This window comes from Pinus tabuliformis, chromosome 7 (assembly GCF_031772625.1).
Source record: "Pinus tabuliformis cultivar Carrire ecotype Pingquan chromosome 7, CPIR1, whole genome shotgun sequence".
NCBI lineage: Eukaryota > Viridiplantae > Streptophyta > Pinopsida > Pinales > Pinaceae > Pinus > Pinus tabuliformis.
In genome coordinates, this window is record NC_142293.1 from 1,995,017,334 (window position 1) to 1,995,089,422 (window position 72,089).

Consider the following 72,089-nt stretch of genomic DNA (forward strand, 5'->3'; position numbering starts at 1 on the left):
ACATTCATTTTGAGTGCTTGCCTCAAGCTTGTATAGTGTTTTGATGCAAACTCTTGCCAACACCATTGCTCCTCAAACCATTTTGTGGCTATCTTTTTCAAATGCAACCTACATCTCACATCGCTCATGATACTTCCATCTATAAAATTTGTAGCCAAATTTTCAATATGTATAACTCTATGGTGGGTTTTAGCACTTCCATCTTTAAGCATCAACTTGACCCTTACGTGCCCTATGATATTAGTTGTAAAGTCATCACTTAGGAAGAGTTCATGTTCGTTATACTTCTCATATTTTCAAAATCACTCCCTATGAGGAGTTATACTAAAAGAAGCACCCAAGTTGATCAACCATGGATCTTGATTTGCATGTGTATTTGAAGATGGAAAGTATACATCCCCTCCTATGGAGGTGTTTGTTTCTGTGGAAGGGGCATCCTCATATGCCTTACATTTGACGACATTTTTAATTTGTAATCTTTCTTGAAATATCCAATGTTATTGCATTTGCAACATTTCCTTACAAACTTTTAGAGCTTTGGATCTACCTCTAGACTTCGACTATTTGTCCCTTGACTTATTTTTGCTTTTGTATTGGGGAGGTCCTCTTACAAAGAAGGCATCTTTGGTAATACCCCCATTGATTTCCATGACATTGCTTTTGATAATGATCCAGGTGGATCCCTAATGGCCCAAAAATCAAAGTCCTCAGATCGCAGCAAATCCAGGACCAGATTGAAAGCGTGTCACAAGGAATCCAACATTGCAAACAACACCTGCGTTTGAGTTCGTATGTAGAAGTTATACTCAGTCAAAGTTATGGTCAAACTTGGAAAAATGACATGAATTAGTTGTTGCTAGATAAGTTAGGGGTAGCGCCAAATTGGCGATCCTGCCAAACCAAGCGATTAAATTTGGTAGACTTCTGCTAAAATTAGTAGGATGCCAGATAAATGTGGTGATACTGCTACAGTGGGCGGAAATCGCCGAATTCGGCGACACCTTGCCAAACTTGGTGGCAATTAGATGACCTAATAGGATGGGGCCACATGGCCCAATCAGATGGTGCCACTTGGCACCTAATTGGTAGCCAAATGGGCCCCAACCGACCAAGTTGGCGACAAAATTCAAAGTTCAACGGTCAAAATTTGATTTGGCAAAAAGGTTATGTATCTGTTTAAAACCATGATATAAATATATATTATTTCAAAATGTTAACGATTTGTTTAAATCAATGGTCAACAGTAATAATGACAAACAATTTATTTATGCGACAGGTTTGTTAAACAACAATGTTGACATGTTTCGGTATATGGTCACGTGCGCATGCCAAAAGGGGAGGCCCGCGGGCTTGACCCCAAGACCTCCCCCCATTCCAACAGACTTATTATAGTTCCGCCAACTAGCGGCTTGGGTATATCTTCCCACAATATTTTATATAAGCCATTTGTCATTCGACCACTAGAGGAGGAGGGTCGAGGGCGAAGTTCAGAGATGTGCTAGAACTGTGACAGGCGTAGGAACTAGGAGGGAAACACCTTATCGTGGGCATGATTTTTGAGAAAGATTATTCCATGGGAATATTCCTTCAGGTAATCTACTATGGAATCTAAAAGATTCTCTAAGGGGCTAGAATTGCAAGTGAAAAAATGTAGTCAAGTTTATACTCAAATTACTTCGAAGTTCAAGAGGATTTCACTGGTGCAGTTAGTTTCTGGATCTGAGTAACCCATTTTCAGGTCACTCCCAAGATTGGAGGTATAATGATATATTTTTCCATATATGCATTTTCATTTTTTCTGAGATGAATGAAATGACCTCCCCACTATTGAAGCTGGGCCCAGAGACGTAGTCCACACTAGACGAACTGCGTTATCAAAATTTTGTGTGCATTGCCTTTATGGTTTCCTTTATGTTGCTTCTTCCTTAAGTATTTGCATACATGGTTTTTACGTGCTCTTTCATGTAATTCTGCTAACATCAACTGGAGAAAAGATCTTCGATCATGTTGGTATTAGAGACATACTGGATCAGATAACAAGGACGAAACTACATCCTTGAACTTTCATGTAGATTTAGTAATACTACATACGGTAAATAACATAACATAACACAATACAACATTTATCTTCTTTAGGCATTTTAATATCAACAAAAGCTAATTGACTTACCATAGTATAAAAGGCATTGAGATGTTCTATGATGAGGTCACCATCATTCATCCAAAGTACAACATTTTTTTTTAAGAAACAATTTGTTTTTTAGCGACTTTAGTGATAAGAGCCCCTTATACCATAATACTTAATTGGTGTTGACTTCATTTAAGATATACACCAACATTAAATCTGAAACATTGAGTTAGATTGCACTCCTCACCTCCCTATCCATCTCCTAATGTTCTTTTTCCATACCCAAAAAACATTTTCTTGACACAACAGTCCATTGAACTATTTGCATAGGAAGATCTTCCATATTATGTTTCCATAATTCGAAGTTTTGGGCACATTAATTTCTTCTCTCTATCCTTGAAGTGTTATTTAGCATAGAGCCAAGATTCCTTTGTTCTTCAAGTAACAAGCCAAACCCTAGCAACAAAGGTATCCCCTTTAAGCCAATAACGTCACTTTGAGATTGAAAGTAGAAAATAGTGTATGATAAACATGTGCAAGGGAAGCAATGTGAACAAATAATTAAAAAAAAGTAGAAAATAAATAATGACATAAAAACAAAATGCATAAGTTACCCTAGTAAACTTTAATTGGGAAACCAAAGAACTTAGAGTCACACCTCTTTCTTATTGTATTAATAATGTCGGTCACAATATTTAGACATATATAAAACTCGTAGCTTTACTAATATACCAAGTGATATTAGATTATAATGGATCAAAAACCACCCAAAACCCATTTAGGACATTTAAAGAAAATAAATTTAGGGTTCGTATCTCCCAGTCCCCATAAGTGGCTTTGTGACCCCAAGCTTTGCAATCATACTTGTTGGGATGGTGTTTCTGCATGCAAAGAATACAACACATCCAACAATTAAGGGGTGGAGCTATTATGTTGTGTTGCAACATGTATTTACTCAAGTGAAAACTTCTTTTAGAATTCCTAAAAGCTTTCTTAAGGAAAATCCTTGTGATTTATTAATTTTTTTTTCAAAGAAACAATTATGAGGATTTTATTAAAAAATAATGTGAGGGTCCGACCTAGAATCGTTAAATTTCTTCAGAATTACCAACAAACCATGATGGATTGAGCACAAAGGCTCAATCCAATCTCTCAAACAATTGCCCCATGTGTTATAAACATTTTTGGGCCCTACAACCCCAAGCATGAAATGTCCATAAACCAAGGGCTCCTAAGTCCCTAAAAGTGTTGTTCTAACCCCTAAAGGAACAAGGTCAACAGATTACAGCTTCTCCCAGAAGTTTTCCATGAGAAAGTGCTCAGAATTGGTCAAAACAGGATCATTGCAGCTGCTCCACTGGCTAAGTGCGTTGCATCTCACCCAAATACACTGTGAGGGTGCGTTGCATTTCAAAAGTCCCTTCTGTGGGGTGCGATGGGCGAGAAATGACAAATGGCAGTGTCATTCCGCGAGGTGGAGAGGCAATGGAAGCTTCCAGAATCTTCTCCTGTGACACTTGCCTCACTGAATTCGACCAAGGATGAGTAAGAGACCATCAGTCTCCAAGTGGAAGCAAGAACTATCAGAGAGAAGACACTAATCAAATCACAAGCTGACTCATCCCCCTTACAGATATCTATATATGGATCCCTCATCCCAAAGGTTGGAGGCTGGAATTTTGCATATTGTAAGGAATTGCTGTTGGTTTCTTGAGACAAACATCAGATTGTTGGGTGATCTAAACTTTGTTTGAGGTGAAGAGGGGCTTCTTTGCTGGGAGGTTGATGCTGGGTCGGAACGACTGGTTGTAACTCCTCCTGGCTCTTTTCTTGTTTATCAATAAAAGCTATTTGAGTTTTCCTCCATGCTTTTGTATCATTGATGCTTGTTACATTTGTATGGTCAATTTACATATGATGCTAGATTGTTTATGATTATAGATCCATATCTTTGTGTAGTGCTATGCTTCTGTGATCTTACAGGTACTTTGTGAAGCTGGGCGTGCAAGGGAGCACGTAGCTGAGGACTATCAAAGAAGAGAGGGATCGAATCAAGAGATTAGCGCAAGACAGAGGTTGGTCTTTCTGTTCCTCTCTATCTATAATTCATAAAGGAAAAACAAAAGTAGCTTTTCTCTGTTTGTTTCTAAGGCAGCTGTCACACCTTAGTGGGATAGAGCAGTTCTATATAGACACTTTTCCCTGTAACACCATGATAAAAAAATTTCATTCCCGTTCTAACGAATTTTTTCTCCAGAAAACTCCTAAGATCAAAATGCATTTACACTCCATTTTCATTATTTGATATCTACTAGAGGGCTTTAGAATGCATTAACTAGAGGATATCGTCAATTTGAGATTGAATTCCCAATTTTTTGTTTAATTATGCTTATGCTTCTCTGATTTCCTTCTTAGAGTATCTCCCTTGTCCTCTTTTGAAATTTCCCATTTCTTGACTATTTTTTTCGTCTCCCCAATTCATCATTTTCTTTTTTCTTGTTTAGTCAATACTTTCCTAGTGCCTACCTCTGATTCCTTTGGTATTGTGGGTGTACTTCCCATGTTTCTGCCTCTCACTTCTTGTAATGACTTTCCTTGATCTTGCCTCTAAGACTTGATTGTCCATGATAATGCCTTTTGTCCCCTGCTCCAGATTTTCAATTTCTGGTGGGTCCTGATTGTTTTGTTGGATCTGGGGTTGTTCCATATTTGTTGGGTTTGCATCTCTTGTGGGGACTGCATCCCAAATTTCACCCTCTTCTTCCTCAACCTTTTCTTCTTCATTGCTCGGTGCTTCTTCCCCTTTCTTTGGGTCTTCTTTCTCTGTTTCTTTGTGTATTTGGAGGACCTCATAGGGATGAATTGAAGATAAGGTTGCATTGTTGTTTTGCCCCTTAGGGTTTTAATTTGAGACTCCTTTTCCTATGTTTTCTACCCTTCGTTGAGTCTATCATTGATCATCCTGGGTTGTGGTTGCTTCGTCCCCTTTGCCAGATTGAGATTTCTTGTAATCCCTTGCAAAATGTTCGTACTCATGGCATATTCTCCACTTGAATGACAATTGCTCATAGTCAAGGACCCGTTGATGGCTCCATTCCCCTTGAGTCAAGTTGATCTCCGAGGGTGATCCTTTCTCTAGGTCAACTTCTAAACATATTTTTACGTAGGTGAACAATTGACCTTTTAGTTCAACACGATCCAAAAAATGACCTAGCCCATTTCCAATTTCCTTCAGACAATCATCGCTCCAACATGCGAGCGATAGTCTCAGAAGTTTAACCCACATAGGAACTGCATTTGGGATGTCTTCATCTAGGTCGAAATCTAATGACCATGCATTCAAGTACATTCCTATGGATCCAAAAGAATATGGGTCATTTCTGAAGATAACATCTTTGTCCTCTTTATATTCAAAGAGGAATGCAAAAAATTCATTACTCACAACCTAAATACCGAGGTTTCCTTTTATCATTGATTTCGAGGCATTTTCAGACCATTTCTCTTTGGCCTTCGGGGATGGCCATATTCCCAAAACTTTATGCACAAGGGCTGTATGAGAGAATGATAATGAGGTCTTTGAAACTCTATGAGGAGAGTGATAGAGGGGATATTTTCCAACCTTTTAACAAAGCGAGATTGAGGATTAGCAAGCGGTCTTTATATTAATGAAGCCACAAACACTTGGAAGGCCTCCGCTTCATCGCGAGGAAGGGGGAGGCCCCTCTGGGCTGACTGCCATGGGATCTCAACATAAAAGCATCGATAGTAGCTGCAGAGTTAAGGTTTTCCCACTTAAAAAATAGAGTGAAGGAACATCAACAATGGATCCGTGAGATCTTGGACGACTGTGACAAAGTGACAACCACACACTCGTCCAATAATTCACTCAAAGGAAACCTTGTTCCATATCTACGGCGTCACCTCTGAATTTTCACTAGATTTGCAATTTTTTTTTTACTATAGCTAGGGAAACCGTAGCCACTAAAGGCCATATGCTGCACAACTCTACTCCATTCTCTTCAAAATGATTGTTGTGATTTATTAAATATTCAATAATATAACATAGAAAAATATTTTTTATTCGCATCCCATTTGTGTAACTAAATAAATTAAAATTGTGTAAACATATTCAATGATATAACATAGAAAAATATTTTTTTATTCGCATCCCATTTGTGTAACTAAATGAAATAAAATTGTGTAAACATTCCCATGGTCTTCGAATTATAATAATGTAAACATCCTTTGCATTTTTCAAATTGAGTACTTTAAAATTCATGTAGATGGTAATCCCCATCAGGCTTGTGTGTATGTTGTTTATAACTCCCAAAAGTTTACTAATTGTTGCTCGTTCAATTTTAGATAATCCTCTTACTTTAAGGGTATCAGTTAATTTGGAAATGGTATTGTTGGATCAGTAATCCCTTTACTTCAATGGTATTGTTGGAGCAGTATAAATCTAAGTTGGAGTATTTTTGGATCAGTAATCCCTTTACTTCAATGGTATTGTTGGAGCAGTCTAAATCTAAGTTGGAGTTGTCGAGTTTAGCAAAACATTCTTTTCAAATGGATTAAGATTGTGTAAACATTCCCATAATCTTCCTGATAAAATAATGTAAACATCCTTTGCATTTATCAAATTGAATGCTTTAAAATTTATTTAATATGAATAGAGGATTGTGATAACAAAGATTATCATATTCATATAATTGTGGTACCAATGTAAATTTGGTCCCTTTTAGAGCTTTGCATTAAGGTTGTTGCACAATATACAATTTATGTAGGTGCTCTATATCTTCATGCAGATGACCATGACACATATGTATTCCTTTTAATTGTCTGCACTAACAATAACAATAATGTGCACTAACAATAACAATAATGTGTATGCGATTCAAAATATGAATGGAGTAGTTTATTTTCAATTGAGTGTTAACATGTTAGAAATGTAGATGCCCTTCCCAAATGCAAAATCGTTTTTATTTTTGTTTTATAAATATATAATAAACTTTATTTACGAATCTTTTTCTTATACACCTATTAGTGCATTTATTTAACATGCAATTCGAGTTGACTTTTTCAATTTTTTTCGATTCTAAAATATTTAGTGATCATGGGTCCCTAGTTATTTTGTTTGAAATGCTTCATAGGTTTGAGGATTGTATACCCCAAGCCCCACGACCTGAAATGAACCACTTGTTGTAATGGGTTCACTGTCAACTAGATGCTACAATTGTGGGGTATTTATTTCGTTAAATTCACTTAGGAATTTCATCCACCTTTGCTTCTTAAGATAGTGTGCTCATAAGTTAATTAGTTGTCAAGAATTTTTTCAAATAATAAATATGTTAAAGTTCTATTACCATAGTTAATATATTTTTGATAGATTTCGAATTTGTATTTGGACACTAAAAGTGATTTGATTTAACCATTTGACTACAAACAAAGTGATTTGATTTAACCATTTGACTTCAATTTGTTTGTAAGAATATTCATGGAATGAGTGTGTAACATTATGATTTTTTTTAGGGAATTCAGCTATGTTGATTTAACCGTTTGGCCATACTGTACTTAATTGAAATATGCACGAAGGGATGGTGCAACATTTGATTTTTTTGAATATTATCTATTTCAGTATTACTTGAGCCTAAGTGCATTTAATTATAAAGTTATTTTGGGATCCAATGCCTTTTAACACTAGTATTATTATGCTAATTTTATTTGGTGACTCTACTTCCATTTTGATTATTTAGGCTAATTTGATTATCTTGATTTCTCCCTTGTACTGACCACATCAATTTTTAAGAGTGATGATGTGGTATTGTAGCAACTTATTGATTAATGGATTGATGAAAAATCTTCTTCTACCATATTTTAAAAGGGTGCTATCTAATAACGTGATAAATGTTGATGTCTTCTAGAATTTCGTTAAACCCCTAAACAAATTTTATTATCCAAATTTAGATAACTAGATGTTTTTTAATTGTCTATGTCAAAAACAAAATGCAAAAAATGTTGCTTGATTTTTGTATGCAAAAAATAATTGTTTGATTTTTTTTTTCAATTGTTCATCTATCAATGCCAATATTGACTCTCATAAATCAAGGGAATCACTCTCTCAAAACCCTCAATTTAGGGTCATCAACCATTATTGGTGAATCTTCTAGTTTACTATACTAATTACTTGATTTATTTTAGTTTATTTGATTTTTATGTCATACTAGGGAAATGAGCAAAGTGGAAAAACTCAAATCTTTTTCTCCTAGGAAAATATCTCATGGAAATCACTTTTAGTACTTATCATGATCCATGAATAGTAAACAAGGTAAATCATTTTCTCTAATTGTGAAGTCTAACTCCAAGGAGCTTAAAAAAGTTGACCCTATGACCTCCCCAACTTTGAGGGGGAGATCTCATGCTTGATCTAATCCTTAAAGGCTTAAAAAAAAAGAAATAAAAATCCTAAATTAAAGAATGAAATAGTATTAGGTTGGAAACATAAACTCAAATGTGCAGTAAGTTAAAAAAACAAGCCCACACAATAAAGTTTAAACCATTTTCATATTTGAACAAAGGAAATTAGAAACAATAAGATCACTATAATTTTTTTTAATTTAATTCAAATTTAATTTATGGATCTACAAATTAAGATATGTGAACATATAATTACTAAAAAAAATTGTGTGTGGTTTTAAAATAAAATATTGCAAGTGTTTATAGGAAAATATATATGTAAGCACAATATTCCATAAGCGATGTCAAATATAATGGAAAATAGCTCCATTATATAATGCAATAAGGAAAGATTATGCCTAGTCATTCAAACCCCAAGTATATGGTAGTAGTGGGAATAATAATAATATAAATATTGTTATTAATACATTTATGATAATTAGCCCCAAGTAAATGTTATACACTAACATTAACTCTTAAGATTTATTTATGGGTAAGTAAGAGACTTATGATAATCCCTCTTTAATGACAACTTTCTTTATCTGACATAACCAAAGGTGATGTACACGGAAGGGAAATGGTCACACATATCATACCAAATTAAGAGAATCCACAAATTGCTTGATGTAAAAAAGGTTCTACAAAAAGAACAACTTTCAATTTGTTGAGGGCTCTATTCGTTGATTCCATTTTGACCTTTGTCCAATGAGGGTACAATTTTATCCTCTTGTCAAGGAGATTAATAACCTACGATTTTTCGGCTAGGATTTTAGTTGGGACCATTTTGACCATTTTCCACCAAGGTGATAACTTTATTCTCTTTGGTAGGGAGATTAGTAGCATTCAATTTATTGCCTAAGCTATTAATTGGTACTATTTTGACCTTTTTTCCTTTTGTTAGGGAGATTGATCTTCACCTACTGAAGAGTAGGTGGTAAAAATTCACCAATGACCTTGATAATGAAGTAAATTATGGTGGCTTCAACTAGGAAAGAGTTGGTGGTAAAACTTCAATTTTTGTCTTGTCCTCCAATGCCCTTGATGTTGGCACAAATTTCGGTGAACTAAGTGATTTGTGAACTGTCGTGGATATTCCATTGGAGTAATTTGTCACAATAAATATTGCAATGTTTTGAAATGTTCTATTATAAAATTTATTTCCTTAGATCTTAGTTATCACTAGCTTAGTGCTCAAATTTATGAAATAATTGAAATCACAAAACGAATGCAAATCAAATGAACTCACCATCCACACAAATGAACATAATATATGACCTTTGAAATTCTATATGGGAGAAAATCTAGCTAGAAGGCGAGGCCTATCCTTTATTCTCTTTTTGCAGTTATGAAATGCAAGTACAAATAAAAGAGTGCTCATTATGGAGTTGCTTTTGACACAATGACTTGAGTGAATACTACATAACCTTATACCTCCTCCGTTATGCTATAAAATCCCACCCTTATATGCTTCACTCAACTATGGAACAAGTACAATGTTAAAATAATGCAACCTCTTTTCTTCCTAGTGGCCAAGTATTTAAAATAACCTTGTATCCATTTAGGGTTAGGGTTTCTACATGCTTGAGCCCTCAATTAATGTTAGGTTTTCGACCCTCTATAATCTTATTAAAATATACACATGACTATCCCCACATGTGTGAGCAATGGGGATTGCCATGGCATTCACTTAGTACCATGGTCATCAACCATGTCAATTTATGGGAGGCATAACTTCCACATACAAACTCCAATTGAGGTGATTTTTGAACCATTGGAAAGCTCTTAGTGTGTAGAATAATTATGAGGGTTTGAGAGCTATTATCACAAATTTTTGACCCTAAAAGTGCCATTTTATGCGTCAAATTAGCTCTATAAGGTTTAGGATGCCAAATCTTCAACTAGGACCTACCACTAAAATGGGACTTAGAAGTCAATTCCTCCAATTTTCCCACCTAGAAAGTACTAAGATAGATGAAAAAATATATAATGATACATTTTAGATAGGCTTTTGGTCCCCAAAAGCTTTTACTGAATCATATGAGGAAAATTTCCTCTACCTTCTCCTTAGAATACCATTTTACCCTACTTGGAAGTTGTCATGTTAACCCTATCTACTAGAGGTCATGTTGCCGATGTCCAAAATTCTTCTTCAAAACTGTGTGTTTTTCCAACTGTGCATGAAACTTTTAGTGTTAATTCCATTGTGTTAGGGAAGATTTGCTACTTAGTTTCTTAATCCAACATGGAAGGTTAATAGGGTTTCAAATTTCGTGCATTCACAATGGAGTAAATGTGCATACATGGGGTTAGATTGGGTTTATAGGTGTTATCACTTATATTATCTAATACTTCAAAATGATCATACCGCAAATCCTTGATCTTCTTACTCGGATCTTGTAGCCCTTCTTCATTTATATGGAATCAAACTGTTTCCCACCTTGAATGTTTTTTTAATTTTGCATTGACCATGTCAATCCTTGTAACTTTCCTATGACTTCTTCAATGTCTCCTATACTTGCAAATGGATTTGTGTAATATTTTCAACAATTTTTTTCACTTTCAATGCTTCTCTTATGATGTCTTCCTTCACTCCCCCTTGTTGTCCATATACAACATCTAAGGGTGAAGGTGGCAAATGCCTAAAGCAAGTTTCAAAAGGGGATTTATTGGTAGAAGTGTTAACAACTCTATTATGAGTGTTGAATATCTTTTATTGAATTCTTTTGATTGCGATGACCCCTCAAAAGTTGAATCAATGTCTCATGGACTGCATTTATCTACCGAATTTGAATAAACTAGAGGAGGAGCCTAACTCTGAAGACAAGGATGAAATTCAACCTCTTGATTTCTCATTGAATGTTTATGATGAAGATTATGGTTCTGTTTGTGCATATACCCGAAGAAAAGCATTAACTGAAAGCCAAACCCAACCTGCATCTTATAAAAACACAGATAAACAACCACCTAGTATCTAGAAGACCATAGTGCCAGAATTTGAATATGATCCAATATATGATCTTAACAATATCAAGGCTAATATCTCCTTGTATGAGCTTTGGAAGATTCCTATAATTTAGAAAGAAATTTAGCAACACATTTCTAACTTGAAGACTCCTCCAAGAAAGGATGTAGTCGCCTTTGATAAATCTGTTTTGGAAAATGTTCAAATTCTAAAATGTCATGCAAACAATCCTTGTACGCAGAAAAATAAGCCCCCAACAAAACTGGTAGATAATATTGTCTTGCTTATTGTCAACAATGTTAGATTCATACCTGGAATTTCTTACCTTCTTGAATGGTTGTCCTCTTCCTTTATTTCCAGCACTCCTTTTACCTCGGCCATTTGACCTGCCATTTCTTTTATTGCCTTGAGAGGGATTTTGATCATCATCCCGGTGTGAGTTCCTTTTATCAAGACATTCCCTTGCATAATGACCTGGTTTATTGCAATGGTAACATCGTCCTTTTCCACCCTTTGGTCCAGCCTTCCTTTTGGATTTAGCCTTGGAATTGTTTCTTCTTTTAGCATGAGAAGAAAAGGCAGCGGGATGACCTTTAAGTGTGGGCATTTCTTGTTCTTCCATTCTTGCTTCTTCTTGAATGCATCTAACCATTAATTCCTCAAATCCAGGAACTACATTATTATTGAGGAGAGTAGTCCTGGATATATACATTTCAGATGGTTGTCCTCCAAGAGTTGTGAGTGCCATTTCCCTGTCAGGAATTACTTCCCCAATAGATAGGAGATCGTTCTTGATCTCGGTGATCCTTAAGAAATATGCTTGCATATTTTCATCTTTTCCCTTCTTAATTTCCTTCAGCTTATTTCTAAGAAACAGAACTTGATTTGCATCATTAACTTTAAATAAACTCACCAGTCTATCGTAGATTTCCTTGGAGGTGTTCAGCTCAGAAACATAGGCCACCAAGCGCTTGTCGATAGAGTCCCGGATGATCTTCTTTGCTTTGACTTCTCCCTTGGTCCATTTGTTCCTGGCAGCAGTGGATGCATTTGATGGAGGCTCGACAACTCCGCCTCTCACATGGTCCAGCACTTCTTGTTCTTCTAATGTTAGATCGAGAGACATCTTCCATCCGTGGTAGTCAGACTTCTCACGGAGTTTGTCTTCAGCAGGGAAGTGTGTTGAGGACCCCATAGTTCTTTTTAGATAGCCTTGTCTTCGGTGATTGCTCTTGCTCTTGCTTGGGCTTTGTCTTCACCTCAGCTTTGATACCATGTTAAATTATGGTATGTTCTATGCTTAGAGCAGTTTACTTATCTTTCTTATTATTATCCACAGATTAGCAATCACATGTACATTAAGTAAAGTGCAGATAGAAAATTAAACGATTGACAGAAAACAAGCCAAGACAAGAGACACAAGATGTGGCGGCTAGCCAGGGACAAACCCCAATATGGGGAAACCCTTTGATCAAATCTTCTTTTATCTTCAATAATTTAGCAGAGAGAAATAGTACAAAAGTCTGATTTATATCAGCAGCATCAGCGGCATCAGCCCTAAACTAGGGCAGTCAATATCTGTCAAACCGGAGGTCGGATCACCTTGATTCCTGTGCCAAAAAATGTGGCCTTCCAAGGAGAGTCAACTTCACCTACTGCGCAGTCAGAGAGAGAGAATGCTGGTCAACGCTGGTCAAAGTTTCAATCTGCAACTTGTAAACCCTAGAAAACTGTGTCCTTCCTTCCCATGTGTGAGAGAGACCTTTCTGCATAGGAGAGAGAAGAGACTCTTTTTCTGCGCAGGAGAGAGAGATGTGTGATGAGAAGTGAAGTGTGCAAATGAGGAGAATGCTCCTTGTATTTATATGCAAAACGTTGATGATGAATAGATGCGTTTGTTGGGCTTCTGAGCCTACATAAGTTGCTGGCCGACTTTGACAATTAGTCCATAATCTAAATAAATTCATATCTCCATAAATACTTATTGGAATCGGATAATCTTTAGATCAATCTTACACCTCTCGATGAGAGGAATCCAAGAAAATTATAACTAGCCATGAATAAAGTGACCCACATGAAGTTTGGCCCTAGTTGCCAATTTTAACAAAAACCACCGAACTCTTTTCTAATAAATTCTTTAATCTTTAGCCCCAACTGAAATGAAAGCAACAACTTCCTAGAATTTAGAAAATCATTCTTCTCTAGCTCCCATTGGAAGTACGCCCCAATGCCCTCGTTTCTTCAGTAATCAACTGAATAGATGCCCCAACACCCTAGCGAGCCACAACTCGCCCTAGCACCACCCTACCACCCTGAAGTGTTTATAGGCCCCAACCTGTAGGTGACTTCATTCACTTTCCTAGCACCACCCTACCACCTTATAAAGACAAAAACTAAATACAAAAGTGTGGACTCCTGTACCAGGGACAATGATCCACGATACAATATGATTTACAATGATTTTAACCGAACACCCAATCACACTATGACCTGTAACCCAACCATGACATCATCCCAACAGAGACTCCTATACCTCCCAATAATGCCTTTTCGACTCTAAGCAAATTGACTCTTTTACAATAATGACTCTTCCAATGATGACACTTTTACAAATGACTCTTTTACAACTTTACAATGATGACTATTGGCCTTGACACTTCTTCACAATATACAGATGGCTATCATGTCTTCAAAGGATGTCCTGCTGCAATGCTTCCTTTGATTTGATACTTCTGCTCTTGAATTCTTGCTTGAAGTTGTACTTGAATCTTCTTCTACCTGAAGTGCGCTTGTCACTTTTGTTGTTGACTTGTTCCAACAATAGACAAAGACTCCCACTCTTAATATAGGTCTGGAATCTATGCAAGACTATATCCAAAATTGACCTAAAGATTTATACAATAAAAAGTGATGATAGACCCTTGACTTGTGATGGACCAAGTTATAAGTACACCAACAGAGACCATTCTATCAAATATGACAAGACAAGTAACATGAATTTACAACATCATATACATTTAGCAGACTTGGTGTAGGATCAAGAATATGTAGCATCAAATGTGTAGCATTAAGAATAGGACATCCATAAAACTAACTGTGACATATCGAGACATAGAGATATAACTGAGACCCTGTATATACTTACGTTGTCCCGCAAAAACATATGTCAGAGATGATACTCAAAATTAAAATGTAAACACTAATCATACATACCTTGCTATAGGAGACTTACCCTCGACTGTTGATGTGTGGTCCTTACTGTAGTGATCCTTGAATGCATGCTTTTTCTTGCCTTCTAGGAGCTCGATTTTGAATATGTTGTATCGATGTAACTTCAGTTCTTTAGGGTCTGAAATTTTGTTCTGTGGCAGCCCTTTGAGTCCTCTTTCCAACCCACAAGTCTGATCAAGATAGGATTCTTCAAGAAAGATTTATGCCCAATCTCTCACGATGACCTGATTATAGATTGATTCAGTAGAGCGAACTTGTATGAAGTGCCACGTATCACTGTTAGGACCTTCAGCCCTGAAAACAATACTCAACAAACTATATTCCATAATCTTTCTGCGACTATTTACAAAATTTGAATCCAATGCTCAAAGAGAAAGTTATGACGATTCTCCCAATGTCACATGTTTGACATGGAATTCGGGAGCCTGCAAAAACCCTAACTTCCTCAGACCATATCTCTAAAAATATAGCTAACCAAGATTTGAAATCTAGTCATGAGGTTCATTAAGATTTCCGCTGAAATGGGTTTAATTTCAGCTTCTGAAGCTTCGTAGAAAAAAATTATAGTGAAAATTCTACGATGACCTGTTTTAAGCAACAAAATCCCTACTAGAGGAGGATATGAGGGTCATTATTTATATGAATGTCTTGAGTTGAGAGGGTCCTTAACAAGTGAACATTGGAGGGATTTTAGGAGCAAAAAAAAACATTATTAATTATTGACTATTCAATGACCACAACTAATTATGAGTGCCATGCCACAACGCCCTAGGGATTTAGCCCACTGAATTAGGTTACTAACTTCAAACGCAAATAACTCTCAAACCGTGAAGAAATGGGAGACGTATCCTACATCAACGGAAACATCTCGATGAGTAGAATCCATCGAGAAGATCTTTGACACAAAATAATATGAGTTGTCAAGTCAAAATGGCCTTGCAAGATCGGGGTAGCCCCTGATGTTTCTTGGGTTGACATCAATGACAACCACTGATCAACAATTACCATCTTTCACACCCTTTTTGTTTGATCACTAGATCACTCCCCCTTTGACATAAATGTCAAAAGACACCATCATGCTCCCCTTGTCACCATACTCTATCTTTCAACATTCTTTCTCTATCATGTTGATCCTGTGGACCTAGCAGATTCACCTCGATATGTTAAAAATTATTGCAGCTGCCTTGCTTCCTCTTAGAGGAGGAGCTAGTGAAGGGAGACAAAAGGAATGGCCCCCAATATTTTCCTCAAGTATTCAAACTGTTCTCTAAGGAGTGGCTTTGTAAAGATATTAGCAACTTGTTCTTTTGTGGGAACATATTTGCGCTTCACAATCTGGGCTGCAACTTGCTCCCTCAAGAATTGATACTTGATGGGGATATGCTTGGTCTTAGAGTGAAAGACTGGATTATTTGTCATGATGATTGCACTTGTGTTGTCACAAATAATGGGGATCGACTGATCATAAAAAACATGTGCATCTTGCAAAGTTTGCTTCATCCACAAAAGTTGAGTACAACAGGATGCTACTGCAATATATTCCGCTTCAACTATAGATAAGGAAATAGAATCTTGATTCTTGCTCAACCCTGAGACTAAACAATCTCCAAGAAAGAAAGCACCACTGTTATAGAAATTTTTGTGCCCTACAACCCCAAGCATGAAATGTCCATAAACCAAGGGCTCCTAAGTCCCTAAAAGTGTTGTTCTAACCCCTAAAGGAACAAGGTCAACAGATTACAGCTTCTCCTAGAAGTTCTCCATGAGAAACTACTCAGAATTAGTCAAAACAGGATCATTGCAGCTGCTCCACTGGCTAAGTGCGTTGCATCTCACCTAAATACATTGTGAGGGTGCGTTGCATTTCAAAAGTCCCTTCTGTGGGGTGCGATGGGCGAGAAATGACAAATGGCAGTGTCATTCCGCGAGGTGGAGAGGCAATGGAAGCTTCTAGAATCTTCTCCTGTGACACTTGCCTCACTGAATTCGACCAAGGATGAGTAAGAGGCCCTCAGTCTCCAAGTGGAAGCAAGAAATATCAGAGAGAAGACACTAATCAAATCACAAGCTGACTCATCCCCCTTACAAATATCTATATATGGATCCCTCATCCCAGAGATCCAGAGGCTGGAATTTTGCATATTGTAAGGAATTGTTGTTGGTTTCTTGAGACAAACATCAGATTGTTGGGTGATCTAAGCTTTGTTTGAGGTGAAGAGGGGCTTCTTTGCTGGGAGGTTGATGCTGGGTCGGAACAACTGGTTGTAACTCCTCCTGGATCTTTTATTGTGTATCAATAAAAACTATTTGAGTTTTCCTCCATGCTTTTGTATCATTGATGCTTGTTACATTTGTATGGTCAATTTACATCTGATCCTAGATTGTTTATGATTATAGATCCATGTCTTTGTATAGTGCTATGCTTCTGTGATCTTACAGGTACTGTGTGAAGCTGGGCGTGCAAGGGAGCAGGTAGCTGAGGACTATCAAAGAAGAGAGGGATCGAATTGAAGGATTAGCGCAAGACAGAGGTTGGTCTTTCTGTTCCTCTCTATCTATAATTCATAAAGGAAAAACAAAAGTAGTTTTTCTCTGTTTGTTTCTAAGGCAGCTGTCACACCTTAGTGGGATAGAGCAGTTCTAAATAGACACTTTTCCCTGTAACAACCACCACTTGCGCTCTTTCGATCATCGACATCCCCTGCCAAATCAACATCAATATTAGTAGTAAATGAAAAATATTTACCTCTTGGGTACCACAGTCCATAGTCCATTGTTCTGATATATCTGAGAGTTATTTTGGTTGCAAGTAGATGGCTTTGTCTAGGAGATTCTTGAAATATTCCAACTATTGCAACAACTTGCATGATGTTTGGCCTTGAAGCTATCCAATAAAAAAGGTTGCCAATGATGGATCTATATAAGTTTTGGTCCACTTCCAGAGATTCATCCATCTTACTAAGCTTGCAACCTGTCACCATTGGAGTGCTCACTAAAGAGCATTCTTCCATGCCAAATTTATTTAGGACTTCCTTGAGATACTTGCCTTGAGAAATAAAAATGCCTTTAAGGGTTTGCGCTATCTGCAATCTAAGGAAATATGATAGCTCTCCAAGCATGGACATATCGAATTTTGCCTTCATATCAGCTGCAAATTCATTGTTCAACAAATCTGAATTACTTGCAAAGATGATATCATCAACATATACCACCACCACAATGAGTTTTCCATCCTTTTCTTTGACATAAAGATTGTTGTCAACTTCTCCTCTTTTAAATCCACACTTGAGCAGGTAGTTATCTAGCTTTGAATACCAAGCCTTAGGGGCTTGCTTGAGGCCATACAATGCCTTCTTAAGTATGCAAACATAGTATGGTTTCTCTGTCAACTGAAAACCTTTTTGATGCTCTATATAAACTTCCTCTTGTATCTCTCCATTGAGGAAAGCAGATTTGACATCCATTTGATAAATTTTATTTTTTTTAAAACAAGCAAATGCAAAAAACATTATGATTGCTTCTAATATGGCAACATAAGTAAAAGTCTCATCATAGTCTAATCCCTCTTTTTTAGAATAGCCTTTGCAGATCAACTTGACCTTGTTTCTTATCACTTCTCCACGATCATTCAACTTATTCCCGAATACCCTCTTTGTGCTAATGGCATTCTTGTTTGTAGGTCTTGGAACAAGTTCCCAAGTCTGATTTTTCTCTAACTGGTCTAATTCTTCATTCATGGCCTCTAACCAATGTTGATATTGATTGGATTAAACAATATTCTTTGGTTCCTCCATTGACAATAGTGCAACATGTGCCTGTGTGAGGGAATCCTGAAACCTCCTTCTTGTCTGCACCCTAGAATTTAATTCACCAACAATCTGATCAACTGGATGATGTTTTTTTACATACTTGGGGGATCTCTGGCTTGAGGATTATATGGATCTTCCTCTCTTTCTTATGCAACTGCCTCATCATTCTCATCACCAATTCTTACTAGTTCATCAACGCTGGCTTTGTCGAGCTATTTCACTTCTTGATCATCGTGCTCATCTACCTTTACATTGATGCAATCAATGATTCTCTTACTGACTTTATTGTAACATCTGTAACCCTTTTATTATGTGAATAACCCAAAAAAATGGCTTCATCCACTCTGGCATCAAATTTCCCAAGTTTCTCATCATTTCTTTTGATGTAGCATTGATGGGTCCCATCAATAGGTATATTTTGAGGCCCATTGTGCTATCCTCTAGCCCTTGAATTCTCTTTTTCTCACATCAATTTACATTTCTTAGCCATAATGTGCTTAGTAGGAATACTAAAGGGCGCCTGTCAAATTTCATGGCCTAATGTGGTTAATATGCATGCAAAAGAAGTATTTTTGGATACATTTACTATGCAGGAGCACATTGGAGGCATCTAGAGATAATATAGGAGGGTTGTCCACTACAGTAACTCTCCAATTCAGCTTGAGTCCCAAGATTCCTCACCAAAAAATCGAACTCCACTAGCAGCCGATGAACTCAATTGCATGCAAGGACCTAAGGGGACTATATCCACTAATTTCAAAGTTTTGGAGGAAAGTAGCCCTCCTTTCAAGGGAGTTGCCCTCAATCATATTTTGTATAAGTAAACGAGCCCAAGAGCTCATTAGGATTCAAACTTTGGAGAGCTAGGAAGATCTATTGAGAGTCAAGTGCTCAACATTGTTATTTCCATTTTGATGTGATGTATCTGAACTCTATTTTCTGTTAATGAAAGGTTTATTGTTGGTCTATAACTTAGTTAACTTTAGAGGGCTGAGACCCTTGGGTTAGGGCCCAACCCAAAGGCTCTAGTCTCTCTCATGTATTTTATTTTATCACTTGGATAGTAGTATTTTTTGTTTTTGTTTTAGCAGAAGTTAAATTACAAAATTTGTGGTTGCAGGCTTGAGTACCACCTCTCCTTTTGGAAGTGTGGTTGCAAAACCTACAACAACAAGCCAAAAATACATGTTTGCTTTACTTTGAAAGTTGTTAGGATTTGGTTCATGGTTTCTTGTATACTTTGTTTCTACATTCTAGAAGATACAACCATGTCCTTGCATACATATTAGATGCATGTTGTAGGTTAGAATAGTTCTTATAAAAATCAACTCATCCTTTCCATCTTGATTTGTTTTTGCTACAACTTGACCACTAGGTTGATTTTCTTTCCAAGAATAAATAGGGGTTGATTGTTGGGCCGTGGGAATTGTTAGTGATTTTTAGTGACTGATACATTCATCCTACATCCACTTTGTCATTTCCCTTCTCCCCCTTGATCCCTCATACTATTCCTAAACTTTGCCACTGAGATCATCTTTTCAAGGTCATTGGAGGACACCGTGGGCATGTACTTTTGTGCAATATGGGCCTTTGAGGGGTGATAATCTTGGAAAAAGGCTTCACATATCCTCCATACACCTTCATCCACCTTTTCCCACCTCTAGCACACCTTTTCTGGCCTCAAGATGCTGTCAGATCTAATCCTGTAGCAAAACAGGGCAATCTTGTAGCAATCCTGAGTATCCCGTAGCACTGGCTAAACAAGATCACCTCAAAACGTTGATCCCTGCATTTTGGGATTGAATAATAACCTCCAGTTCTTGAATCCATGGTTGGGGAGGATCAAAGACCACTCCACACCCATTCCTCCTTTACTGCAAACACAAATTAAATTTTAGTAAAGTTATGATTTACATGTTGCAAATAGAATGTTGATTTGATTCTTGCAAGTAGAATAACACGGTTGGTTTCTGCAATTAGCATAGATCTTTACTTCCTGCAATTGTAATTAGTCATTACATCTAATGTTTGATTTCTACAATTTGTGTAGTCCTTTCCTTCTTGCAATGATAGCTAGTCTTTGCATTTGATGAATGATACTTTCCCTTTAATAAATAGGATAATTTATTTAGAGTAGATTCTTATCTCTTCATGCAAGTTTTCTTTGTAGCTAGTTGAAGGAGTGGTATCTGTATGCCTTGATATGATTCAATGGATGAAGGTGATGTTGCACAATTTTTGTCAAAGTTCCAAGGAAGCGGAAGTACCAATATTTTCAACAGGATCGAATCATCTATAAGTAGTTTATGTGTCATTGTAAATCCATTCTGCAACTTATGTAATGTAAATGATGCTAGTAAGACCATAAATGTATGTAACAATAGGTAAGCCTATTATTTTGGCAAGAGTTTTATCTTATGAGGTTTTTCGTCTCACTGACTAATATGTGTTTTTAAACACAGATGGTCGGCAGAGTTTTTCTCTCCAACTTCACCCCAAAGCTAGGGTGGAATTCTTCGTCAAAGTCTTAGGTGATTCCTAGCATTTTAGTCGAGTATAATGTAGAAGTGATTTGAGAATAATTTAAGTTAGTTGGCTATATTATTTTATTACAAATCACTTGGTCTATTATATCATATTCTGTCGCAAATTGGGTATATAATTTGAGGGTTTAAGCCGAATGGGTATTCCTCCTTTGAGGGTTGAATTGTTAAAAATATTATGTAAAAAATATTTTAATGTATGGTCCCTCATACTTAGACACCATGGATAAAATATTAAAGGGTGGAAAAACAATTAATCCACTTAAGTATCAATTAATTAATTTTTCTCACAAAAATAATTAAATCCAAAGCCAAAAAATTAATTAATTAAAGTCAAATTAAAATGTCTTAGGAAAATTAAATTCTCCAAGTAAAAAATTCGTGGGTCTGAAAAGAATTAGATATGGGAGGTCCTCCACCAAGGGAATACTGGATATTTCAAGAAAAAAAGGACCCTTGGACCTTGGTGGCTAAATCAAAGTAATTTTTTTGAGGAAATTAGCTCAAAATAATTAATTTTAAGTTAATAAAAATGGAATTAAATGATAAATTCGAAATTTCTTCAAAAATAAAAATTCAACAGCTAAGTTAAAAAATGATCAAGTAATTTTCGACGGCTAAGATTATTTTGACAAAGATTAAACAAACTATCCATTATATTTTACTTGGAGGATTTATCTATAAATTAGAGAGTCATTTGAGTCTCTAACCATCTGATTTCTGGCTAAGAAATTGTTGTTGAAACTTTTATATAATACTATTGTCCCGCTGGGAAATTTTATTTCTATCATAATAAAGACTTTGGGGTGCAACTCAAGGTGTTTCATATTCATTGATTTGTGGTATGCATTGACTACGAGCTTTCCTATGTTGTGCTGATAAATGATAAGTTCTATTTTTTTTCATTAGATGGCGATAAAATCATTCTACTGATAGTTTTGGGCTAACTGAGGTGATTTGATTCACCATATGATTAACATATTTTCTTGAGATAAATACATAGTGTTTGCAGCTACTTCAGTCCTTTGTCTCCAAGTTCACAAACTGCGGGCATATATTATTAAAAATAGCAACAAGAAATCCTAATTTAATTTGTCATTGAATTAAATTAGGAATTAAACCGAAATTCTATTCTCATAGCAACTTGTAATAGTTAACTAAGTTAATTTGACTTAGTTGGCTCTATAAATTCGAGTTGGAAGTCTATCTAGAGTCATGTAGAGTGATTCCTAAATTATAGGGGTCCAAGTCGAGTTCTTTTTAGTTTTAATTAATAAACTCAGTCTAATCGAGTTAAAGTCAGTTAAACTAGTTGAATCAATTGGAAAAACTAGTAGGAGGTCTAGTAGTGGGGATAAACTTCAGTGTGACTTCACTGCTCCACCAGTTAACTGAAGATTCACTCATAGATAACTCATGCATGTCAGTTCAGAGGGATACCCAATTGAGATTTGAGGGACATTGTACTATCAGTTGTATAATTTTCTGAGTTGTACATATGGTGCATGAAATCAGTAGAAGGCTTATGGATGGATTGCACAATTATGAGCGAGGAATTTCCCAATTAAATATGGGATAGTTCTCTCAAGAGTTGCGCAAGGAAGTAGGGGCTTGACAAGCAGTAGAATTGGCTAAGTGTTGGCTTGAGTTGGTTTGTGAAGCAGAGAGATAGATTGTACTTGTACAGGAATTGTTTGGGTTGAACAAACATTGTATTTTCTTCTCAAATATTCTAGTTAATGCAATATAGATAGTCAAGGTTTTGAGCAGTTGCTTTCCCCAAAAAAATCTTGTGTTATGTGCGATTGAAATTCTTCCTTTTTTGCTTAGTGTTTTCATTGATCAAGTTTTGTTTCCGCTGATGAGTAGAGTAGATTCTTGTCTTATGTTTTAGCATATCACATAAGCTATTGAATCTACAAGTAAAAATATACATGGTATCAGAGCTGAAAACATTATAGAAGAGGAGAATTCAAATTTGTTGTGCATGTGAAATTGAATTTGCAGGTTCATACTTTAGAGTCAACAGTATGTCAATCTATAGTTTGAAACTTGAGTATTCATTGGAGGGAAGCTCAAATTACATATCTTGGAAGGACAGGATGGAGGAAATGTTGGAAGACAACGGGCTGAAGGAATTCATAGATCATGATATTTTGAAGCCTCCAACATCTGATGCTAAAGATCTGGCTGAATGGAGAAAGTGTGTGGAAAAAGCGAGAAGGATTATCCTATAAGTAGTTCGAGATCATATTGTATTGAATCTCCATGGTAAGGAAATTCCATTTGCAATGTGGAAGGAATTGACATACCTGTTTCAAAATAGTAGTGACCACAGGAAGCTGGCACTGAAGGACAAACTCAGAAAGATCAAGATGGAGAAGGGCGACTCTATTCCGAAGTACTTGACCAAGTTCACCCAATGTCGAGATGAGCTTGGAAGTGTCATGATTACTGTTTTTGAAGAGAATATGGTGAGCTTAGCACTTCTAGCACTTCCCAAGAGTTGGCATAGTTACCAGGACTCAGTTAATGGGAGGGAGAAGCTACCAGAGTGGGAGCGATTGTGGTCCGACTTGGTACAGGAAGAGATTCGGTAGAACACCAGAGACGGATCCTCATCAAAGCATGATGATGAGGAGAATTGTGCCTTAGTGGGTAAGGAAAAGAAAGGGAAGGGGAAGTCATCCCATTCCAAATCAGATTCTTGTCAGGGCGAAAAGAATAAGGACATGTCGAAAATCAAGTGTTTTCATTGTCATGAGCTGGGACACTTTGCCACAAAGTGTCTGCACAAGAAGGCCAGTAAGAAGCCCTTAGGAGGAGTGGTAGGTGAAGCTCTTGCTTCATAGTTCGAACTGGATTTTACCCTCATCGCTTGTATGGTGTCATCGATGATGGGTAGTGTGTGGTACCTGGACAATGGAGCTTCATTCCATATGACCAGTAACAAAGAGCTCTTCAGTAACTTGGAGGAGAAGGATCTCCAGATGCATATCAAGATGGGTGATGATGGGAGGTATAATGCAACCGAGATCGGTATAGTTACCTTTCAAAGGGAGTTTGGTTCTCCCCTCACTTTGTGAGATGTTTTGCATGTTCCGGGTTTTAAGAAGAACTTGGTTTCTATAGCCATGTTTGAGGATAGAGGCTATGATGTGATATTTAGTAAGGGAAAGGCATTCCTTCGTCACATAGCCACTGGATAGGTGAAAATGATAGGGGTTCGAGTGAAGAACCTCTACAAATTGGAGGTGGAAGACTGTGCTTCTTTGAGCACTAAAGCAGAGAATGTGTAGAGCTGAGACATCAGTGAGTTGTGGCACAAGAGATTGGGTCACTTGCATCATGGCGCTTTGAATATATTGTAGCAAATTTCTACATGGCTTCCCAAGGGTACACTAGAGCAGAGAGACACATGCAAAGGGTGTACATTGGGGAAGTACGCCAAATATTCCTTTCATGACAAAGGCAATCGAGCACAGATGATCCTTGATCGAGTTCACTTAGATGTGTGTCGACCATTCTCAACATCATCCATGACCAATCATAGGTATTATGTTATATTTGTTGATGATTTTTCTCGTAAGTGTTGGATTTTCTTCATGCAGAAGAAAGATCAGACATTCACAAAATTTTGTGAATTTAAAGCACTTGTCGAGAAAGATATTGGTAGGAAAGTTAAAGCTCTCAGAAGCGATAACGATGGAGAGTATGTGTCGAAAGAGTTCACAAAATTCTGTGCATTAGAAGGCATTAGATAGGAGTTGATAACACCTCATAACCCATAGCAGAATGGGGTGGCTAAAAGGAAGAATAGGGGTATTGTGGGAGAGGCACATGCAATGTTGTATGATCAGGGCCTACCATTACACTTGTGGGCTGAAGCATGCAACACAACTATTTATTTGCAGAATAGAAGCCCTCATCGAATTCTTGGGATGAGTACATCGGAAGATGCTTTTTTAGGGAGGAAACTAGATGTGGCACACTTCAGGATCTTTAGTTCATCAGTATATTGTCATGTTACCAAATATGCATGGAAAGAGCTAGAGCCAAAGACAAAGTTGGGCATATTTTTGGGATACACTGATACACCTCACAACTATCGGGTGTACCTACCAACCAACAGGATGACAATGGTTCACAGAGATGTAAAATTCAATGAAGAGAAGGCCATGAAATGTTCCCTTGAGAGGGAGCTTCAACTACATGCAGATGAGGAGCTTTTAGTCCAAAGGAAGAAGCTCAGGATGATGTGGAGCAACCACATGCATAGGAGCAGGGAGTGGAAATTGTTATCACTCAGGTTGTTCCCCAGGAAAATTCTAAAGAGGGAATACGGCCGAGGTAACCACTAACCAGTCTTTTAGCTGCAGATTCTAGCCAATCTGCAACCAGAGAGGGCTCTCTCTTTATGATTTAGATTTGTTTTGCTATATGTTAGGCTAGTTATGAAGCACAAGTATTTGTTTGGTGTTTGGAAGGTGACATTCAATAGAACAGGGCTGCAAAATAAGAGAAGTTCAGACCATTGGGTTAATGGAGTCAGTGAAAATGAATTTCTGGGTATGGTTTCTTAGGCAAAAGGAGGAACTACAGAGCAAGATAATTAAACATAGAACAATTTTCAAGCTGGAATGAGATGAAATGAAGTCAGGGAATGAAAGGAAATTAAGAATCTTTCATTATGCTAACAGAGGGAAAATGAATAAATATTACCAAGGAGCAGTTAAGAATTCCTTAATTATATTTAGAGTGTGAGAACCAGGGAGACAGGAGCAGTCAAGAATTCCTGCCTATGCTAGTCCTGAAGAAAACATAAAAATTGACAGGAATTGAACACAGAGTACAGTCAAGTAAATTCTGGGTTATTCTTTTTTCCTGCAATTAGAACATGATATATAGATGATATATAAACACAGGAACAATAAAACAAGAGTTAAAAGACTTATTGATCCATGAGGTAACACGAGAATTCTGCAACATATTCTTTTGCCATTAATTCCACAACCAGCAAGTTCATCAGCAAAGCATTCCAACAGTCTTTATTCTGAAGAGTTCTCAAAATTTACAGCGTAGGTCCAGAATGATATTCATCAACCAACCCCCAATACATCTCTAGGGGAGGTATTTATACAAAAGAGTTACAAAATATCTCATAGAGAAAATATCAAGTAATAAATTCATCCATCTACTTCTTCAAAGGCAGTAAATGACATTGAAAACAGAGCGCAATGAATGTAGGAGTAACTCCGCTGTACTGGCTGCCTTAGGTGGTCTGCTATACTTGAATTTTTGACTCAACAAGTCGGCTGGTAGCTGTCTCTTCAATTTGTGTTCCTGCGTTGCTGTCACGGCCCTGTCATCTGTGCCTGATTTTGCTTTAATGCGTTTTGGCGTGAATTCCTTCCTTTGTTATTTTCATTTTCTGATAGGTGGCATGTGCATTGAATTTGATTTAATGCAGATGATCAAAAAGAACAAGCACCAAAACTACCTTGGTAAAACCTCCAACATGCCCTGCCACCATTGGTCTGTTGGCAACTGGTGTCTCTGTAGTTTTATCAATATTTCATCAGCTTCAGTGTACCTGTAAAAATTGGGCTGGACTTCAAAAAGATGTGTTATTTCATGCTCAATATAGAACAGACTTTCTAACTTGTCATATAAGCTTTGTCCAGAGGGAGGCACTATGTCTTCTGAAGTGCTTGATGATGCTGTGATCTGATTTGCAACATATGTGTTTACCCTGTGAGCATATTGTTCATGTGTCAACAGCCTCTGGTTGCTGGTTAACAAACTGGGTAGACCCCTCTGCTGTAGGGCTGTAAACTTTTCTGTAAATGCATTTATTTCTACCTGCATTTCTTGACATTTTCTCTCCAGATTTTGCACAAAATTCTTCATAGTCAGCACCTTTTTAATTGTCAAAATTGTACCTGTTCTGTCCTGAATATCTAGAGCTGCTAGTTGCTCTCTGGTATGAGTATTCAAAAAATGAATTAGTCTATTGGCCTGCTCGGGCATGTTTCTCAATAATGCTCTGGCCTTCTGGATCTCCACTCGGGCTATTTCTATCAGTTCAATTTGCTCATGGATTGTTTGAATTGATCTCCATTGATCAGTGATGGACTGGCCAATTTTAGTCCACAAAATTGTCTTGATTTCTGACAGAGTTTTATGAAGAGTAAGCTCTTTTTCCAAAGATTTTACCTTATTTTCCAAGGCCTTTACTTCTCTTGTTTTCTCAGCCACCGTTATCTTTGATTTATCATAGCTTACCTCCAACTTGGCTAGTTTTTCTTTGGCTGCCTTTAACTCTGCCATTTGGAGTTCTAAGGCCTTTATTTCCTCCATCATCTTTTCCATGCTCATGCTGGTATCTGGCACTATTGTTGTTGTTGCTGCTGAAGTATCTGTGGCTGAGGTACCTGTTGTTGATGCTGGGGCAGTGGGAGGGACTGATGTTGTTGCTGTAGGAGGAGCAGTTGTAGCTATTGGGGCTGTTTGAGCTGGCTGAGAGGCCAACTCTCCCTATTTTTCCTGCAATGCTTTCTCCAAAGCCTTCTCTGTTTCTGCCAGTCTTTCATTCATTTTTATTAACAGCTCCATCATATCTTCTTCTTCTTTTTCTTTCACCATCTCTGTGGTCTGCGGATGCATGGTAACTAATAGTTGTAACTGTTTTTCGAGGGCAGCTATGTCATCCTCCTTTTTCTTTATCGGTGCTTTTATTGCCTTGGTATCCTTGGGATTATGTCCCAGCTCAATGATGATTTCTTCTAAGGACTTTATTCTGTTGTCCTTAGCAAGAGAGGATACCCTTTCCAACTCTAATTGGGCAGATGTATTGTTTAGTGAATTCTGCAATTGCTGAGCTAGTATGGCTTTATCTGTTAGAGTGGAATAGACCATTTCACCGGTTTGTTTGTGCAACTCAACTTGGTCGAAAGGGTGAATGTCTTTGGCAAGAGCCTCCAGGTTTGTTCTAATATAATCAGCAGCTGACTGTGGCTGCTGCACTGTGGGCTTGAAATGACTCAAGATCAACTTCCCTTCCTTGATATCATAGGAAAACATCAATCTCTGTTGTTTGGCAGGAGTCATTTTGAGGAATTGGTCATAAAGTTGCATTCTTATTGGCTCATTTTGTGCCTTGATCTCCATGAATGGCCTCTTAATATCTAAACTTTGTTTGCCTTGTGGCCGTGCTGATGAAATTTCCATAATAGGCTGCTTTCCAAATTGCTGTCCATGAGAACTGGTAGGTGATTCTGTCCCTAGGGAAATTAATGGGCTGGCTGCCCTTTCACTTCTTGGACTTTCAATAATCTCCTCAATAACTTCCTCTTCAGGTAGAGGATCCACTCTCTGCCTTTTTGCTTCTTGTTGTTCTGCTGGCCCACTTATTGGTGTGTCCTCTTCCCGGTCCCTTTTTCTGCCCTTCTCCTCATTGAGAGGAGTCTGCAATGCTGGAATCTCTGGTGCATGGGTTTGGGCAGAAGGAATTTGCCCTTGGCCTTGCTGCTGTGATGATGTAGGCTGATCTGTGACTTCTTGTTGTTCTGAATGCATCACTTCTTTGCCTTTGGATGTGCCTGCAGGAGGAGTATCTTCTTGGGTAGTTTGTTGTGAAGTTGTAGCAGTTGATGTGCCCGCTCCAATGTGTTGAGACAATTTGAATGGGACCTGTCCAAAAGAGTCCAAGTCAAGAGTTTTTTCAAGGTTTTTCATTGCCTGCTCCATTTTCTCTTCCTCAGTAATCTGTTCTACCAATGTACCTTCTACCCATTCATCTTGATTAGCATACTGTTCTATATCAGGGATTCTACAATGTTCATAGCCTGATAGCCTATATTTTGTCTTTCTATCATTGATAAATCCTTTTGGGTCATAGGGTACCCACCAAAAACTCCTTTTTAGTTTGAGCTGCTCACTTAATATCTGTTCAACATCTTTCCACCCTTCCTTTTTGTTAATGATGAGGGGGCCTAGTTGGTTTCTTAGCTTGAGCTGAGCCTTTTTCTTGGCCTCATAAAAATGAGTCAAATTTGAGCTAATAAATTGCCTAAAGTACTCAAGGGCAAACAATCTCATAGGCACATATCTTGGCAGCTTGTAGGGGCACAATTCACAACCATAAATCCTGATTTCTGTGTGATTTTGGTAAAAGTACCAATCACCTATTTTGTAGCTTTTGGACAGCTGCAAGATTTTCTGCATTTCAGCTGTGAGTCTGGGAGGGGGACTTCTCATCAGCAGAGATGAGACTGGATATATGAATAGATCAATGAACTCACAATAAGTATAGGGAGATTTATGGACTACATGGAAGACTGGGGTCCAAAATATGACAGATCTCCTTTCTCCTTTTGCATCCAATTTCTTGACAGGGAACTGAAAACTATCTGTTTGATAGTATAAGAACAGATGATATATATAGGCTGTATACTTGAAAACCCCTTCTCTATTTAGGCTCATGAATTGCTCATGGATTTTGTTGCTAATGAAGGTAGCAAAGTCAAACTTGATGGAAGGAGGGTGTCCTGGAATGAATATAGACATCACAGCTAGAATGGTTTCATCAACATACTCACTTGTTCTAAAACCCAGGACATAGGATATCATGTCAATGATAGTTCTTCCAACTTCATTGAAATAGACCTGATGAAAAGGAGGTGAGTCTCTGGGCTGGGAGTCTGGGCTCATGAATAAATTGGCAATTCGGCCTATTTCTGCAGAGGATAGTTTGGAGCCTTGGTCCAGCAAATGTTTCATAGACAGAGGAGCCAGAGGCTGATTAGGCTTGAAATGCAGCATCTCATTGATTGAGTCAGGAGTGATATAGAACAAGACAGTGCCATTTGGGGACATGACTGCCCTTTGAGTAGGCTCATAGTTAGCACAACACAAACGGATTATATCTGGAAATACATTGACTGATGGAAGATAATATATGGGCAGATTGGATTCCCAGATGCCATAGAGATCAGTCTTGTTTAGGTAGCTGTTCCTAATTTCACAAAATGTTTGCAGATGGTCTTTGATACCCCTTAGGTCTTGTATTTGGAAGTCCCTATCAGCTAAGGGCAACCATTCCAACTCCTTGTGTGGTGCATTCAAGGGGGCAACATTAAGGGCAACTGGAGTCTCCATTTTTCAACCCTCTGTGATTATTTAATTTAAAATTTGGAGCTTTCACAACAACAGTAGGTAAAATATGAGTTTCTGGAGCTCTCTGTGGAAATTGTAGGCGGAAATAAGCTTAAATTCAGCTCGATGGGCGAATTTGCAGAGGGAACACAGTCCACAGGTTTCTTTTGGGAAAAATGGGCCGAACAGAGGTTAAATTGCAGAGGTTAGGGGCAGTACTATGTTTTTAATTTAAAATTTGGTTCTACGGGCAATTTTTGGAGAAAAACTTGGAAAAACACGGTTTGGGAGAAGAATTTGGGTAAATACCTGGTTCAATGGGTGCTCTGGTGCACAATGTGGGTGGCAGAGCCAGCTGAGGGACCGAGCAACGGAGTTGAATTGCCTGGTTGGTGGACTGTGCAGTAACAATGGCATTTTGGTCGTTGAAAACCATGCAAATAACGCGCAGAACAAACAAAGTGAAATGGGCAAAAACGACGTTTTAACGGCTTTTTGACAAAAATTTAGATTTTGGCGGGTTTTTGGCGCGCTTTGGTCGGGTGACGTCAGCATGATGTCATGATTTTGTCGGGTAGCGGGGGTACGGAGGTCGACTTGGCAGTGACGTGGCGGACACGGCGGATGATACGGAGGCGGGGTGGTGGGTGACGTGTTTGATGACGTGAGGGTGACGTCAGCGGGGCGGGGGCATAGGCGGTAAGCGGTTTGGCCCCCGCACCACCTTTGGGCCAAAGTGGTATTGTCAGAGGGGGCAGCGATCACGCCGGGCACCTGACGCGTGTCTCATGTACGGTGGAAATACTGCCCATCCCCCAGACGCTATCATTCGGCATATGGGGGCTCGCGATATGCATGTGGGCCGTCCGATCTGGGGGATCGGATCCGACGGCTGGCGGCACGGTAAACTGGCGGAGGAGTAATGTACGGGGCCCGCTATAATATTTCAACGTTTTTTAATGTTTTTGCGAAGAATTGCAGTGTAATGCGATTTTGGGTTTCGTGGGTTGGTTATTTAATTAACCAAGTGTTAATTAAATCCCATGGTATATGTACGCGGGGAGGGTTATTATAAGGTTCCAAGTGAACCTATAATTCCCGAACATTATGGTGTATGGCTATATTAAGCCGGGGGTTGGGATATTTAGATTTTTAGGGACTTTCATGCTATTTTATGTATAATAGGGGCGGGGAATACTTTCAATAGGAGTTATATAATAGAGTCAAAGTGTTAATATGGTTTATGGATAGAAAAATGCTAAGTTTATAAGGTAATAACTTAGGTTTTTAGGGAAATGGAAGTGAAATGAAATGATTATTTTTACACAAGAAATGTGGCTTGTTTTGGCTAAGTAAACACAGAGTTCCACTTAGTATTTCTCATAAAATGAAATGAACTAGGACCATTGAGCAGATCCCAATGTCCTTGAGGGGATGTTAATAAGTGTTCTTGGGGAAATGAGAGGGGAAATTAGTCATGCTCCACCTGAACTGTAACCACCTTGCTATGGTATTTGTGATATTCATGAGATAGGTCCTTTTCATAAAGACAAAACTGATCACAAACTTGCTTCTACAACATCAAACTGCCTACCCAACCTAATACACCTAACATTTTTTCTTCCTTTTGATTGGGTGCATTTGAACTAGCAAACCCTTTCTCCTTTGTTTTTCTTTTGACTGCCCTCCTATCTAAGTCTGCCCTTATCTCTTCCAGGGGCTCAGATTTAGCTGTTGAGCTCCCTTGCTTCTCTACCTAATTACTGATCTGCCAAGCTTGAACTGTTGGAACAGATCTTATTCTCTAATCCTAAAACAAGAAATTTAAACATGGACTGGCCAAGGTTGAGCTGTTTGGCCATCCATCAAGTGTGACAGAAGTCACTGATTGCATAATCTGAACTTTTTTTCAAAAAATAGGACAATAGTGGCATTTTAGACTAGCCCACTCTCTTGGTCTTTTCTGTGGGGTTCATTTTCTTTCTTTCTTGACCAATTCATTCTTTTTGACCTTTGATTTTTCTTTTAGGGCATACCCTCTTTACATTTTTAAAATTTTTGATTTTTGAAAATATGGAACCTTTGCAGCATGGAAAGGATGATCATATTTGGCACTTCCACAGTCAATCATGAAATATGACACTTATTGGTATAGGAACTTAACAGAAACATCCACTCATTCAGAGTCTTCCAGAGATGGGAGAAAGCACACCAGAGAGGTTGACAGGTTATTGCATGATGCTAGAGAGAATGTGGGAGCACCCACATCACAATGCATGAAGAGGAGGTCACTAGAGAGATACATTGCCTACATGGCTCTAATGAGTAGGAGTGTAGAGATTGAGCCATCCTCTTTTGAAGAAGTAGTACAACAACTAGTTTGGGTTGATGCCATGGTTGAGGAGTATGACTCCATTATTAGGAGCAGTGTTTGGGAAGTAGTCCCAAGTGTTGAAGGAAATGTAACTAGGTTCAGTCTTCATAAATGTACTTTGATATTTGTATTTATTTAAGAAAAGAAATATTATCTTTATAATATATGTCAATGAGTTTCCTGCTCATTGAAGTAGGTCTAGCACATGTCAAAGTGCTATAGGTGAGGCAAAGAGTCAAAAGAATTATGTTGAAGACCTTAAGGGTATGTTACATTATGTATATTCATGTATAAAAGTCAAAGAAGACACCTCCAATAAAAGTCAAGTATCCTCCAAGCATAGACATAATCAAAAGAAGCAATGACACCATTAAAAGCACCTGTTGCAACAAGAAAATCAAGTCGGCCTCAAAGCTACAAGTCAGCCTAAAAGGAGGGACATACCTCTATATATAGAGGCTGTCCACTCCCTAAAAAAGACAACGCATTCCTCTGAAATCTGCAAAGGTACAAGGCAAGGAAAAGGGCACCAAAAAGACAAGAAGAAGGTCTCCAAGGCAACGAAGAAAAGAAGGATAAAACTGAAGTGTTAAAGGGCTAGTTACAACCACACGTGCGAGGAAAGGAGAAGCAATCCCTGCGGTTATGACAATAGTAAATTACAGTTCACCATATCTCATTGTTTAGGGTGAAAACTAGGTCTACAAGGCCTCTCTCTCAAGCGTGGAAGAAGGGCATGCAAGCGAAGGGTGGAAGATAAGTCTAACATAGTTTTGTGAAGAGAATCCCCCACATGTGTGAAGAATTAGGGCTGCATTGCTGCTACCCTAAGTCTGCAATAGTTGTCAAAAGAAAAGAAGGCTCAGTTGGGAGGCTATAAGGTCATCATCTTAAGTTAGAAAGACTCCATCTCAAGCGAAGGAAGAAAAGGTCAAGGTTCATCCTAGAACACACAATCTAAGGTCTCTACAGTTGCCGGAAGAAGTGCCGAAGGGAGGAAGACAAAGTGCTGGAAGGAAGAGGACGAAGTGTTGCAAGAGGAAGTGATCTTGAAATGACTTGACTTGTGCTTGGAGGATCTTCTAGTCAAGGGTCTAGTGTTTGGCAATGATCAATAGAAGCTTCAATACGAGAATTTCACTAAAGGGTTTTCCTCTCCAGAGAATAGAGGTTTTGGCCCTGGCAGAGAGCTAACATATTGTGTTCTTGTTCTTATGTTTTGGTAGCAGTTTGATGGAGTACACACATATGCACTAATAATAATAAGAAGAAGAATAAGCTAATAAAGAAAAAAAATACTCCACAAATTGTTATCAAGTAATGAAGAATCACACTACACTACTTTGCCCTAGATTCTTCAACATGGTATCAGAGCTAAGGTGACACATCAAGGAAAGGGCAACTCAAGAACACTCATCAAGGAGAAGCATCTACAAAGTTGAAACATCAAGTTGAAGTCTCAATCACTTCAAGGACAAGAAGGGTATACAATCCATCATTCATCAAGGAGGTCTACAAAGCTAGAAGAAGAGCCTTACATAAAGGCACCTACAAAGAAGAGCAGATTGAAGCAGGACCTACATCAAGCTACAAGCCATCAAGCAAATCTCATCATCTAGCAAGTCCACTTGGAGAAGGCAACTTGAAGAACAACAAAATCCAAGGAAGGAAAACCATCAAGTCTTCAATGATGAAACAAATCCACTACATCTCAAAATCTGTCAAGTAAGTACATGTCCCCTTCTGAATATACATCAATGTTTTTTTGAAAGGAAAGGAATAAATTGGTAGGTACCAATAACTTTCTTGCATGGAAGAAGATGACTGAGCTACTTCTCAAGGAGAATGAACTCCTAGAACATGTCAAAGGGAATGTCACTATCCTTGCTAAGGAACAAACTAAAGCCTTAACTAAGTACAATAAGGATGAGACAAGAGCTCAAAGGATTCTAATAGAATCTATCAAAGACTCTCTCATTCCTTATGTCTCCAAATTTGAGACATCAAAATAAATTTATGATAACTAGTAGATCTGTTCTCGGTATCCACAACTGGAGAAGTAATATCTTTGAGGAATGAATTATACAAGATGAAGATAACAAAGGAAGGAATAGCTCCCTACTTCATGAAAATCTATGAAATGAGAGATCAACTTCAAGAGCTTGGGGAAGTCATGTCTGATAGAGAGATGACAAATGTAGTACTCAATGCTCTACTTGAGGATTGGGGCACTTCACATCAAACAGATATGCCAAGAAGGAAGCAACCTCTCTTAGTGAAATGTGGTCTCTATGTATAACAGAGGAAACCAGACTTAAAGCAATGGATGATGTGGGATCAAAGGAGCAAGCATTTTCTACCATGGCCAAGAGAAAGGGAAAATTTGGCAAATTTGGTCCACAAATAACAAACAACAAAGACATGTACAAAATCCAATATTTTGGATGCCAAGAATATGGACATTACAAAAGGAATTGTCCTAAGCTTAAGAAGGACAAAAACAACAAAAGAAAGAGGGAAGAAGCTCACATAACTCAAGAGGTGAAAGAAGAAGGAAAGAAGCAAAAGAAGGAAGATCCTTCGGATCTCTATTATGACTAAGTCAAAACTATTTACTTCAATTCTTCTTTCAAAGTTTTGAGTAGGATAGGAGCATGTAGGAATTGCATGGCTAGAAACCTCTTCTAGAATCTAGAAGCATGGAGTACATAGAGTTCTAGATACTCATGTAGGAATATCATTTATAAATGAAAACAAAATGCATGGTTAGAAATATCTTCTAGAATATAGGAGCATGGTAGATATAGCTCAAGATATTCATATAGAAGGAGCATACCTAGTATAGGATCTCATCCACGATGAAAGAAAAATTGATCATGATTAAGAATCTTATGAGACCTCCATCATCAAAAGAAAGAGAAACATTTGCAAGGCAAGGGTCTTCAAAATCCTATGATATAATCTTCAAAAGAAGGTTCATGAACCAAAGCAGATGTCTCATTGGGAAACCCATTCATGGGATTCAAGAAAAGGATGATATGCAGGAAAGCTAAGCTGACGAAAGAAGGGCCACACTAAGGACAACCAAATGGATCCAAGATGATCAAAGGAGAATCAAGATGAGGTATGCACGCATCAAAGTTTAAGTCATGTTATCATTTGGTCATGGGAATAGTTCTATAAAATGATCAAGTATGAAAGGATCTCTTTCACCAAGGACATGCTTGAAGGCATGTACTACATTGCAATGAAGGTCAACAAAATAATATATCCACATAAGGAGTATAAGATTGCTGCCTAAGAAGCAAGAAGAAATGCTGACAAGTTCAGGAAGCAAGCAATGAAGAAATGCTTTCATAGGAAGCATAAGATGGTTGACCTATCTATCTAAGTAGGAGCAAATGAAGAAAGAGATCAAGCTTGTGAACAACATGATCACCGAGAATCATTGTCTGACAAGATACTTTGAAGATATCTCCTGAAAGAAGGGAGGACAACTCTGACAAAGGAAGGAAGGACCCTTGACACCTATGAAGGCCTTGGAGATATAAAAGATCCAGATAACTGATTCTACTCTACGAAGATGTCGTGATGAAGAAACCATCGAACAAAAGAAAAAGCAATGTTGAAGCAATATCAGGAAGAAGTCATGATGGGCTACTAGGTCGAAGCATGAAAACAAGTAAGTACAACAAAGCATCCATGAGAAGAATATTCTGAAGCATGGAAAAGATGACAAAGGAGTAGCCAAGATGACAAGAAAACCTGATGAATGACAAGAAATCCACTTTCCACGAAGGAAGCAATGACATGAGAAACCAGGAAGGAAAGTGACCGATGGATGGTGCCCTACGTAGAAGAAGTTCGAACAAAGACTTCATGACATCAAAGAAAGGAAGGAGATCAAGCAACTGAAGGGCCCACGAAGAAGAAGTTGCTGATGAATGAAAGAGTCCCTAGTTAAGAGGGAGCTTTGACAGGTTCCTGATAAAGAGGGAGTTTTGGATCACCCCTGATTACAAAGGAGTGGCATTTGTGTTTTTCCATCTCATGGGTCATGCACTAGACTAGGACTAACAACCGTAAGTCTAGATGAAGGCCATGAATGGAAATGTAGACACAAGATGGACACAACATCTTGTCTTCACTTGGGAAGAAAGAGGATTAGGTAATCATTTGGCATCCGATACTCTTTGAGGATGTGTAGGGCATCCAAGACAAGATTAGGCAAGAGGACTGATATACTTTGAGGGCTGGGAACCCAAGATAAGGATAGTCCTAGAGGGTCATACTTAGTGAACACTCGGGTGGGTATGTACCTTGAGAGACAATGATGAAGGTGTCTATAAATCTTGGTCTCACCAACACTGTAGGTCATGGTCTCGTAGAGAGATGGAGCTGTTAGTCAAGGCCTTGCACTATGACAATGCTGATGGATATGGTGCTATAATAGATGGATTGAAAATCCGGTTTCTCTTATGTGAATTCTTCAAGATTGAAACAATAGCCAAACACCTTGTAATATTGTATGAATACCTCCCTAGTTAAGAGGGAGTGTTGAAGGAAATGTAACTAGGTTTGGTCTTCATAAATGTACTTTTGATATTTGTATTTATTCAAGAAAAGAAATATTATTTTTATATATATTTCAATGAGTTTCTTTCTCATTGAAGTAGGTCTAGCACATGTCAAAGTGCTATAGGTGAGCCAAATAGTCAAAAGAATTATGTTGAAGACCTTAAGGGTATGTTACATTATGTATATTCATGTATAAAATTCAAAGAAGACACCTCCAAGCAAAGTCAAGTATCCTCCAAGCGTAGACACAATCAAAAGAAGCAATGACACCATTAAATCCACCTATTGCAGCAAGAAAATCAAGTCGACCTCAAAGCTACAAGCCAACCTAAAGGGAGGGACAAACCTCTATATATAGAGGCTGTCCACTCCCTCAAAAAGACAACACATTCCTCTGACATCTGCAAAGGTACAAGGCAAGGAAAAGGGCACCAAAAAGACAAGAAGAAGTTCTCCAAGGTAGTGAAGAAAAGAAGGATAAAACCGAAGTGTTAAAGGGCTAGTTACAACCACATGTGCGAGGAAAGGAGAATCAATCCCTGCAATTATGACAACAATAAATTACATTTCACAATATCTCATTGCTTAGGATGCAAACTAGGCCTATAGGGCCTCTCTCTCAAGCGTGGAAGAAGAGCATGCAAGCGAGGGGTGGAAGATAAGTCTAACATAGTTTTGTGAAGAGAATCTCCCACACGTGCGAAGAATTAGGGCTGCATTACTGCTGCCCTGAGTGTGCAATAGTTGTCAAAAGAAAAGAAGGTTCGATTGGGAGGCTATAAGGTCTTAAGTTAGAAAGACTCCATCTCAAGTGAAGGAAGAAAAGGTCAAGGTTCATCCTAGAACACATAATCTAAGGTCTCTACAGTGGCTGGAAGAAGTGCCGAAAGGAGGAAGAGAAAGTGATGGAAGGAAGAGGACGAAGTGTTGCAAGAGGAAGTGATCTTGGAAGGACTTGACTTGTGCTTGGAGGATCTTCTAGTCAAGGGTATAGGGTCTGGCATTGATCAATAGAAACATCAATAAGAGAAATTCACTAAAGAGTTTTCCTCTCAAGAGAAGAGAGGTTTTGGCCCTGGCAGAAAGCCAACATCTTGTGTTCTTGTTCTTATGTTTTTGGTAGCAGTTTGATGAAGTACACACATATGCACTAATAAGAAGAATAAGAATAAGCTAATAAGGAAAAATAAAAATACTCCACAAATTGTTATCAAGTAATGAAGAATCACATTACACTACTTTGCCCTAGTTTCTTCAATACCAAGATCGACAAACAAGTTAGTGGTGAGTTCCAGATGGCTTTACAACGTAAATCAAGCAACTAATGGTAGTGTGGAAAAATACAAGGCTAGGTTTGTGGCTAGAGGGTTCTCTCAAGTGGAGGGGATTGATTATGATGAGACTTTTGCTCCTGTAGCAAGGTACTCATCAATTAGATCCATTCTAACACTGTTAGCACAGATGGGGTGGAAGATACATCAGATAGATGTAAAGACAACATTCCTCAATGACATGATTAAGGAAGAGGTGTCTATTGAGCAACTTGAGGGATTTGAGACCTTCAACAGAGAGTCGCATGTGTGCAGACTCAAGCGAGTGATGTATAGAATGAAGCAAGCACCCCGTGTTTGGTACAACACGATCGATAGCTATTTCACCGGGTTGGGCTTCAACAAAAGTGAAGCAGATGCGAACCTTTACCATATTGTGGTTGAAGGTAAATTGTTGATTATTGTTTTATATGTCGACGATTTGATTTTGACAGGTGATGATAAGCTCATTAAGTCTTGCAAAGAGGATCTTGCAAGAGAGTTCAAAATGAAGGACTTAGGGCTCATGCACTACTTTATGGGGATGGAAGTATGACAAGGAGATGTGGAACTATTTGTCTCTCAGGGAAGATATGCCAACACGATTCTGAAGAAGTTCCACATGGAGAGCAGTAAACCCATGGAGACTCCTCTAGCTGGTAACTGTAGGAAGGAGGATGATACTTCCGGCGAAGTAGTGGAGGTTACTATTTATAGACAGCTTGTGGGTTAACTCGTGTATTTGGTGTGCACACGACCGAACATGTGTTATGCAGTTAACCAACTTAGTCAAGCTATGGTTAAGACGACCAAACTGTATTGGAAGGCAGCCAAACATGTGTTGAGATACCTCAGAGGCACCACTGAGTTTGGTCTTTGGTACAAACAGATAAAGGGAGTGAAGCTTCAATGCTTCACTGATGCAGATTGTGCAGGGAGTCCATCCGACAAGAAGAGCACATCAGGTGGGATCTTCAGTATTGGGTCAACAACCGTTTCATGGTACAACAGGAAACAAAGATCAATTGCACTAATTTTAGTAGAAGAGAGTACATAGCTTCTAGTCAAGCAACTTGTGAGGCTATCTGGATGAGGAAGATTTTTGTTGGTTTGTTTGGTCAGCAGATGGATCCAACAATGATTTACTGTGACAATCAGAGTTGTATCAAACTCTTTGAGAATCCAATTTTTCATGATTGGTCCAAGCATATTGATATCTGGTATCATTATCTTCAAGATTGTGTGCATAGGAGAATCATGTTGCTGGAGTACATTCCTGCAGAGGATCAGGATGCAGATATTTTGACAAAGCCATGTCAAGATGAAAATTTGATTTTCACAGAGGCAGGATCGGGGTAGCAGATAATCCCTTTCTTGTTGAGAGGGAGTGTTAAAAATAGCAACAAGAAATCCTAATTTAATTTGTCCTTGAATTAAATTAGGAATTAAATCAAAATTCTATTCTCATAGCAACTTGTAATAATTAACTAAGTTAATTTGATTTAGTTGGCTGTGTAAATTCAAGTTGGAAGTCTATCTAGAGTCATGTAGAGTGATTCCTAAATTTTAGGGGTGCAGGTTGAGTTCTTTTGAGTTGTAATTAATTAACTCAGTTTAACTGAGTTAAAATCAGTTAAACTAGTTCAATCAGTTGGAGGAACTAGTAGGAGGTCTATTAGTGGGGATCAACTTCAGTGCAACTTTACTGCTCCACCAGTTAACTGAATATTCACTCATAAGTAACTCATGCATGTTAGTTTAGAGGAAGATCCAACTATATTAGAGTTCAGGGACAATGTACTATCAGTTGTATGATTTTCCGAGTTGTACAGATGGTGCATGAAATCAATAGAAGGCCTATGGATGGATTGCACAGTTATGGGTGAGGAATTTCCCAATTAAATATGGGATAAATCTCTCAGGATTTGCACAAGGAAGTAGGGGCTTGGAAAGCAACAAAATTTGCTAAGTGTTGGCTTGAGTTGCGTTATGAAGCAAAGAGATAGATTGTACTTGTGTAGGAATTGTTCGGGTTGAACAAGCATTTATTTTCTTCTCAGATCTTCTAGTTAATGAAATATAGATAGTCGGGTTTTTGAACAGTTGCTTTTCCCAAAAAAATATTGTGTTATGTGCGATTGAAATTCTTCCTTTTTTGCTTAGTGCTTTCATCAATAAAGTTTTGTTTCCGCTGATGAGTAGAGTAGATTCTTGTCTTATGTTTTACCATATCACATAAGCTGTTGAATCTACAAGTAAAAATCTACAAGGATAAACTTTACTTGGATCCTGAATATTTATGTGGTGGATTTAATCTTCGCTAAGACAATAGTGTGCATTGGGTTTCTACAATTATTTTAGCCATTTATCAAAGAATATATCCATAAAAATTCTATTTCTTAAAAAATTATTTTTCAAAACCCTTGTATATTTGTAAAATAATTTTGTTAATTGGGGTTTTGAGATTTTGTATATATTTGGGGTTTTGAGTGTTTTATTTTCATTTTGCATGTGAAGCCAAGAGAAAGAGATGAAGTAGATCTACATCTAGGCCCTTGAGGGTAAGATATAGTCTCTAGAAATTTTTGTAGGGCCACTATTAAAAATTTTGCAGCAAATTTAAGATCTGAAGGAAGAAAATTTTTCGGAAGTCGAGTTTTCGAGTTAGGCCTCTCATGCCTAGATCTAACCCCTCTAGGGTCAGAGTACCCCTCCTCAGCCTCTGTGTTAGCCTAACAAGGCCTAACATCAACCTTTTAGCCCTATTTAGGTCTGGTTGTGAGCTCCAGGGGCTTCAACCTTCCTTCCTTATCCCTGCGTTGAGGGTTTTAGGCCATTTTTGGCCTAGTCATGGCCTTGAAAGGCCTCAACCTCCGTCAGAAGCCCTAGATGACTGTCCTTAGGGCTAGCCATGGGCCTTTAGGCACCTAAACCCTGTCCGTTTGCACTCAAACCCTATCGGTCCAACCTTGTAGGCATTTCTCCCTCCAACATTGATTTTTTTTGGCCTTCTCCTTCCTCGTTAACCCTTTGCTCAACCTCCTAGCCTCCTTAGCCCTCAACGCTAACCCTATTATGCCTAACATTAGCCCTCCTTGACCCTAATCTTCCCTAAATTCATCTCTAATTTTTCTCGACTGAATACTTGGTGGTTTGTAGGTTTTTAGGTCTCAAAAGATCTATTCTTCAGGTGACAACTTGATACCAAAGTTTAAGCAAATTTTGACCAAGGGATTTTCAAGGCCTTGGGCCTAGGGTTTGCTATCTAAAACCTAGATTCTCACTATTTTACTATTGCTGTAATTTTCAGATTATAATAGTGATATCATAAGCCCTAAAATCACATCTAAATTGGTCAAAACAACTCAAAATTGCGAAATTTGAATTTTCCTAAATTTTGACCACTTGGGCATCAAGGATCGCTCCTAGATCTAAAGTTTTGTTTTCTGGAATTTTCTGCACAAAACACTGAATCAATTGTGAAATTTTATGATTAACACACTATGAAAGGCCTAAAAACTTGATTTTTCAATTTTGGTACATTTTTCCAAGTTTTGGGTTAAATTTGGCATTGGTTCAAGCACTAATAGCTCACTGGCCATGCACTTTCCTTACTGCTGTATTTAACATTTCAGATTTGATATAACAGTGGGAAAATACATCTTAAGAGGCCTAGTACATATGATTCTTGAGTTGGCTAAGTTTATCTAGTAGTTGGGTTCCTTTTTATGACGTTGGACAAGCATATACACTTTGAATTTGATATCTAAAGCGAATTTACTTGCTGTTGTCATAAGCCTCATTGCTGTCATAATAGTCACTTACTGCTCATAAAAGGATCATTGGAACATAAAGTGCGTAAGTGTTTTCATAGTTCTATATTTTGTTGTTACTTGTTCCTAGAATTTTGTAGAAGTGGCTAACATTGTGTTTTTTTGTGATTTTATGTTCTATAAGAATTCATATTCCACATCGAATAGGCTCACTCACAAAAATGCTTAAATCATAAATAATCTTGGTGATAAGTCTTTTGGGCATATTGGTACTTTGTGAATCCGGTTGAGTTTCTCTTAATAATTGGCATTGAGTAATAAGATCACACAATCTTGTTTAGAAACATCTTTGGTAATTTTGATTGGCATCTTATAAATTTGTGGTTAATTGATAAGTGGATAAACTTCTCTAAGTTCTTGTCAATAATTGGTTAAACATCTTGTGGATTAATCTATAGTTGAAGCTTGCACTTGTATCTTTAAACACCTATCTTGTTTAAGATTGTTATCTAATCATTGTTAAGTACTCTTGCTACAAGATAATTCACATTAAGTACTTAAATAACATAAACTAATCTTAACTCAAGATAATTTCACTCATAATCATTGCACAAACATCCTAGGACTTAGTTTGCATTAATAACTTACCTCCAAGCATAAACTTTGTTGATAGACTCCTAGGGAAACCATTTTCCAATTAGCTTGAGAGATTCAACCGTTCTTAGCAGTTAACATAGTGACCTTGTAGTCATCAGAGCCATAGACTTTGCAGTGCCAGAGGCACTGGGTGGTTGGAACACAGGGGGAGGTATCATTAATTAGACAACTACCTGCTTCCCGTTGGCTCCCATCTCACAACCTACTCTAAAGATTGTTTCTCAAAACATTTAAGGGAGAGGTTCAACTTAGACTAGGCATTTAATCTAAAATTAACCAACACCCTTGCATCACATCTAGTTCTTAGGAATTGCATCTCATATAGGTTAGTCTATCATATTAAGCAATGGGTGTCCATCCGGTTACTTGGTCTAAATTTGTAATAAGCAAGAATTGTGACTCCATAAGGCACTGGTATCATCTCTAAATCTAATTATATCCTTAAGTATTGCTAATTTTAACCAAGTAGCTAGGCCACTCATCTGTGTGTCCCAAGCGAGTTGGTTCCCAACTTGTTTTACTTCACCTCATTCCATAGGGACTGCTGCCCATAGCCTGCTATTGGGAGACAACTAGAACAGAGTGTGAGGGGATCAGAGTGACAACCCCCATATTGAGCGGTTGTCACGGTGCCTATACAATCTGAGCGACAAATTTTTTTAGCGTCGTTGCCGGGGACAAGTTTCTTGTTGTTGGGGTTTACGATAATTTATCATAATCTTCTAATCATGTTTCATCTTTCCATTAATCTCGCCAATGCCACACTTTTTGGCACCCTTCTTGCATCATTATTCATCTTCTCATCACCTTATCTTTTGTTCTCTCACTAATCTTCTCATCTTGTTCATTCACACCACTAACACCTGGACATTTAGGTTGGTTCCTTGTTTGGGTGGCGACTCCACTTTTTCATCCATTCACAAGAACGTACTCTATAAGAAACCTGGTAGGTTCGTTAATCCCACTCCCAATCTTGAAAAGGTTCTAAGATTTTGATTAAACAAATTTATTCTAGAGATTAAATTTTGACAAAAATCTCTCCTTGATCTCCATTTTCTTTTCATCAACCATCCTATAAATCAAGACATCATGGGTGACTTCTACAAGCCTTGCAACTTCACCAACATTCAAGGATATCCACATGATTTTCCAAATGAATCCACTATGAGTAAGTTGTCTCTCTTCCAAGGGAACAATGATATTAATGCTGAAATTCACGTACATAAGTTCACTTGCTTTATCCAAAGATTCACTCATGCTACTGCTTATAATCACAAGGATGTTTGAATGAAATTATTTGTGATTTCTTTAGAAGATGATTCTCTCGATTGGTTTCAAGATAAAGCTGACAATTCCTTCAATTGTTTGAGATCCATTCTTGATGCATTTAGAGATAAGCATGGAGATAAGAGGGAAGGAAAGTATTTGGTTAAGGAATTCAACACTATTAAGAAAGGAGAAATTGAAACAGTTGATGATTTTAACTAAATATTTAATAAACTATTAAGGGATATGACTCAAGATTACATGCCTCCTAACAAGACCATTCTGGAACAATATCTTGAGGCTTACCCTGTAGAGACATAGTATGAAATAAGACGTGCTCATCCGAACACTTTAGCTATTGCCCAAAGCACAACTGAGGAATTGGAAAATGACAAAAGGGCCTCACGATAGTCAATGATCCCTGGTTTTGAAAGAATCCAAATCAAGCCTAAGGGAAAAGAAGTTAAAGAAGAAGAATATGAGACAATTAAAGAATTGACCTTATTAATGAAATAAATGAAGTTTGAACATGCCAGATAGATGGGCGAGATGAAAAATCAATTAATACAAATGGAAAGGTCCTGAATGCAGAGTATGCCACCTAGAAATAACAACAAGTATAGATCCGTTTTAACCACGGATCTACCAAGCGCTGAGAGGGATCAAATTTCAAACTTGAAAAAATATTTACAGGTCAACAGATTTAATCCCATATAGTGCTTGGTAAATATGTGATTAAGATAGATCTATAGTGGTAATTTTTTCATTGTTTATATTGTATTTTTGAATATTTTACCATTATTAATATTTTATATTAAAAATTGAATGAGTTACACATTTTCCTCTTATTAACAAGTAACTACATTATTTTATTTTTAATTACTTTTTCCTTTCGAGCATTGAAATATTTTACTAAGGTGAACATTAATACACACATAATATAGAGAGAGAGTTCATACAGAAATAGTTTTTTTTTTTTTTTTTAAAATTATTTTATCTCTATAAAGTTATATAAAATTATATTTTTTAAGATAAACTTATAAATATTTTATTTATTATTTGAAGAGTGAAAGTGAAATATCAAAGAACCAAGTAGAATGAAAGTGAAATACTCAATTGTAAAATGAGCCTCTCGTAGATTTTTAATTGTTTATTTATATGGTTATTTAAATTTTGTTTTTTGTTTTTTGTTTTGGTTGACATTAGCGAAAATTATTTTTATTATTTTTTGAGGACGTGACATACTTACACATGTCCCTTATATTGGATTGTAAAATGTGTTGAAAATAGCAACAAGAAATGCTAAATATAGAAGTGCTAAATTTAGTACTGCTATAAATAGCATTTCGGGATACCTTCCTATTTTAGTTAGTCCTTGAACTAAAATAGAGAAGTAAAATTCGAATTTGATCTTAGCAGCTAATTGTAAAATAATTAATTAATTCACCATGATTTAGTTAGTTGTAGAAAATCAAACATGAAGTCTATGCATGGACATGCAACAATTTCTCCATTGATTGAGGAATTTATCCATCAGTTAAAGAGATAAGGATGAGTTGTAATTAGTTGGCTCAGTTAACTGAGTCAAGTCCAGTTAGATTAATTCAAACAGTTTGTTGAATTAATTGTGAGTTCAGTTAGTTAATGCATGCATGCATGTAACCGTTGTACTTCAGATAACTAAATATTCTCTCATAAATAACTCATGCATGTCAGTTCAGACAGAGACCCAGTTGAGATCAGATGGAGGGGCAGTGTACTATCAGTTGCTAGAATATTCCATTGTGAATATCTCTTGCATGCAGAAGGAATTCTTTCCTTGAGGATTGCGCAGTTACTTCTTCAGGTTTTGTGAGTGTGATGAGGCCAATTCACACATGTGACATCATTGGACCCTAAGAAAAATTGCGCAAGGAAATAAGAGACTTGGATGGCTTGAGGAGGACATATACTGTGTCTATTCAATCTGTGAGCTGTATTATTTGATTGCAGAGAGAGCAGGATAGCTTGAGAGCTGATTCTTTTTGTAACTTGAACATATTTCCACTTGTATGATAATACAGAGATTGGGGTTTTAGGCCGAGGCTTTCCCCGGGTTATTTCTTCTGTGTCATGTGTGATTGATTTCTCATTCTCAGTTATATGTGTTCTCATTGATCTTGCTCATATTCGATTAAGCTTCCACAAAGTTTGTTGTAGAAATAGATCTTGTATTTTGCTTTAGTATATTACATAATCTGTTGATCTACAGTGGGAATTTCTACATGGTATTAGAGCAAAGGTGATCAAAGCGAAGAACAATATACAAGAAGGTAGAAGTTCGAAGTTTGAGGTTCCTGAATATAGAAATCAAGTTCTTATCACATCTCATTTTCACCAATGGCATTCAACAGTTTAAGACTCGAGTATGCCCTTGATGGCAGCTCGAATTATATAGCCTGGAAGGATCGCATGGAAGCAATATTAGAGGATAACGGTCTAAAGGAATTCATTGATCAAGAAGTCCCGAAGCCGACTGATGCTACTCAATTGGCGGAATGGAAGAAATGTATGGCTAGAGCAAGGAGAATCCTTCTGGAGGGAGTTCGAGACCACATAGTCTCGAGTCTCCATGGGAAGGAGACACCGTTTTCGTTGTGGAAAACATTTAAAGATCTATATCAGAATAGAAATGACTAGAGGAAGTTGGTGCTGAAAGACAAGCTTCGGAAAATCAAGTGTGAAAAGGGTGACACGATCTCTACATATTTGAACAAGCTCACCACCTGCAGGGATGAGCTTGGAAGTGTAGGGATCATGACCGCTGATGATGACATGGTGAGTCTTGCACTCCTCGGTCTTCCTAAGAGCTAGCATAGCTACCAAGACTCGGTTAATGGAAGAGAAAAACTGCCAGATTGGGAATGACTTTGGTCAGATCTGATGCAGGAGGAAATAAGAAGAAGCACCAGAGATGGATCCTCATCGAAGCAAGATGATGAGGAAAATCTAGCCTTAGCGAGTAAGGCGAGGAAAGGGAAAGGGAAGGCGTCCCATCCCAAATCCGGTTCTTCCCATGGTGGGAAGAAGTTTGACAAATCGAAAGTGCGATGCTTTCATTGTCATGAAGTGGGCCATTATGCTACAAATTGTCCACAGAAGAAATCCAAGAAGGGTTCCTTGAAGGGATCTGATGGTGAGGCACTGGCCTCATAGTTTGAGCTAGATTTCTCGCTTATCACATGCATGGTTTCATCCATGGTGGGATGTATGTGGTACTTGGATAGTGGAGCTTCATTCCACATGTCAGGTGACAAGAATCTTTTCAGTATGTTGGAGGAGAAGGATCTTCAGATGCAGATCGAGATGGGTGATGATGGAAAGTACCATGTTTCAGGTGAAGGTACGGTTGTGTTTCAGAGGGAGCATGGAGCTCCCCTCACCCTAACTGATGTAAAGTATGTACCAGGTCTAAAGAAGAATCTTGTGTCTGTCGTTATGCTAGAAGATAAAGGCTATGACGTAGTCTTTAGTAAAGGAAAGGTATTCCTGAGGCATATCGGTATTGGATAGACAAAGCAAATTGGGATTCGAGTAAAGAATCTCTACAAGATGGAGGTAGACGACTGTGCTACATTGAGTTCCAAAGCTGAGATGGTGCAGAGCCAAGATGTTGGCGAGCTATGGCATAGAAGACTGGGCCACTTGCACCATGGAGCCCTGAAGATCACGCAGTAGATTTCTACCGGATTACCCAAGGGAAAACTTGAGCAGACGAATACATGCAAAGGTTGTACCTTGGGTAAGTATGCAAAATCTTCCTTTTCGGATTGAGACAGTAGATCTGGAGCAATCCTGGAGAAATTTCACTCAGACGTTGTAGAAATTCCCACTGTAGATCAACAGATTATGCAATATACTAGAACACAATACAAGATCTACTTCTACAACACTTTGCGGAAGCTTAATCGAATTGAGCAATATCAATGAGAGCACATATAACTGAGAATGAGAAATCAATCACACATAACACAAAAGAAATAACCCGGGGAAAGCCCCAGCGTAAAACCCCAATCTCTGTATTATCATACAAGTGGAAGTATAGTCTGGATTACAAAAAGAATTAGCTCACAAGCTATTCTTCTCTCTCTGTAATCCCTATGCTGCTCATAGACAATCAAAGGCCTCTCTCAAACCTTATCCTCTGCCCTCCAAGCCTCCTATTTCTTTGCGCAATTTTCCCTGGGGTCCAGTGAAGCCACATGTGTGAATTGGCCTCTTCACACACTCACTAACCTCTGATCTTATTGCACAATCCTGAAGGAGATAATTCCTTCTACATGGATGAGTTTCCTTTATAGGAAAAATCCATCCAACTGATAGTACACTGTCCCTTCTCTGATCTCAACTCGGTCTCTGTCTGAACTGACATGCATGAGTTATTTATGAGAGAATCCTCAGTTATCTGAAGTGTAGTAGTTACATGCATGCAAGCATTAACTAACTAAACTTACATTAATTCAACAAATTGTTTGAATTAATCTAACTAGACTTGACTCAGTTAACTGAGCCAACTAATTACAACTCATCCTTATCTCTTTAACTGATGGATAAATTCCTCAATTTATGGAGAAACTGTTGCATGTCATCACATAGACTTCATGTTTGATTTTTCACAACTAATTAACTCATGGTGAATTAATTAATTCATTTTCAAACAACTGTTAAGTTCAAATTCGAATTTTACTTCTCAGTTTTAGTCCAGGGACTGACTAAAATTGGAATCTATCCCGAACTGCTAAAAATAGCAATGCTATTTTTATCACTTCCATTTTTCATTCCCTATTGCTCAATCCAGCACTGGTACTTGAACTGCTATTTATAGCAGTGCTATTTTTAGCACTTCTATTTTTAGCATTTCTTGTTGCCATTTTCAACACTCCCTCTAAACAAGAAAGGCATTCAACTCTAACCCGATCCTGTACCTTTGGAATGTTCTGCATGCAACACTTCTCCCAAGTGTGGATGCTCCAACAACTCTAGAAACAAAATAAACTCCCAACTGACCTCTCTGTTGGGCTAGAAACATACTCTGATGCTGAAGCTCTACCTACTGCTGACAAGTGCTCCCTCTCTGACCTTTGAGCTGCTGCAACACTCCATGCATCTCGCACCATTGCACACCTCTTTGTGCCATCCTGCACTGGTGCAACACTCCTGTGCCTCTTGCATTGTTGTAGCCTGCTAGCTCTGCACTGTCTTGGGATTCCTGCACTGTAGCTCTCTTTGTCGCTCCATTCACATCTGTCTCTACCCACTCAGCCAATCCTGCTACTCCTCATCGGGGCTCTCGTAGCAAAGTCGAATCAAAGAGGTTGGGTACTTCAAGGATCCTGCCCCTATTCCAGCCTTCTTGGGATGATCACTCCATATCACCCCACCTCCTACCTGGAGGTTGTTGAGTTACGAAATGGGTACGTATTTACTATTAATTTCATCATCGTTTTCCTTGATTCTTATTTTTTTCATATCTTAATGAGCTAATATATTAAGGAATTATGGTAAGAAATGAAGGAATTATTTGCAGTTACGATTTAGCTAACTTTTACCCTTCTTTATGCAGGAAAGCAACAAAAGGAACGATTGCTATTCCCTGACGTTGGAACAACAAAATCCGACAAACAAAGGAAGGAATGCGTCAGTTGCGGACAAGGCTGAGAGCGAATCAGAGGGATCAACGCGAAATAGGAAAGGTGTCTGAAGTTAGAAATCGGTTGCGAATCCCTCAGGACCAGGATACCTTGAGGGATTGCATTTACCATTTACCCTTTACCCCTTTATGATTATAAAAGAAAGAGATTGTAGGAAAAATGGGGGAATCTCGGCTACTTTTCAAAGTTTTAAATTTAATTACAGACTTGCGCTGTTAGAGAACGTGATTATATTGTAATGCTACTTAAGTTTGATGATTAATATATAATTGAACTTGCTGTTCCCTCGCATTATCTGAAGTAGCTTAGCAGTGTTCGCTGGCGGCTAAGGGCCCGGCCTCTGGTGGATTTAACTACTTTCTTGTGTTATATTTCTAATTCTTCTAAAGTTTGGTTGGTTTGATAATTTCCTGTTTCTGTGAGTTTACTTTACTCACTATTTATCCCTTGTATTGAAGTAGTGTATGTTCTATTTATAATTTACAGCGCTGTCATTTGATTTGAGTTTTGTTTATTACAGCGTAAATTATTTAGATAGTGCATCGCATTGATTTAATCATCTGTAAGAGTTTGATTATTGCTATTAGACTCTCAGAATTGATATCATTGCTTTATAGAGATTGAGTATAGTTTAGATTGAATCAGCTAAGAAGAGGTGAGTTATTGTTACTGTGCTCTCGGCTGATGATGTTGTTACTTGAACTGCTGTAAGATTTGATTTCAGTAGAGGATTGAGTTTTGATATTTCCTTTAATCATTGCAATTGGAGTTTATTAGATGCATTCATTTATTCTTGTGTCAAGATCTATACTACAATTTAGGAAACATTACTCTCTAAATTAATAGCAGCCACATACTGTGTACACTCTTGAAATAAGAGGACTTGCCCAGGTTGATGATTAATGTGGGATAATTAGGAGTTTTAAAAGGAACTTTTTATCACTCAACAGAGGTATGGATGCATGTGATCCCTTTGCCCACCTGGCTCGAAATTTTTTCCTACTGGAGGTCTCTACATGAGTAGATGTCTCTACTTTATCTCATCTCAACTTCTCTAGTTGTGGCTGCTCCACAACCTCCTGAAGCTGCTTCACCAATTGTGGCTTCTCCACAATCGTCTGAGACTTCTCCTGGTGTTGCATGTTGAGAGGTAATGTACTCTCCCTCTCAACCACCAAGTCTCCATCAGTTGCTTTGCTCCTCAAGGCTTTGCATGCATCTTGAACTTCAAGAGCATACAGGTTCTTGACCCGTGAACCGATCTGCTTCACCTGTCTAGTGGTGATGTGTCGAAGGAAAACCTTTCCCTTACTAAAGACTACATCATAACCTTTGTCTTCCAGCATCGCGATCGACACCAAATTTCTCTTCAGTCCTGGTACATACTTGACATTGGTCAAGGTAATGCGAGCTCCATGTTCCCTCTGAAAAACAACCGTGCCTACACTTGAGACACTATACTTTTCATCATTACCCATCGCTATGCATATTTGGAGATCTTTCTCCTCCAAAGTATTGAACAAACTCTTGTCACCGGTCATCTGGAAAGAAGCTCCACTGTCAAGAAACCAACCACTTACCACCATGGATGAAACCACGCATGCGAACAGTGTGAAATCCAACTCGAACTGTGAGGCCAGTGCCTCACCTTCTGATCCTTCCACGAATCCCTTCTTGGATTTCCTCAGTGGGCAATTTGTAGCAAAATGGCCCACCTCATGGCAACGAAAGCATCACACTTTCGATTTGTCAAACTTCTTCCCACCATGGGAAGAACTGGATTGGGAATGAGAATCCTTCTCCTTCCCCTTCTCTGCCTTACTCGCTAAGGTGTAGTTTTCTTCATCCTCCTTGGATGAAGAACCATCTTTGGTGCTTCTTCTTATCTCCTCCTGCATGAAATCTGACCAAAGTCGTTCCCAATCTAGCAGTTTTTCTCTTCCATTAACTGAGTCTTGGTAGCTATGCCAACTCTTAGGAAGACCGAGGAGTGCAAGACTCACCATGTCATCATCAGCGATCACGATCCCCACACTTCCAAGCTCATCTCTAGAGGTGGTGAGCTTGTTCAGATACATAGAGATCGTGTTGCCCTTTTCACACTTGATATTCTTAAGCTTGTCTTTCAGTGCTAGCTTCCTCTGATCGCTGCTATTCTAATATAGATCTTTCAATGTTTTCCACTTTGAAAATGGTGTCTCCTTCCCATGGAGACTCGAGACTGTGGTCTCGAACTCCCTCTAGAAGGATTCTCCTTGCTCTAGCTACACATTTCTTCCATTCCGCCAATTGAGTAGCATCAGTCGGCTTGGGGACTTGTTGATCAATGAAGTCCTTTAGATTTTTATCCTCTAATACTGCTTCCATGCGATTCTTCCAGGTTATATAATTCGAGCTGCCATCAAGGGCATACTTGAGTCTTAAACCACTGAACGACATAGGTGAAATAGAGATGTGATAAGAACTCGATTTCTATATTCAAGAGTCACAAACTTTGAACTTCTCCCTTCTTGTATATTGTTCTTCCTTGATCATCTTTGCTCTGATACCATGTAGAAATTCCCATTGTAGATCAACAAATTATGCAATATACTAAAACACAATACAAGATCTACTTCTACAACACTTTGCAGAAGCTTAATCGAATTGAGCAAGATCAATGAGAACACATATAACTGAGAATGAGAAATCAATCACAAATAACACGGAAGAAATAACCTGGGGAAAGCCTTAGCCTAAAACCCCAATCTCTGTATTATCATATAAGTGGAAATATAGTCCGAATTACAAAAAGAATCAGCACACAAGCTATCCTGCTCTCTCTGCAATCCCTCTGTTGCTCATAGATAGTCAAAGGCCTCTCTCAAACCTTCTCCTATGCCCTCCAAGCCTCCTATTTCTTTGCGCAATTTTCCTTGGGGTCCAGTGAAGCCACATGTGTGAATTGGGCTCTTCACACCCTCACTAACCTCTGATCTAATTGCGCAATCCTGAAGGAGATAATTCCTTCTACATGGATGAGTTTCTTTTATAGGAAAAATCCATCCAACTGATAGTACATTGTCCCTCCTCTGATCTCAATTGGGTCTCTGTCTGAACTAACATGCATGAGTTATTTATGAGAGAATACTCAGTTATCTGAAGTGCAGTAGTTACATGCATGCAAGAATTAACTAACTGAACTTACATTAATTCAACAAACTGTTTGAATTAATCTAATTGGACTTGACTTAGTTAACCGAGCCAACTAATTACAAATCAATATTACAAGTCATCCTTATCTGTTTAACTGATGGATAAATTCCTCAATTTATGGAGAAACTGTTGCATGTCTTCACATAGACTTCATGTTTGATTTTTCACAATTAATTAACTCATGGTGAATTAATTAATTTATTTTCAAACAGCTGTTAAGTTCAAATTCGAATTTTACTTCTCAATTTTAGTCCAGGGACTGACTAAAATTGGAATCTATCGTGAACTGCTAAAAATAGCAATGCTATTTTTAGCACTTCCATTTTTCATTCCTTGTTGCTCAATCCAGCACCCACCTAAACTTCTATTTATAGCAGTTCTATTTTTATCACTTCTATTTTTAGCATTTCTTGTTGCCATTTTCAACAGATGTTTGTGGACCTTTCTCTACAGTCTCCACTGCTAAGAAAAGGTACTATGTTATTTTTATTGATGATTTTTCTCGTAGATGCTGGATCTACTTTATGAAAAAGAAGGATCAGACCTTCTTGAGGTTTTGTGAGTTTAAAGCCTTGGCAGAGAAAGAATCTGGAAAGAAAATAAAAGCCTTGCGTAGTGACAATGGTGGAGAGTATGTCTCCCAACAGTTTAAAGACTTCTGCGCTACAGAAGGAATTAAACAAGAATTGACGACACCCCATAACCCACAGCAGAATGGGGTGGCCGAAAGGAAGAATAGATCGATTGTTGGAGCAGCTTGAGTGATGTTGCATGACCAAAGCCTACCACTGCATTTGTGGGCTGAGGCATGCAATACAGCAGTATACTTACAGAATAGAAGCCCGCACCATATACTGGGAATGAAGACACCTATGGAGGCCTTTTCCAGGAAGCGACCAGATGTGAGTCACTTCCAAATCTTTGGATCATCAGTTCATTATCAAGTGACCAAAGATGCTCGGAAGAAGCTGGATCCAACAGCTGAGTTGGGAATACTTGTGAGGTACACGGATACACTCCACAACTATTGGGTGTACTTGTCTACCAGTCAGAGGAAAGTGGTACGCAGGGATTTGAAGTTCGACGAGCAGAAAGCCATGTAATTATCACTTGAGAGGGAGCTCAAGTTGCATGCAGAGGAGGAACTTTCAGTTCCTAACGAGGAGGAGCCTCAGATTGATGCGAAGTAGCCGCATGCAGAGGATCCGGGAGTGGAGACATCCACTCATGCTGAGACTTCCAGAGATGGGCATAAATGCTCAAGGGAAGCTGATAGGTTGATGCTGGATGCGCGAGAGAATGTGGGACAACCATCTTCTCAGCGGAAATAGAGGAGGTCGCCTGAGCGGTACACTGGGTACATGGTCCTGGTTGGGAAGTGTGTAGATACCGAACCTTCTTCATTCAAGGAGGTAGTGTAGCAATCAGTCTGGGTTGATGCAATGATAGAGGATTATGACTCTATCATTCGGAACAATGTGTGGGATGTTGTCCCAAGACCTCAGGGTAAGTCAGTGGTGAGTTCCAGATGGCTTTACAAGGTAAATCAGGCCATTGATGGCAGTGTTGAGAAACATAAGGCAAGGTTTGTTGCCTGAGGTTTCTCACAGGTCAAGGGGATCGACTACGATGAGACTTTTGCTCCTGTAGCAAGGTACTCATCGATTAGATTGATGTTGGCACCATCATCTCAGATGGGGTGGAATATCCACCAGATGGATGTGAAGACAACAGTCCTCAATGGGAAGATTGAGGAGGAGGTGTACATTGAGCAGCCAGAGGGTTTCAAGACCTTCGATTGTGAGTCGCATGTGTCGACTCAAGAGGGCTTTATATGGGCTGAAACAAGCACCCCGTGCTTGGTACACCAAGATCGACATCTATTTCATCGGGTTGGGCTTCACCAAGAGTGAAGCAGATGCGAACCTTTACCACATCATGGTAGAAGGTAAACCATTGATCATTGTTCTTTATGTCGATGATCTGATTTTGAAAGGTGATGATCAGCTGATACATTATTGCAAGGAGGACCTTGCAAGAGAGTTCGAAATGAAAGACATGGGCCTTATGCACTACTTTCTAGGCATGGAGGTGTGGTAGAAAGCTGGTGAAGTATTTGTGTCTCAAGGCAAGTATGCCAATGAGGTACTCAGGTGCTTTCACATGGAGAAGTGCAAGCCCATACAGACTCCTCTAGCTGGGAACTGGAGGAAGGAGGATGCTACTTCAGGTGAGGTAGTAGCTGTTACTGTTTATCGGCAGCTGGTGGGTTCACTTATGTATCTGGTGAACACACGACCCGAATTATGCTTTGCGGTGAACCAACTGAGTCAAGCTATGGTTCAGCCTACCAAGATGTTTTGGAAGGCAGCAAAGCATGTGCTGAGATACCTCAGAGGCACATCTCAGTTCAGATTGTGGTACAGACGGACAAAGGGAGTGAAGCTTCAGGGCTTCACAAATGTAGATTGGGCAGGGAGTCCATCAAATCGGAAGAGCACTTCTGGAGGAATCTTCAACCTTGGTTCAGCTGTAGTTTCCTAGTACAGCAGGAAACAGAGGTCAGTTGCACTTAGCTCAGCAGAGGCTGAATACATGGCTGCTAGTCAGGCTGCATGTGAGGCCATTTGGATGCAGAAGATTCTAGTGGGATTGTTTGGTCAGAGGATGGATCCAACCGTGATCTACTACGATAATCAAAGTTGTATCAAACTCTCTGAGAATCCAATTTTTCATGACAGGTCCAAGCACATTGATATCTGGTATCACCATCTTCGAGACTGTGTGGTCAAGAGGATCATGTTGTTGCTGTATGTTTCGACCGAGGAATAGGATGCAGATATTTTGACGAAGGCATTGTCAAAATGCAAGTTCGAGTTCCACAGAGACAGGATTGGGGTTACTGATAATCCCTTTCTTGTTGAGAGGGAGTGTTGAAAATAGCAACAAGAAATGCTAAATATAGAAGTGCTAAATTTAGTATTGCTATAAATAGCATTTTGGGATACCTTCCTATTTTAGTTAGTCCCTGAACTAAAATAGAGAAGTAAAATTAGAATTTGATCTTAGCAGCTGTTTGTAAAATAATTAATTAATTCACCATGAGTTAATTAGTTGTAGAAAATCAAACATGAAGTCTATGTGGGGACATGCAACAGTTTCTCCATTGATTGAGGAATTTATCCATCAGTTAAAGAGATAAGGATGAGTTGTAATATTGAGTTGTAATTAGTTGGCTCAGTTAACTGAGTCAAGTCCAGTTAGATTAATTCAAACAATTTGTTGAATTAATTGTGAGTTCAGTTAGTTAATGCATGCATGCATGTAACCGCTGTACTTCAGATAACTAAATATTCTCTCATAAATAACTCATGCATGTCAGTTCAGACAGAGACTTAGTTGAGATCAGATGGAGGGGTAGTGTACTATCAGTTGCTAGAATATTCCATTGTGAATATCTTTTACATGCAGAAGGAATTCTTTCCTTGAGGATTGCGCAATTACCTCTTCAGGTTTTGTGAGTGTGATGAGGCCAATTCACACACGTGACATCATTGGACCCCAAGAAAAACTGCGCAAGGAAATAGGAGGCTTGGAGGGCTTGAGGAGGACATATACTGTGTCTATTTAGTCTGTGACATGTATTGTTTGATTACAGAGAGAGCAGGATAGCTTGAGAGTTGATTCTTTTTGTAACTTGAACATATTTCTACTTGTATGATAATACAGAGATTGGGGTTTTAGGCTGAGGCTTTCCCCGGGTTATTTCTTCTGTGTTATGTGTGATTAATTTCTCATTCTCAGTTATATGTGTTCTCATTGATCTTGCTCATATTCGATTAAGCTTCCGTAAAGTTTGTTGTAGAAGTAGATTTTGTATTTTGCTTTAGTATATTGCATAATCTGTTGATCTACAGGGGGAATTTCTACAAAATGGGCCTCAACAATTTTTAATTAATTATTTATATGGTTATTTGTTTTTTGTTTTTTGTTTTGGTTGACATTTAATGAATATTATTTTTATTATTTTTTGAGGATGTGACATACTTACACACGTTCCTCATACTGGATTGTAGAATGAAACTCTCTTCTATTTTTATTTATTTATTTATATGGTTTTTTTGTTTTTTTGTTTTGGTTGACATCAGTTAAAATTATTTTTATTATTTTTTGAGGACGTGACATACTTGCACATATCTAGATTGTAGAATGAGTCTCTCTTCTATTTTTAATTATTTATTTATATGGTTATTTACTTTTTATTTTTTGGTTTTGGTTGACATTAGCGAAAATTATTTTTATTATTTGTTTAGGACAATGACATACTTACACATCCCTCATACTGGATTATAGAATGAGCCTCTCGATGATTTTTAATTATTTGTTTATATGGTTATTTAATTTTTGTTTGTTTGTTTGTTTGTTTTGGTTGACATTAGCGAAAAATATTTTTATTATTTTTTGAGGACGTGACATACACATTTCCCTCATATTGGATTGTAGAATGATCCTCTCAGCTCAATAACAATAGGGGTAACAACAACAATCCATGGCTGAGAAGAAAACCACCAAATGATCAAAGGCCTCCTACACCACTTGAGTCTGCCAATATGATTGATGATCCTGTTCCTTTTTGCAGACCTTGTGAGAGTTTTCATGAAGAGAGTACATGTGCCTTTGCTAGAAGGATCTTGGAGGAAAGTAGAAATCAACGGGATAATAAAGCGAGTCAAGATAACTCCGAGGAAAGTCGATGTGCCGATATGATATCTTCAACTTTTTCTATCAATACTTTCAATGAAGAAAAATACCCCATTACTCAGGCATATGGTGAAAAGCCATCTCAAGAGAATATTCTAGAGCTTGTAAAGAGTAAAGGCTACCCAAGGAGAGGTAAATATCAGAGACAAAATAGACAAGTTCCTATCGAAAGGTATAAGTCTGGACTAAAGGTAGATTTGGCAACATGGATCAATAACATTAAGATGTTAGTTCCGGTCTTAGAATTACTGAAGATCCCGTCACAAAGGGCCTCATTATTTAAAGCCTTAGGCATTTCTCAACAAGAAAGATTTTATACTCAGCCTAAAGATGAAGAAATCATATTAAAATACTTAAACTTCTATATGACTAATTAAGACCATCAACCTTTCTTCTTGACATTGAACATAAATTATCGTTTGCTCCATAATTGCATGCTTGACTTTGGTGCATCTACAAATGTTATGACTAAGAAAGTTACGGAACAATTAAAGTTAAGAATCTTTAGACCTTATCATAACATTTGTTCTATGGATTCTAGAAAAGTTGAAGTCCTTGGTGTGGTCAAAGATTTACAGGTAACCTTAGTTGATTACTCATACAGGACCATCACAATGGACATAACAGTGATTGATGCACCAAATATATGGGGAATGCTCCTTTCTAGGAAGTTTGCAGCCAATCTTGGTGGTTATATTTAAATGGATCTATCTTACACCACTATTCCAGCAGCGACAAGAGGCATGGTTAGATTATATAGAGAAGGTATCATGTGGGAGTTCCAAAGAGATTGGAAAATGGTGATGAATTCATGTGACAAGGTCATCCACCACACTTCGAGTTAGAATTTGTTTAGCCGGTCTATCATTTTTCTTCATTCCACCGCCCATCCCCTCCTCCGAGCAAAAAGATAAACAAATTCCAGTTTGACAGGGATATGCGGCACAATGATGAACAACTACATCGATCGAAGAGGGTCAAATTGTGGCAGGGGACATCTGATAAGCAACCTATTGATCTATCGGTCAGTCAATAGATGCCCGTGATTGATCCACATCAATGACATATGATGCCATATGGCATTGTTTTGTATAGTATCTCTAACCCTATGCCCCTTTATTTCATGTCATTATATAGTCTTATTTCATGCATTTATATTATGTCTTTTATGTTTCAGTTTGTTAGAGTAAAATTTTCTATTCCAACGACATTTATGCATGATTATTTCCATTTTGAATGGATATGTATTTGATGGAATTCTCTTTTCTTGGGTGCAGGATTCTAGGATTCTCACGTTACTTCTTGGAAGCAATGCGTCCCCATATGGAATCAGATGTTGCACAATTTTTGTCAAATTTCCAAGGAAGCAGAAGTACCAATTTTTTCAACGTGATTGGATCATCTATCAACAATTTATGTGTGATTGTAAATCTATTCTGCAAGTTATGTAATGTAAATGCTGCTAATAAGACCATGAATGTATGTAACAACCTAGGTAAGCCTATTATTTTGATGAGAGTTTCATCCTAGAAGTGTTTTCATCTCACTGAATCATCTATGTTTCTAAACACAGATGGTCGGCAACGTTTTTCCCTCCAACCTCAGCCTATAGCTAAGGTGGATTTCTTCGTCAAAGTCTTTGGTGAGTCTTAACGTTTTAGTTGAGTCTTATGTAAAAGTGATTCGAGAATAATTTAAGCTAGTTGGCTAATGTATTTTATTACAAATCACTTGGCCTACTAGATCGTATTGTGTCGTAGATTGGGTATGCAATTTGAGGGTCTGAGCCAAATGAGTATTCTCCCTTTGAGGGTTGAATTGTAAAAATTCTTATGTAAACAATATTTTAATGCATGGTCCTTCATACTTAAACACCATGATTAAAATACTAGAGGGTGGAAAAAATAATTAATCCCCTCAAATGTCAATTTATTATTTTTTCTTGCAAAAATAATTAAATCTTAAGCAAAAAAATTAATTAATTAAAGTCAAATTTAAATGTCTTAGGAAAATTAAATTCTTCAAATGAAAAATTCGTGGGTCTTAAAATAATTAATTTTTGGATGTCCTCCACCAAGGGAATATTGGATATTTCAAGAAAACATGGACTCTTGGACCTTGATGGTTAAGTCAAAGTCATTTTTTTGAGGAAATTAGCTCAAAATAATAAATTTTGAGCTAATAAAAATAGAATTAAATGATAAATCCGAAATTTCCTCAAAAATAAAAATTCAACGGTTAAGATTTAAAAATGATCATGTAATTTTTGACGGCCAAGATTATTTTGACAAAGATCAAACTAACAGTTATTTTCCGTTTGGAGGATTTATCTATAAATTAGAGAGTCATTTGAGTCTCTAGCCATCTAATTTATGGCTAAGGAATTGTTGCTGAAGATTTTATGTAACACTATTGTTCCATTGGGAACTTTTATTTCTACCATAATAAACACTTTGGGTGCAATTCAAGGTGTTCCATGTTCATTGATTTGTGGTATGCACTGACTACAGACTTTCCTATGTTGCGCTGAGAAATGATAATATCTATTTTTTTCATTAAATGGAGGTAAAATCATTTTATTGATAGTTTTGGGATAATATTAGGTGATTTGATTTGCCATATGATTAACAGATTTTATTGAGATAAACACAATGTTTGCAGATACTTTAGTCCTTGGTCTCCAAGTTCACAAACTATGGGCAAGGATCAACTTGGCTTGGATCCTGAATATTTATGTGGTGGATTTAATCTTTGCTAAGGTTATAGTGTGCATTGAGTTTCTAAATTTATTTTAGCCATTTATCAAAAAAAAATATCTATATAAATTCTATTTCTCAAAAAATTATTTTTCAAAACCCTTGTATATTTGTAAAATAATTTTGTAAATTATTTTTGCTAATTGGGGTTTGAGATTTTGTATATATTTAGGGTTTTGGGTGTTTTATTTTCATTTTTGTAGGTGAAGCCAAGAGAAGAAGCTGAAGTAGAGCTAGATCTAGGCCCTTGAGGGTAAGATCTAGTCTCTAGAATTTTTTGCAAGGCTGAACATTAAAATTTTGCAGCAAATTTTAGATCTGAAGGAAGATTTTTTTTTTTATTCTTTTTTTTTTTTTTATTTTTTATTTTTTCTGAAGCCGAGTTTTCGAGTTTAGACCTCCCGGGCCTAGATCTAGCCCCTCTAGGGCTAGCATCCCCTTACTCATCCTCTGCATTAGCCTAAAAAGGCCCAACGTTAGCCTTTTAACGCTATTTAAGGTTGGCTGTGAGCCCTAAGGGCTTCAACCTTCCTTCCTTAGCCATGCGCTAAAGGTTTTAGGCCATTTTTGGCCTAGCCATGGCTATGAAAGGCCTTGACCTCTGTCAGAAGCCTTAGACGACTGTCCTTAGGGCTAGCCGTGGGCCTTTAGGCCCCTAAACCCTAGCCATTTTCCCTCAAACCGTATCCGTCCAGCCTTGTAGGCCTTTCTCCCTCCAACATTTACTTTTCTTGGCCTTCTCCTTCCTCATCAACCCTTTCCTCAACCTCCTAGCCTCCTTAGCCCTCAACGCTATCCTTATTAGGCCTAGCGTTGGCTCTCCTTGACCCTAATATTCCCTAAAGTCATATTTGATTTTTTTGGACTAAATACTTGGTGGTTTTGCAAGTTTTTGGGCCTCCAAAGATCTATTTTTCAGGTGGCAACTTGATCCCAAAGTTTCAACAAATTTTTACCAAGGGATCTTCAAGGCCTTGGGCCTAGAGTTTGCTCTCTAAACCCTAGCTTCTCACTGTTTTGCCATTGTTGTAATTTTAGTTTATAACATTGATATCATAAGCCCTAAAATCACATTTAAATTGCTCAAAATAACTCAAAATTGTATAAATTTGATTTTTCCTAAATCTTGACCACTTGGGCATAAAGGATTTAGCCTATATCTAGAGTTTTGTTTGCTAGAATTTTCTGCATAAAACACTGAATCAATTCTAAAATTTTATGAATAACACACTCTAAAAGGCCTAAAACTTGATTTTTCAATTTTGGTACATTTTTCCAAGTTTTGGGTTAAATTTGGCATTGGTTTAAGCATTAATAACTCACAGTCCATGCACTTTCCTTACTGTTGTAATTAACATTTCAGATCTAATATAACAGTGGAAAAATACATCTTAAGAGGGCTAGTACCTTTGATTCTTGAGTTGTCTAAGGTTATCTCATAGTTGGGTTTCTCTTATGACATTGGGCAAGCATATACACTTTGAATTTCATATCTAAAGTGAATTTACTTGCTGCTGTCATAAGTCTCTTACTGCTGTCATAATAGTCACTTATTTCTCATAAAAGGATCATTGGAACATAAAGTGCATAAGTGTTTTCATAGTTCTATATTTTGTTGTTACTTGTTCCTAGCATTTACATTGTGGAAGTGGCTAACATTGTGTTTTTCTTGTGAGTTTATGTGCTATAAGAATTCATATTTCACATCTAATAGGCTCACTCACTAAAGCACTTAAATCATAAATCATCTTGGTGATAAGTCTCTTGGGCATATTGGTATCTTGTGAATCCAGTTGAGTTTCTCTTAATAATTGGCATTGAGTAATAAGATCACACATAATCTTGTTTGGAAACATCTTTGGTAATTGTGATTGGCATCTTATAACTTTGTGGCTAATTGATAAGTGGATAAATTGCTCTAAGTTCTTGTCAAGAATTGGTTAAGCATCTTGTGGATTAATCTATAGTTGAAGCTTGCACTTGTATCTTTAAACACTTATCTTGTTTAAGATTGTTATCTAATCATTGTTAAGTACTCTTGCTATAAGATAATTCACATTAAGTACTTAAATAACATAAAATAATCTTAACACAAGATAATTTCACTCATAATCCTTGCACAAGCATCCTAGGACTTAGTTTGCGTTAATAACTTAACGCTAAGCATAAGCTTGGTTGATAGACTCCTAGGGAAATCCTTTTCCAATTAGCTTGAGGAATTAAACCCTTCTATGTGGTTAACATAATGACCTTGCAGTCATTAGAGCCATAGTCTTTGCAGCGCTGGAGGCACTGGGTGGTTGGAACACAGGGGGAGGTATCGTTAATTGGGCCCCTACTTCCCGCTGGCTTCCATTTCACAACCTACTATGACGACTGTTTCTCAAAAAAGTTAAGGGAGAGGTTCAACGTAGACTAGGCACTTAATCTAAAATTAACCAACTCCCTTGCGTCACACCTAATTCTTAGGAATTACATCTCATATAGGTTAGCCTATCATATTAATAAGTGAGTGCCCATCTGGTTACTTGGTCTAAATTTATAATAAGAAATAATTGTGACTCCATAAGGCACTAGTCTCATCTATAAATCTAATTAAATCCTTAAGTCTTACTAATTTTAATCAAGTAGCTAGGCCACTCATCCATGTCTCCCAAGCAAGTTGGTTCCCAATTTGTTTTCCTTCACCACATTCCATAAGGACTACCACCCATAGCCTATTGTTGGGAGACAACTAGAACACAGTGGACGGGGATCAGAGTGATAGCCCCTGCCCTGAGCGGTTGTCATGGTGCCTATACAATCCGGGCGATAACAGGTGACATGAGTAGAGCTTGACCTACTGTGCATATAACATTGTCACCTATAAGTTTGTACGAATCCCAGATTGATAATTAAGGCTGGTATCCCTAGGAGTGTCAACCTTCTTGGTGAGATACTAGGGTTCATTAGGCATCTGCTGCAAATTTTTTGAAGTGTTTGATTGTTGCTAGTCTGCCACACCATAACTCATAAGGAGTTTAATCATTATTTAGTCTAAGATGAGCCTTGTTGAGAATAACCACTGTTGTATGAATTTCCTCTACCCAAAACCTCTATTGAACATTCTTTTATGTCATCATTGCATTGGCTATTTGCTGCACTGACTTGTTTTCTCTCTCTACAACTCCATTTTGATGGGAGTTTCTGCTATGGTAAACTATCTCTTGATACCATTTGTCTTACAGAATTTATCAAACTACTTTGAAGTGAACTCACCTCCATTGTTTGACCTGATGCTTTTGATTTTACTTGGTTTCATTCTCACCCATAACTTTGAATTCTTTAAAATTCTCAAAAGCCTCAGATTTCTCTCTAAGAAAGGAAACCCATATCATTTTGCTGAAATATCATTAGCATGAAGTATAGCTTACCTGTGGGTGACTGTGTTCTGGATGGTACACACAAATCCATGTGTACCAGCTGTAATGGTTTTGCTGAAGAGTTTTCATTTTCCTTGAAAGGAACTCATGCTTGATTTCATAGCTGACAATATTTGAAAATAATGTTTTCTGGTTTTGTAAGCCTGGGAAGGTCCTTGACTACATTTTCTTTCTAAGCTTGAAAATATGGTCAAAGTTCAGGTGTCCAAGCCTTTTGTTCCATAACCATCTCTCATTTGTCTTGGTTAAACAACACTCTTCTGTCTTCTCCTTCAACACATAGACATTGTTGTCTATTCTTACAACCTCAACAACTATCTCATCTGTGCTTGTGGACTTGATTTGAAAATTTTTGGCTTTAAAACCACATGATACCTTTGATCACACATCAGAGACACACTCAACAGATTATGTTTCATCACATCAACATATAACACATTGTTGGCTTTACCTTGGCCATTTGATAGACTAACCACTCTTTTTGCAATTATTTTGCCTGGAGCATTGTTTCCAAAGGTCGCATTACCTTTGCCTATAGGTTTCCAAGTTAGGAACTTACTTTGATCTCCTGTCATGTGCTTGGAACAACCACTGTCCACATACCAATGGTTCCCACCATTGTGAGCATACAAGGCAATGTCACATTGCTCTGATTTCTCTTTCTCTTTCTAGACTTTGGGATTCTGTTCAATTTGCTCAATAACTGGCTTTGTCTTCTTTTCTTTAAGCTTGCAATTAACTTCTATATGCCCAAAATTTTGGTACTTAAAGCATTATACTTGATAATTCACGAGAGAAAATGAATTATTATACTCGGGTTTGATTCTTCTCTTGGATCTGAGCTATCTATAAGAGAGATTAGCCCTACAATTTGCTGCTCTATGGCCATAATTGGTGCATGTGAAACAATACCCTGGGAAGATATCGTTGTACCTGGATGGCTTCCTTGTCCGTTGAGAAAATTTTTGGGCAGTTCGATTTGCATGGACAACATACTCCCTTTATTGCTGCTGATTTCTCTTTTGCTAAGTAAGTGTCTCTTGCTGTTGTGCAATCCTTTATTTTTCTGAAACAAAGGTAATTTCCTTTGTACCCTTTAATTCAACTACTGCGCTAGATTCAACATCAAAACCAAGACCAATTCGGTCTTTGGAGATGCATTGAGCCTCCATAATTTCATTTAAATTTTCTGTCCCTTTGTTGAATTTCTGATTGAAGTTGAGTTGTGTTTTAGCCTTTTCAAGCTCCTTCTTCAACAACACAATTTCTCCTTCCAACTTCTCACATATTTGAGTTTTTAAAATCAACTGCTGGTTCAAGGTTTCTTTGATTTTCTTACCTTCTTCTAACTGCAAAAGTAATGGATCAACAACCTCAACCTTTTCCTTTATCAAAGATTCTTTCTGGGTTTTGTTTTTCTTTCTCAGCCTCTCTATTTCCTCAAGTGCACTTACTAGTTCTCCTTCAAGATCAACTTCTCCTTCATCATCATCAAAGTTAATAGCCTCAACTTGCAGATTTTCAATGGCCATCAACATGAATTCCTTAGGGCTCTCATCATCTCTGTCCTCATCTGAGGATTGGCTGGGCTCACTTTCATAGGAGCTCTCATCTTGAGCATAGAAACCTCTCTTCTTAGCCTTATTTATGTCCTTTTGAACCTTCTTAAATTTTTCTTTAGGATCATAGTCATTTTTCTTCTTTTCAGGACACTTTGATGCATAATGACCAACTTGGCCACAATTAAAACATTTAAAGGGAAACTTACCTTTATACTTTCCTGATCCTCGCTTGAGCCTCCTCACAAAGTTAGCTTCTTCTTCATCTGATTCACAACATGTGTCAGCATGCTCATCCTTGCACTTCTTTTCTGCTTTGAAGGTTGATTCTTTGGCTGCAGACTTTCCTTTAGAACTCCTCATCTCATAGGCAGTGAGTATTCCAAGGAGTTGATCTAGAGTGAGAGTGTTCATATTTTCCATTTATTCAATGGATGACACCTTGGGATTAAACCTCTTAGGAAGATATCTCAACACTTTTTTAACTACCACTTATTCATCTAGCTTCTCGTCAAGCCCTTTAATGGTGTTCACAACTTCATCAACTCTTTGAAAATACTTTGCAATATCTTCATCATCATGCATGTTCAATGATTCAAATTTGATCCTAAAACCTTGGAGTTTAGTTTTCTTTACTTTGTTGTCTCCTTCATAGCAGCTACTCATCTTCTCCCAGATTGCTATGGTAGGTTCTCAATCCATCACCTTGAAAAGTTTTGATTTAGGTAGGCCAACAAGAAGAGCATGCATTGCTTTAACATTGCATGTGAAATCTAACTTCTGATCTCTAGTAACCAATGCTGGAGGTCTTTGATATTCTTCTTCCTAACATCCTACACATCAACTGCAAGTGATTGAACGTAGGTCTTCATCCTCACTTTCCAAAACACATAGTTTGTTCAATTGAACATAGGTGCCTTATTGATAAAACCTCCGTCCTGGTTTTCATGGTCCTTGATCTTTCTTCTAACTGTTAGACTGATTAGAAATGACCTTGCTCCGATACCAATTATTGGAAACTGGGACAATACCGAGAGCGGGGCCGAATCAATATTGTAGCAATTTTACCAACTCTAAAATTGCCTTTTACTTTGTGTGAGAACAATAAGACAATACAAGCACTTTCAGTAATAACCAAAAATTATAGTAATCAACAGAACCATGCAAAGAACAGATAAATTCAGAACTGCTTCTCCATTTTATTAATAAGGCAAGCTACAACTTGTAATTACAAAGTTCGAGCTACAACCAGCAGGAAGCTACAACTTCCTAGTTTATCAACTACAACTAAATGGAGTTGCAACCCCAACTATTCTCCAGCACCCACTGGGAGGAACACCAACACCTGATTAACAACCTACAACTTGCTTTGACAGCCATTGTTCCAACTTTCATCCATTTTCTCACTAGGATAAATGACTCGCTTCTTTGCTTTAAAAAATAAGTGAATCCCTCAAACACCAACACCTTCAACAATCTTTTGATCACTGAAAACATCATACCAACACCTTGCTGCACCAGAATCTCTGTCTCAAAAACTCGTGTTCATTCTACTTGATCAGGCCTGCTTATAAAGAATTTTTGCTTGATGTTTTTTCCTTCTTTCTATTTTATTTGATTGCTGCATGCTTCCTTATTTTTGCCTTTGACATGTTTATTTCAGTCCTCTACACCTGTTCACCAAGTTCTCAGACCTTAACCAACCTTTTCTGCTAGTTAAACTAAGTTTATTTGCATATTTTAGCTAATCTAGATTTTTTACAGGTTTTAGTAGTGCTTCGCTATCTTTATCCACTGTTTAATTTTGGATTGACTGCCAAAAAATGCAGTTAAACTAGTAGTTCCATTGTTCTGCCTTTTAGCTCCATTTCTCTCATCCCTTTACTTGTTTTGTTGCCATAACACTGATCTCCATGATCACGACCTAATGCTTTGGGCGCTAAGCCCTTTTGAGCTCTAGGCGAGCCAATTTTCTTTGTCAATAGATCCACGCCGTTGGTCTTGTTTCTAAGTGAAACAACCAAGAGTGAGTGCCAGGCCCTAAGCCCTGTCAAGCGCTTCGTGGGCCAATTCCTTGTGTTAATGTCTCTTGTGCCATTGGTTCCACCTCTACGCAATGTGACTACCCATCAGCGCTAAGGTCCAAACTCCCGACTTTTTTATTAATTTGAATTCTTAAAAAGTTACGGGATTCAGGGATTCGGGGATGGCCCCACATTCTTTTGCCATGCCCTTAGTCATGTTACTACGTAAAACAATCCAAAGGGGATGGCACTTAGTTGCTCCCAGAGCCTACACGACTCCATTATCTACACCTTGGGTTCATTTATATGCAAAATGACCTAAGGGTTGGGCCCTGATGCTCCCAAACCCAACTCCTTTTATTATCTGTCGCGTCCCTCGTTTTAACCAGTGGAATAGGCCCTGGTGCAGGGGCTTAGCCCGTAGGTCTCTATCTCTTGATGCATTGAGTTTATGTACCATTGTGAACTCGTTGGGGTTAAACCTCTGGGTTGACGTGTCCATGGGGATTTCCCGATGCTCTCTCTATTGGTTGTTGCCGTGCCACCGTATCCCGATCCCTTTTGCCCAACACTGCCGCAAAATGCACAACAATGAATCTTTCGGGCTCTTGTCCTGTGCGTTGAGCTATCGTATGGGGTCCTCCTAGCACCTTTCTGATTGGATGCCAATCTATCAACTTGCCAATGTGTCCCAACAATCCTCTCTCGACAAAACCTTTGTGCACCATTTTAAATCTTTCGAGCTGATTCTGTCGAGATGAGAGCATGCTAACGTAACCAGAGACACCTGGCGCCTCCAGTGTGGTGACAGGTGTCACTCGAAAATGGACCCTTTGGGTGCCTAAAAATGCTGAATCTACTTGCCACATGTCCATGCTGATGTCACCACCTAATGTCTCTTGAGCCAATCGCATGTTGCCATGTGTCCTCTTGGAGGAGAGAGAAAAGGTCCTCTGAGGCCTTGTTTTGTGACCAAATCCTTCGTTAATTTGTTTTTAGGCTTATTTGCCTTTTCATTATTTTTCTGCTCAGTCAACACTATGTTGCTCTGCTTTCTGGGATAAACCTCCTGGGTGCACCCGCTGGGTTATTACCATCGAGTGGGCTTTACTCACTTGGTCCTCACTGGGCAATGCATAACTGTCATGTCTCGGCGCTTTCCTCCCAGTCGCTTAGACTTGGGTACCAAAACTATTCCGTCAGGGTGTATTTTCCAGGTGCGCTTCGCCTGTGGTCTAACCCGCTGCTACCACATCTGCCTGGAGCTCTCGCTTAGAGGCTCCACTGGTCTTGGCATTGAGTTTGGCATTTAATCCAACTTTGGCTCTGTGCCAAAGGCTCCTTCACACTCTTTAACTCTGCTATGAAGGCCTTGAGGTCATATTACTTTGACTAGCTCTAAATTTTGATCCAAGAGGCCTTTTCATGACTTCCATATATGGTTTGAAATCTCTTTCAGAGCTCTATCCATCTGGGTGGTTTACACCTACACCTGAGATGATCTAGTGCTCCAAAATTAGCTCCAAATACACTGCATTGATTATGATCTTTTTCCCTTCTGGTGTGCCTGAAACCCACTCCTTGAGGTATTTCTTTGACACCTGTGCCTCCTGTTGCCACCTGCCATCACTGAACACTTTAGTTCCATCACCCTATTTCCATCAATGACAACATATCTCAACAACTTGTGCCCCATATGTCCATGTGAAACCCCCATCTTCATACACGACATTGTCTAGTGGCCTGGCGATGCCACCTCCTTTGATAAGCTCTTGCCAGAGTATGTTGATCAACCAACACCCCCATGCATTGCCCATTGCTATTTTTCCACGATATTGGTGTCTAGGATAGAATCTTAAATCAATGACGCTGCTAAACCAAGTATCACAACGAAACTACTATGCACAATGAAATATAAACAATAGTAAATCTACTAGCGCACAAAATATTCACAACTTTTTACACAATTTTATACAATAACCCAACTTCGTTATATTAATCAACCTGAATAATACAACAATTTAGGGATGCTGTACCAGGGATAAGGGCCCTCATACATCCACTGATACAAAGATACAAAACAAGGGCTTGGTTTCAATCCATCGACAACCAATCTTCCCATACAAGATACTCTGACCATCTAGTTGATGTAGAGCTCCTCACAACTGCCTTGGTCATGCTCTATACACATCTTCCTGGTCCTTCAGCTCTCCATTTGCAGCATCTGCCTCTATCAATTCTCCAAGTCCATCTGGCCACTGAATCTTAGCTCTCCAATCTACTCAGTAGTTGTGCCTTAGTCCATCAAGGGCACAACACATCGAGACTCATATTGAGTTGTTGACAACTTTGTTTGTGAACAACTCTCAACAATCCAATGCTGCTCCTCAACTACTTAGGGACTTCAACCCACTATAGTCTTCCTACTCTGCTCCAATGAAGACTAACATAGGGTAGGAGGGCTATCACCTATCACTGCAAGATGTCCATCTCCCACAATGAACACGGGGTAGGAGGACGGCCCATCTTCTGCTGTAGATGTCCTTCTCCACACGACAAGTCTAGGGCTACACAATTGCTCCTCTAGATTATCAAACCTTGAGCTCAATAACTACCAGAAATCACCTAAGTCCATGAAGATGGTGCACACTAGGATGCAACTTGGGCACTATCACGCTGTCCTCCAACATACCATAAATGCCCAATCCACTATCCACACTTTTCCTACTCTCACATTGCCCTCCAATAAACCACGAGTGACCAGTCCTTGCTATAGCATCTGCACTCTGGTTAGGCCATCCAAACACTATGGTAACCCTTCCTCTTAGCTTCTAACAAACTTCTCCAAACTCTCCTATCCTGGGACACCATCCACTTAGCATACAATCATCAATCAAGAGTCCATCTGCAACTCACTGCTATTGTCCTCTTGCCTTGGTATTTATGCATGTTCCATACTATTTAGGGCACACCAACAACCCTAAACCAATGCTCAAAACTCTATGTATCCACTCCCTCTAGTATGCTCTTATTTGTTGTCCATTGTAGGCCCCATAAACACTGTTTTGGCCATTGTAATATCCACCCAAGGTACCCTACAGGTCACTGTCCATGAAATCAAGGCAATCTGCCATCAAAACAATTGAATGATCCAAGATCTTTTACTTATAGATGCATCCAAATTACATGAAACATAGCTTATTAACCATGGAACTTAGAAGCACATAAAATAAGGCGGAAATAACAAGATAATCAAGAAAACATGACACAAAGATTTGATTATGGAGTTCATCCAATTTGGACTACGTCTCTGGGCCCTGCTCAATAGTGGGGAGGCCTTCTTTCATTAAGTGGCATAAAAAGAGATAAAAGTACAAGCAACATTCAATTACAATCCTTATACCTCCAAGCTGGAAGATGGATGAAGAATGGAGAGCCCAGCTTCAGAAATAGATAGTACCATCAAAATCTTGGCAAAAAATCATGCAAAAACACCTATCCGAACACCCAATTCGGATAATCGGGCTTTCTGCACCTTCTCGGAACCTCCCTACTGTTCAAGGCGAGGTTCCGGTCTCTGCAGCAAGGTCGGGTTACTGCTGTGTATAGTTCTGAACTATCAGTTAGTCTCCTCCTCCTTCCCAATGCGAACTGTCCATTATATAATCTTAATCGACTGACTCCTCAATTTTCGGGCAGTTCCAAATAGATGACAAACTTTAGCAGGCGAGCATTTCCAACAGAGGTTCCCGGGGCTGCAAATAGTACATAGGTAACAAACCTGTTTAAACATAGGAAAATCACTTTAACACTATTTTCACATGAATCGACATATTCCCTGAATCTCGACGGCTTTATCGGCGATGATAACCCATCGATGCAGAGATCGCAAATCGTAATCGTCGGAACCAGGGTGGTACTTGTTATCGAGATACTCCATGGTACGATGTGCGATATGCGATATCACATCGCAACCAGACTATGCCGGGGCTGATTCGTAAAGCCCTTCCCTCTGCAATTATGATATGCGATTATCACATCGTAACTAGACTCTGTCGGGGCCGATTCGTAAAATCTCTTCCCTCTGCCATTGCGATATTCCTTTATCGCATCGCAACTCTTCTTTCCTAGGGTTGATTTGAAACCACTGATTTGCTTCCAATCTGTGATTGCGATATCATAATCGCAACTCGGCCGATTCCTTAACCCACAGACCTCTACCTTTTGTGATCAACGATATATGGGACCAATGGCAGCGTGCCACTTGGCACTTCCCCATTCGCTAAGAGTTTTGCCATGTCACTTCCTCCTGTGACCTGAATGGAAAATGGCATCAACCCATGGTACTCATCCACCCATATTATTGATCGACCCATGGAATTTACCCATGGTATTGTAAATGGCATCCGCCTGTGGTATTGTAAAATCCACCCATGGTACTC